At 40.9% G+C, this 56,179-nt stretch overlaps 2 protein-coding genes across 2 annotated transcripts; both read right to left on the reverse strand.

Moving 5' to 3' along the window:
• Nucleotides 1-517: 517 nt before the first annotated feature.
• LOC141476929 (fructose-1,6-bisphosphatase isozyme 2) lies at nucleotides 518-22,432 on the reverse strand. Its single transcript, XM_074165860.1, has 7 exons — nucleotides 21,997-22,432; nucleotides 19,228-19,390; nucleotides 18,205-18,297; nucleotides 12,520-12,660; nucleotides 11,181-11,318; nucleotides 5,699-5,818; nucleotides 518-2,523 (listed from the first exon to the last, which is right to left on the reverse strand). The coding sequence occupies exons 1-7, from the start codon at nucleotides 22,167-22,169 to the stop codon at nucleotides 2,329-2,331; spliced, it is 1,023 nt and encodes a 340-aa protein (XP_074021961.1). The 5' UTR covers nucleotides 22,170-22,432; the 3' UTR covers nucleotides 518-2,328.
• A 5,159-nt stretch (nucleotides 22,433-27,591) lies between these two features.
• Nucleotides 27,592-37,668, reverse strand: LOC141476964 (fructose-1,6-bisphosphatase 1). The gene is made up of 7 exons (XM_074165936.1): nucleotides 37,485-37,668; nucleotides 34,886-35,048; nucleotides 33,116-33,208; nucleotides 31,945-32,088; nucleotides 30,576-30,713; nucleotides 29,241-29,360; nucleotides 27,592-28,253 (listed from the first exon to the last, which is right to left on the reverse strand). Exons 1-7 carry the CDS (start codon nucleotides 37,652-37,654, stop codon nucleotides 28,062-28,064), a joined length of 1,020 nt encoding a protein of 339 aa, XP_074022037.1. The 5' UTR covers nucleotides 37,655-37,668; the 3' UTR covers nucleotides 27,592-28,061.
• Between the last annotated feature and the right edge of the window lie 18,511 nt (nucleotides 37,669-56,179).

The following is a 56,179-nucleotide window of genomic DNA, read 5'->3' on the forward strand; positions in this document are numbered from 1 at the left end:
ATACTTAAATGAAGGCAACTCAGGTGCTGTTACGCTGGCACTAGGGCACTGAATGAATGGCTGACATGTCGCAGTATGCAAATATATAGTTTAACTGCCAGCACAGAAACACAGATCTTAGTCACTGGAGTGTGTATACCCACCACAATGCAAAACTTTCTTTCAGTATGTCCCTAAAAAGCCACGGTTTTAGAAGCCCTGTGGTTGCACCGGGTAGTACCAAGTCCCTCCTCTTACTCTGTCCTTAATCATCTCTCTTGGCCCTTTGGGAACAGGACCAGGATACGCATGGTCTTTCTTCTGATGCAGTACTGGTACTGTTAGCTTACTAGACTAGCCTCGAATTATGCTTGGTTTTAGGCTTCCAATTTAAAAAATGTAATAGAGGTTCTCAATAAATTGATGACATCAACAACTATTTGTGTTCTTTTGTGGGGATTGCGGTGAAGAGAGAGAGAGTGACTATATATGTATAAAATACATGTATAGACATGTATATACACATATGCACACATACACCATCTGCATATTTTATTTGCAGGAAAACTGACTTACTAGCTTTCATGGTCAGTGCGCAGCTGACTATGTTTCATAGGAGTGCACAATTGCATTCTCCAGTACAAAGTTGGCTATTACATAGATCCTCTAATTTTTTTCTGCTTTCTCTTCATTCTCCAGGATTTAAGTGTTGCTTGTGTTTTGCTGTTGATAGCAGACATTCGGGAAGCACATGACAAGGAACAGAATAAACAAGTACATGCTGTACTTGCTGATCCTGGGCAGCTGTCACTGTTACAGCTTTAAAGAGTGCCAGATAAAGACCTGCAGAAAGAGTCCTTTGATACCTGAAGCGGTACTGAAATCACATCCACACCCTCAGATAACAATACCTAAGGGTATACACCTGTCCTGTATAATTTTCTGTCTGCCTTTATTCAGCCTGCCTCTTCTTTATGAATAATAGAACATAGTTGTAAGTTTAAAAATAACCATTGGAGTTTCTTGGCAGGAGTATTTTTAATGCCTACCTGTGTCCTAATGTAATTCACAGTGTTCTTAATAAAGTCTTGTACCAGCATGGCTGGGGGAATGGTGCAGGGGTGAAAATGAGCAGACGGGGCAGGGGTTGCTTATGGCACAATAGTCGCCAAAATAAATGTCCATATAATGGAGTAAGGAGGTTATAAAGGCATCAGGATGTCTAATACTTAAGGTAACCTAAACCCCAGTTTTCACACCCTTATCACTTAACGTAGTCACGTATTTCTTTTAATTAATAATTTTTGCTCTCATTGGTCAATGAATGCCTGCTAGATTCAGAACGGATTCCCAATCTCCTTTGGCAGTGTCATGTCTGAGCCGTGGCACTAGGACACCAACAGGATGGGTGTGCTGGTGGTGGCTAGGAATGGCAGTGTAGCGTGTTATGAAAGGGCAAGCTTCAATCTGAAATGAGAACCTTTAAAAGTAAAAGAAAATGGAGGTGTAACAGTGGCTTTGTGGCAATAGCTCATCTTCTGTTGCAGAGAACAGTGGATAAACAGGGAGTATGCACAATTTGACTGTCACATCCATGGCAATGGTTTATTGTAATTTATGCCGTTGAAAGTTACCTGTCTGTAAATAACACGTAATTTTTCTGTTCTTATGAATTTCACTGAATTTTCACTGAATTTTTTTTTAGAGTTGGAAGGGACCATAGAGATCATCTAGTCCAACTCCCCTGCTGAAGCAGGATTGCCTAGAGCATGTTAGAGCACTATGAGAATCATAATACCCTGGCACATTGCAGCCTTTTCATCTTTATTAATCATCCAAGACATACATAATTTAGAGCTTAAAAACACTGTTTCAGACAGCACAAGAGTTTTGGTCTTCTCAGGGCTGACAAGATAAAAAGCACTTGCAACAAAACCTCTAGCAAAAAATCCAGATAATGGCACTGTGAATGTTGATGTGAAAATCCTGTCTCAAACAATGCCAACCAAGTAATATCAGATGCAAAGCTTCAGATCAAATGGACGAACTGATACAATCCCCTTTTTTTTGTTAATATTATATAAAGTAAGTCACTTTTGTTTAATAATCAGGCCTCTGTCTTTACATTTGTATGGCATAAATCAGAGTTAAAGGATTTTTACATTTGTCTGCATGGAGAAATGAAATTTTTGATTTTCCCACCAACCATTCTCACTTTTTTCTTGTTCTCAGGAAGTGGGATTTTCACTGAGAGATGGATGTTAATTGCTTTAGAAACCACCATCTTGAAAGGTATGGGTTTTCCTGCAGACTGAAGACAGAGGAGGAAGGTCTGATGTGGAAAAGCCCTTAGCTGCTCTTCTGATGTTTCTGTACACAAGTGAGGTATTCCTGCACGTCATCTGGAGAACCGAGGATTAGAGGGACTCTCTGGTGAATATTCTCAGGTTTCACATCCAACACTGCCTCAGTCCCTGTAGTCGCCATCCCACCTGCCTGCTCAATGATGAAAGCCATAGGGTTGCACTCGTAGAGAAGTCGGAGCTAGAAAGAAAGAGGGAACTCGTGATTGCCTTTGGGGGAAAATACACCAAAAGACTTACCAGAACCTAACATTCCGTTCGTGATTTTTGAAAATTATGCACCGAACATCAATTGATCTAAACAGCGATGTCTCTCTATTGGCCCCTCCTTCTTCCCCCTCCTTTCCTCACCTCCTTTCACACCTGCTGTTTCAAGGAAGAGTGTACTGACCCTGCATCCAAGCATCACCACCATTGTTTCCAACCTGATGTATCAATGTGCAGCATCAGTGAAGCTGTATTTTGGCAAAAATGTCAAAAGTAGCATCATCAGCAAAACAGTTAAGCCAGATAAATTAACAGTACCAGGAAGGAAAAGCCAAAACAGCTTCTCATGTACAGGCTTTATGTGTTACCTCAAAGTTTGGGGTAACAGTGTTGTGTTTGGTCAGGATATTTTGGAGTTTGAAACTTGATGCTCCCAGTTTCAAATTTCAGGATTTGATTGTGGTCTTCAGAAGTGTGAATAGATATTAGTAGCCTGAACTCATCCAGATAGTGACTCTTCTCAGAAGTAACTGCAGTAATCACTAAAAGCAAATTTTCCTTTTTGGTGCAGAGGTACTTTTGGTTTGGACCTGGCATTTTTTCACATCTTTAAAAATGTTACTTTTAAAAATGTGCCTGTGTTCTGGTGGAATGCAAACTTTTTTGGGACATGAGCCAAAAGTTTCTGTGTTTAAAAGGACATATGCGATAGCTGGTTAATTTTAAAAAGACCTTATATTTCTGCAGGTTTAATTGAATCTTTGACAGTCTGTGAAGTGCTCATGTACAACAATGTTAGTACATACTATGTTTAAAGTGCTTTTCATATATGCAAGAGAGAGAATTTTTTCTGGGAAAAAGGAAGCATGATAGAATGCAACCATATACAGAGTCAAAGAAATGGGTCGGACACAGGACTTTACTACCCATCATTCCTTTATCATGCTCTTTGTAATAAAACCATGATATATCACAAACTCAAATAATGCATATTACCTTCATTCTTACCTGTGAAGCCTACTGAAGTGCTACTTCTGGTACAAGAACTCCATCTGACAGGCAACATAGGACCAATAGCCCTAGTGCATGGCCAGCTTTTGGAAGATCATGAGCCAGAAAACAGGAGTGGTACCACTGTGGAACCACATGCTGAGTTTCTTGTTGCTTAACTCTGACTATGTGGCTTAAGGAAAGCAGTTTTCCTTCAAGTAGTAGAGCAATTGCACTTAGGGGTCTTCACATGGGCTTTGTCTTCAGGTAGGTTTAACACTTTTCACCTAGTATAGAACTATAAGCTTCAAGTTCATAAAAAAAATGTTATCTAACATATCGTATTTGAAAAGAGGATCTATTTGTTGACTCATTCTGTGCTGATCATTGAGCATTTTGTTCTCATCCTTTCTTTAACTTAAAGAAGGAGCTCTACATGCAAGGGCTTATATGCATGTAATTTACATTTGCTTAAAAGTCTTTGGATCAATTCCAGTGACATTTACTTCCTCTCAGCTCTCTATCCAAGTGCATAGACTGTCTTTCAGGGGAATGATGATCAGGGCACCTGCCACAAAGGCATTATCTCTGCAACAAGAAGATGTTTATGTGAAAAGAACTCTGTATACTTGCAACTCTGAGAGGGAAAGAAGAAATCTTTTATTTGTAATGATAGTACAGTTTTGCTTCTTTCATTGCTCTTTCCGCTATGGCAGTGCAAGCCAGATCAGTCCAATAGTGAGTGTAGGCTAACTTGTGAAGCTATCTTGATTTCTATAAGATTATATAAGTATTTTGTATGTTTGTTACTTTGTCCCATTTCTCATCTTTTTTTCTACAACAGTGGTTTAACAGAGATTTCAAAACAGAAAACTTAATTTGAAGAGTCCAGTCAGCAAACCCATTTCTCCCACACACAGCGAATTCCTTTTTTGTCTCTTGCTCTGATACACGAACAGATCCACACTGTTTAATAGGTGAAGGGGGGTTGGGTTTTTGTTGTGTTGTGAGTTTGGGTTTTTTTGTTTTTCTTTTTCTGGGATGCTGTATCAAATATTTAAATCATATTTGCCTGGACAAAAATGCAGACATTTTCTGTTGTGTATTCTGAAGAGAGTCCTTTTCCTGTTCTCCTCATTTCCCAGACCACTTGGACCTGCTGTTATTATGATAAATGTGTGCTCACCAGGATGGAACCAGTAGTTGTCTGTCCCTAAAAAACTGTAGGCATCAGGGTGTTCTGATACCAGCATGGGAGACAGGGCAGGTAGTTTTATGAGGGCAAATTCCTGCACATACCAGCAAAGGACAGAAAAACATTTGAATAGAAGGTTTTAAGTATGGTATTGACCAGGAAAGAAGAAGGTCCTGGAGTCAGAACACCACGACCAATCTATTAAGCATTGAGCCAATAATTCCCTAAGCATGACCTGCAGGTTACTGGTTGTTCCTGGTTATAACAGATCTATTTTAAAACATATTTGTTTAAAAGTTTGGTAATAGGGGTATCTGATGCTGTAGAAGAAAAGTTGAGGTTGACTATGGTCCACAGCCCAGCAGATTCAGGGAGTCACTGCATTGCATTGCAATGCACCGCATTAAGTCACAGTGGGTTTTGTACAGATGTCCACATAGGAAGTCATATTTTCCCAGAATACTGATCTCAGCACACATGAAACTCACTTTCCACTGGCAGAGTCTTTCAGATCAGTTAGTAGAAGCCTGTGTTTGCAGGCCTGGTGATAGTAAGCTCAGTACCCTTTGGAAACAGTCGGTAGGCATACTTGGTTGTCTAACCATGTCTTGGTTCCTTAGGCCTGTGTTGTATCTGCCAGCTCTGCATAGGTGTCTCAATGGGTTTCTACGGCACTGAAATTTTTCTCTTTAGAAAAATTAATAAATCGCTTGGTTGAGGTGAAAATCATTTTACTAGTTTGTAATATAAAGGCACACAGGAAAATTTCTGGCCTAAATTGGCAATTGCCTTAATTTCTTTTGTAAATTCAACTGCTGACCATCATATCCATCAATAATTTTCTACAAGGGTGGAAAATTATTATCTGTTTATATATCTAAACTAGTCCTTTACATCTCCAGGAAAACCAGACGTATCAGGCTGACTAATTTCACCAGAGAGTAAGTCAAATGATTTGGCTTACCTTTCCTTTAGGACTCTTCTGATTAGCAGGATACATGAAAATCCCACCATACATCAATGTGCGGTGAACATCAGCTACCATGGAGCCCACATATCTGGCACCATAGGGGGAACTGCCATCCTAAAAAACATAAAACATTGTATCTACCAGGCTAGACAGCTGATAGCATGGCAAAATGTTATTTTGTTATGAAACAGGAATAAGAGCTACTTAAATCAATGTCTGCTTATGGACACTGTAAATGCATAAACCAGCCTGAAGCTTAGCCTTTTGTAAGACATAGTGATCATCTATGGGGTTCAAAAATAAGCACTTCAAAGAGCTGCATTCACAATATGGAAACCAGGGTGCCTGTAGTTTGAGTGCACAATTTGGTATCAACCCCCAGTCTGTGAAAAAGCAAAAACTTCAAACAGTGAGTGAAAGCTTCTTCATATTATCAGAACAAGGTACCCATTTGACTGCTGGTTCTTCGCTGAGTCCTAAGCAGGGTATGAGGAGGGATGTTACTTTTCGCTACACATCCAGGTGGTTCCCAGAGGACTCCAGTTTTTTCCTTCTAGCTTATTTGTCAAGTTCTGAAGTTGGTCATAGCATTCATTGAGAGACAGCAATTTATTAATGAATGTAGATCTCCTTTCTCTCAGCTTAGAATTTAATGTTGTTGTAGGAGAGGTCATTTTAGTGAGAGAAATCAGGGAAGTATTTGTATCTGTCTCAGGTTTCCTGGTTGTGAAAAATGGTAAGGTAGGAAATACAGAAGACAAGCAAGGTGTCTTGCACAAATAGAAGTTATATACACCAAGTGAGCTTCACCTGAAAAAAGCTATGCGTCACCATATTTTTATGAAAGGGAGACACACCATGCAAATATAAACTGAAGGAAATCTTTTTGAAAGTTTCTATGCCAAGAAGTCTGTTGGTCTTTTGATATCTCTCACTGTGTCTTCAATGAAGCAGATGATTTTTTGCCTCCCCAGAACATTGCTAGAGACTGGAACTTCATGGACATTTAATACACATATATATTTGCATATTGCAATGCTAAAATTTTGAAAATATCTCTGCATGTTTTTTTCTGTCTGGATCACTTGTCTAATAAAAGATCTTAGTGCTTTCTACAAAGCTCGCCTTGTGCTGATACTAGATCCAGAGAAATACATAGAGAATTTGTTCAGCAATGCCAGCTCCAAGACTGTCAGACATCACAAGGTAGTCACCCTTCCCAGCAAAATCATGAGATTAGCTGGGAGAAAAAAATCTACAAGTGGGAAGAAAAAAACTACAGATAGAAAAAAACATAATTCAATTTCGAAATCACTTTTTCAAACTGTTCTATGCAACTATAAAGTTTGAATATTTACTCTCTTTTAAAATGGGAATAGATTGTCATGAAATTGCATAATATAATGCAACACAGTACTAGCAAGTGGAGTCCAAAGCCACTAAATATAAGGCTTGGATATTTGATATAGCTGGTAGTAAAAATGGAACAGAGAACAGTTCCAGCCTAATAGGCCTTGTTCAGCTGTACTTGTGCTGATTTCCATGATTCTTTCTTCTTGTACATATTAGGAGAACTATTGGAAATTCAGAGGAAAACAACACAAAGTGTGAAAGACATGATGGATAAGACACACCATAGAGCTTTTATACTTAGTTTTGTTTAAATATGGCCCTATTATTTCCAGGCACACCTGAACAATATTTTCAAGTATTTCATCCCTTATTTTTCACAGCTTACCATCAAGTAACTACATATTTAGACTTCAAATTATAGCTTCTCCATCTCACAGGTGTTTACACTTGTGACTTTGCAACTGCAAAAGTCTGAGGTCAGACAAAACACCTTAGAAGGCATTAAAGAGAGACCAACACAAGTTTTCAGTGTAAGAAAAGACATTTTTCAGGCAAAGATGTGATTACAGTCTGAAATCTCCTTTAAAAATACAGTCAAAGGAAGAGCTCTCTTTTATGGTTTCAGAAGGTGGTAAAGCACATCTTAAGAAAAGTTTATTAAACATTAAGAAAAGTCATAGTACATTGTTCATAAGCAGGCCCTGAAACAGACTGCTAAGGACTGCTTCTATGACATTATCAAATGAAGAATCTGCAACCCACAAGTATAAAATTTACCAACCATGAGCTGCACAGCTGAGCTACCTGTGGATCTGAGCCATCAGATACGTTTGGGATGTGCTGGGTTTCCTATTTGTGTGCAGGTCATTTACACAGCTTATACATGGGCAGTGTTTTGTGAAGTTGATGAGATGCCACTCACAATTTTAGTTGCTTCTTACCCGGATAGAAATTCACCTAGCAACACAACACTGAGACTGTGCTGAGAAAAATACAGAAGAGAAATTCCTGCATTCTGGTACAGTCATCACTTGAACGACAGACTGAAATAAAATTTTCACCTCTCTTAACATCTACCTATCTGCTTGTGAGGAATAAATAGTCCTTTTAGTTACTAGAAATGTTACTTCTTATTTCTCTAGTTTGGTCACTTACGCATTTTCTTACAGACAAGAAAGTTAATAGGTGTTGCAATCATGTTGGCATATCGCCCAGGCTTTCTTCTCAAACAAAATAACAGAGCACTAATGCTAGTGAATTCATCCCAAGTTCTGAGTAATGCCAAGCTGTGTGTTTGCCCAGTCAGCACTTTGCACTGGTTCAGCTGATGCTAATGAAAGAGTTGGAGAACCTTGTTGTTCCCTTGGTCAGCATCCATGACATTTGAGTAAACTTGTGATTGCTCTTAGGTTCACCCTTTCCTCTGCTTTTCTTTGCTTAACCCGGAGGAACAAAAAGGGCTCATAACAGATAGGTCCTGTAATTTTTTTCTTAACAATGTGATGGAAGTCACTTTCTCACTTCTTTATTCTACTGATTTCTGACAGCTATGTTCCTACACAGCAGAACAAGACCATGTTTTCTTGCATAACTGTGATGACAAGCAGAGTGGGGGGAAAAGAGTCTTTTCTTCAATCTACAGCAACAACACCCTGCATCCCTCGTTCCATATACAGTTATGGTGACAAAAGCACAGTGTTTTTATTAGGTTTTTTTATGTCACTCGGGCACTGCTGGGCTGGCTAGCAGAAGAATGCTTCATGCTGAAATGTGCTGTTGATGATAAGTTTTTGATGGCATTGCTAAGGCAAATCCTTACTAAGGAAATCTCCATTGCATGGCTCTCAATCACCAAGCTGCAATGAAAATCAACTTCTCTTGTGGCCGTAGGAAGCAAAGATAAAAATAGGTGGCACAGCAAAGTATGATGATGCCCATGGCACGTTTCTGAGTTCTACCATCAGTGAACCAGTGCAAGCTAGAGGCTCGGGTCCTGCAGGCATTACTGGAGGAAGAATCCACTTTGGGAAGGAGTTAGAGTGAAATTTGTGCAGAAACAGTTCCTAGCCCAGAAGTGCCTGTTATATAGTGCAGACTGGAGTAAAAGCATTGCATTACAGGCAGTCTTGCAAATAGCAGCTTGCTCTTCAAGCTGGTTAAGCATCAGGAGATTTTGTGGTGCTTAACAAAGAAAAAGCTTTACTCTGGACTCTTGTTCCAAAAGAGGTGTGTATAGATGAGTATTTCCCACTAAGATCCCTGATGGCAATGGGAGGAGATTTACAGTTGACCTGCAGAACGGCAGCACTTTTCCATTGCTTTTAAGTCAGAATTGATGCCTTAGGTAGTCCACAAGAAACCTTGAGGGCGAACATGGCTTTGTAGTCCAAACTGTCTGATCTGGGATGCTATTGTTAGATACTAAGGGAAAACCCCTCCTCTCCACAGACAGTTGATTTGTAATGTTTGATTGCCAATGACAGTGATACAGAACATGGGATATGTTGTGGACAACATTCTACGTTGTTTGCCTGTTTTATTTTTAACTTTTCAGTTTTCTGTGGCAATGCTAGAGAGTCATCTGAGCAGCGTGTCGACCAAGAACCACAGGAAGGAACAAACAGAGGTAGGATCAAAGGGAAAAAAGGGATAACAAAGTGACAAGTAGCTGAAATTAATACCTAGTCTTTTGACTTCTAGTGGCCAGAAGGCCATAGGGTGATGGTGGGCCACCTGAGTAAGAAGGGGTCCCCCACACCCCACATGTCAGTTACTACTCAAGTCACAGGCAGGGGATCTGCAGCAGATACCTCCCAGTGCCCTTCTGTGTGCTGAAGAGGAGAAGACACAGACCAATGCTCCACCTAGGTGCTGCAGGGAAGGTAGGAGCAGCACCAATGTGGCTGTAGCTAGTAAGGCTTACAGAGTATGCCAGGAAGCAGGTTTCATGCTACAGAAGAGTGGCAACACCTCTCTCTTGTCCTTCCACAATGCATAATACCCTTTTTAAATCAAGGAGCTGAGTTATGCTGTTTCCAAAACACAGGATCATAACAACCTTTCAGATTGGCAGAGCACTTCCTTGTGCTTTGTGAGCATAACATTGGTGCTTCGGCCCTCCTCACGCAGACAACCCTACATCTCAGAGCAGCAAAGCGATGTGCTTGCTCAGCACCCTTGAGAAGGCTTCCCCTCCCCCAAAAAATCCATGTACTACTGTGGTTCTTGCTTTAGTAACAAAACCACCTTTCGCCAACTTCTGCTGCTTTAGTGCAAGAACACTTTCAATAGCTTTTCCTCAAATGAAGCACAGATTTGAGATAACATACTGTTTTCAAATGAGGTTTTTCCTGTATGTCCTAACCTAAGGATTTAGTGAATCACATGACAGAGCTGTCCTTTCAAGTAGCTTCACTTTCTAGAGAGCTTCCAGCTTTCCACATTGAGAGCTTGTGTTGTGTCCTCCTAGCATTGACTAGAGGCCATACAGAGCTGTATGTCTCCACAAGGAAGTTCATCAGACATGAGATAGTCTCAGCTTTTTCTCTCTGAGGGATACCGTATAATCCTCTTAACAGCAGAATATAGTGAAATTGTGCCTTACACCTTTTTTTTTTACCTTCAACCTGGGGCTTGGTTGGTGCTCCATATGATGCAAGTAGACAGTGCAAGAGTGATACTGCATCTCTCAGATGCAATTGATGCCACCCAGATCCCTACAAGCACCTTCTGGGCCATACATAGAATCTAGTCCCAAATGCCCAGCTGCACATATGACTGAGCTGCATATTCAGAAAAGCTAGAAAACAAGGGTAGTCTCCCCATTTTGCCAGCACAGTTTCAGAGCTTTGTTGAAAAAGAAAATGGTTCTTCATGTACAGCACATTTTCCTCCACACAGTGATGAGCAATCTATGAATTTACTTTCTAAGCTCTAAGTTATATGTCAGGGCACCAGAAACCAACACATCGGATACATATCCAAAATGAACCTGATAACACAAAAGAGTTACATGGGCTGAACTCAGCAAGGCCTTCAAATCCTTTCCCATTGTCCAGGACTGCATGGAAGGCAGTGCTTGGCAGTGCACAGCACATTAGGTACAGTGCTGATATTTTCTTACCTCAGGGAATTTCTTCTTCTGTAAATATTCTGTCATTGCAGGTTCAAAATACTTTGCATAACCTTCATTGAGACTGTATACCTTCCCTTTCTTCTTGATTTTAACATCTCTGTCCACCAAAATAAATTCACCAAGACCCTACAGAGGAACAAGATACCAGCTATTAGCAAGCAGCAAAACATTTTGTTGACTTTCCATAACAATTGTCATGCTAGAGATAGCAGAAATGCTAGCACAGCTTGGTCCTTTCAGCACCAGTCTTGTGTATAACTTCACAGTATTTCAAACAGAGCAGAAAGCACAGAATCTGCGTTAAGTTCATGAAAACTTCTCACACATTAGTAGTATGAACAAAAAGCAATTCGACTATAATAGCATATCAAATGAATACCAGTCGTTCCTGAAAGCAGAGGGATCGTGAATCTCTGTCCACAAATCATAACGTTACAAATTAAGAAATTACACTGCCTTCTGATTTTTGAACTCTTCTTGCCTGTCTTGTCTAAATATCTTAAAGTGAATGCGGTCAGCTCCCCCTAGGTGTTGCTGTCTGCAGTTTGAGTGCAACTTCCACCTTCTCTTCCTCTGCCTTTAACCAGAGCAGACCAGCTCCCCGTTCTTCCCACTTGGAATGAGCCTATTAATAAAAGTTAAAAGAGTTTTGATAATAATGCATCCTTTTATGATAAAGAATCCCATGTTATTGCCCATATCTAACACTGATGAGTGTTCTCAAATGAGTGATCTCCTTCCTGCATTCCTCCAGAAACGGTTGTTGGGCTCCTGAGCTGGGGACCAAGCGGTGGCACATGTCTGATTGTATGTGTATGGTTGTGCTTTTGCAAACTGTTGGGTACACAGCTTAAACGACTTAGCCTTAAAAATAAGTTGCACTCAGGAAATCAGACATCACTTTGCACAAACTATATCAACAAATATTCCTTGCCCCAGACTAAACGCTGAACATGCTGAGGTTCTTCTACAGACAGAAAGAGCAGGAACAAGAAAAAAGCAGAAGTCCTTCAAGTGGAGGCAAAGACACCGTTCAGAATAAATTTTCTTAAGCGTTTGTGCAAATCAGCAGTCTGGTTTGAATGAACAGGGTTTCAAATGCTGTTTAACCTAAACTCTCTTTCACTGAGTATTAAAAACAAACAGAGGTATTGTAAGCAACATACTCATGTATTACTAGATACTTGTAAACTGGAGGTGGGATGCTCCAGGATGTGGGTGAAAAAAGAATCGCATAGATTGCTTGGATTACAGAGACAAGGAGTAAGAAAAATGAGTAACTCAAGCACAGAAAGCTGTGGCAATGTGATTAACGCCACGACTGTACCGGATCCAGCATGAAGCAGTCCACTCCTTGCCCTGTGGAGAGGGCGACCAGTGTAGCACTCCCGTACAAGGCATAGCCTGCAGCAACAATATTGCGTCCAGGCTGCAAAGCATCTTTTTCAGAGGGCTCCTCGTCTGTTTCCTGAGGAAAAATGACCATAGGACTGAAGGTTAAATTCTTATAAGAAACAATAAAAGCAACACTTCAATAATAACATGGGGCAGATTTCCTTTTGGTGTCTGTGGAGGCCTTTGAAACAACCAAAATAGAGATTATTCCCCCTAGTTCACGGCAAGTTTGGTACAGGTACATGTGCACGCTGAGACAGGACCTTGAGAGTTTGTTGTTTTATACATGTCATGCAATCAATACGATACCTGCAATAAAGCTGATACCTTCGCATTACAGCCCAGTCTATTAATTCAAGATCATCAGAAATCTGAGACAGAAGAGGGGTACTAATTTTCTGGCAATGTAAACATAAGCTGTCATACTGACACCCCTCAGAGGGAATAACTGAGAGGTGAATGCAGTAAATGACATTACAGACAAACTTCTTCCAGTAATGCAGAATAAAAGGGTAAATGGTGCAACATGATGGAACTAAGATTGTGCATTGTTCTCTGCTGGTGAAGAGATGGGTAACTGAAGCAATATAAATGTTTCTATTATATATAAAATAACAAATCCACTTGCATGTGTAATGTGTGTGTGTGTGCAGCTATGCATATATAACCCTACATAGACCATTCACATGGGACTTGACTTCAGGCTTTTAATCAATTTCCAACACTCATATTTTGATTTGGCACTTTGGTTATCACAGAACCACAATAGCCCAAGCAGACCTGGTGCAAATATTTCCAGCCAGCTCTGGGGGTGCGCCTCAGCCATGGCTTACGAGAGTTTGACTGGTGAGGTGAGAGAGAACAGCCAAGAGTACTTGGGAAGGCTGGCTCCAGCCTTCACCTCCTGGGACTAGAAAGTGGGTAGGGAATGTTTGATCTTTGTGTTTCTTTAAAAGCTTGTCAGTTGTGGCAGATCTTCTGTGGATGTTTTGATGGCAGTTTACAAGGAATCAAAATGAGAGCCCTCTGAGAAATTTTCTTCAGGCACTGGTTTAGCATTTTATTGATCCAAACTCAGACAGTTTCTCAGTGGTTACATAGTCGCAATTAGGCTGAGTACCGGCTAAATGGAAATAGCAGGCCCAGCCCAAAATATGTGTTTAAAAAAATAAAACTGACTGGAGATCACTTTGTGGTGGAAATAAAATATTTGATGAATATTGAGTACATTCTTTAAAAAAACAACAATGAATTTCACAGATATTTTGCAAAGGAAAACACCTCTCCTCCAACAGAAAAATTCTCTGCTTTGTCCGATGGCAAGGAACTCTCAAGTTGCCATGGTCTTAGCAAGGTAGAAGGCTAAGGGTAGCCTGGGGATCCCATTTGTTATTGTATACCAACATTTAGAGAAGAACTAGATTTAGGAACACTAAAATTACATATTTCATGTCATATGAAGACAGTAATTCCACATAAAAATGTTTTAATTTTCAGCTGATTTTGTTACTTTTGTTACGTGTACTTACAGAGTTTTTAGCTGTATTCCTATCAAAAATTATTATTGTTATTGTTATAATTATTATTTTGCCAAGTTCTTCTGTGGAAAAAAATCCAGTTCCTAATGACCTCTTCATGACAGCTGAAATATAGCATGTAAAAATACATCTGGTACGCACTCCCTTGGAATTACTCTATGTCGGGCTCCTTTTTCAGGGAGTTTCTAATGCATATGATGAAGACTAGTTAAAACCCCTGTTTGTATATTCCATTAGTGTGGAATATTCACTATTAGTGGCTAATCTTTTGCTAAACAATCTTTTATATAACCAACTATTATACCCTACATAGCATCTTCTCTTTCAAAAATATATCCCCATTGCACATACATCTCAATATCAAAAGCAACGGTTGTCTATAATAAACTAATTATTTGCAGCATTAAATGCAGAATTATACATTTACACCACTAGTTGCAAACATATTATGATTCTCCTAGCTTCTTGTATGCTTTTGTCATTAAATAAAAATGAATTTTGTATAAACACAGTAGAGAGATTAATTTTATAGAACATGGTATATGTAGCTGCTGGTTACATATGATATTGATTTAAAATGTATTTTTCTGAAATAAGATTTTCACTCCTATCTCTTAAATGCATTTTCTGTGTTTATATGGCTGAGAAACCACATATTTGTTAACTGTTCTGAAAAAACAGAGGAACTCCTCCCTCAGGAGATGAACAGTTGGACAGAATTCACTTGTTTTTTCATCCCTATTCACAACTTTGTTTCGAAGAGCAAGCCTCCAAAAGGAAGGAAAAAAAGCTCAGTCTCAAACAAACATTTTGCAGAGCTTTTCAGAATGTAAAAAAGCTAGAGATCAGCTGATATTTCACTGTTAGGACTGCAAGAGTTTTGTCCTGCCAAGTACCGTGCACTGTGAAACAAACTAGGGAATTAAGCTGAATATTTTCACTTCTTTCCAATGCACAGAGAGATTCCCTATCTATTATATTTTGACTACAAGATGGTGGTAGTGAAATCTCTTTAGAGGTCTTTTTGCAAAGTACTGAAATAGGCAGAGGGACTGCAGAGAAGCTCTGAGGAGTGTTGACACAGTTACGTTGGCTCATTGGTGTTAAGCAGATGAAACAAGGTCACCAGAGTCTGGCTATAGGGGTACCCTCAAGTGATATCTTGTTTGAAAATTTTTGCATGTATGATTTGCCAACATCACATGAGGGAGTCCTCATCAGCACTGGGAGTAGCTCTGGAAGGACTTGGTTTGCAGGTCTCTGTTTGTATCACATGTTTCCTGAGTATCTTTTGTGTTTGTCCTGAATTCTTACACCTTCTGCCTGAGGGATTGCATGGAGAGAGTGACATTGTCCTTATGACAAAGAAGGGTGGGCAAATAAAATACATCTGAGGATCCAGGCAACGTTACAAATTAAAATCAGAATGAAACAGCAGCAGAGTTTCATAGCATATATGTGGACTATGAACAGAGCTGTAGATTCAGCTCAGTCATATGAAAAATTGGGAAGAATCCAAGCAAAAAATGCTTATTTTTTGTCACCACATCCTGACAATCCAGCAGCTGAGAGTCCCTTAGTGGCAGGGACTGTCAAGGTCCTATGGCTTGCTCTGGCTTCTGCTAATTCAGCAAGGCTACTCCTTCAGCCCCACTTTTCTGACGTTTCTGGTCTGTTTAACAATACCTCCCGTGCTTCCAAAAGCAAAAGATGGGTGGAAAAGTAAATAAAACTTAGATGGCATTTATTTCCCAGTGTCTTTCTCTAAGAAACTGATGCAGTGCTCTTCTGGCAGGAGGCAATGGTACCATGGTGTGGTGGTGGCTCAGGATTGGGAGTTGCCAGAGAACCATTTTCAGTTTTGAATAAAAAGAGGCAAATATTTTAGTTCTAGAGGGTATGTCTTTGGAAATAAAGTTAGGGTGCTGACATTGTGAGAAAATCAGTCATGCGATCATCTGAGAACTGGAAAGTACCAAATATCAGACAGGTGTTAAGGATCATCCTTTGGAATTACAATTTTTCCAGCTCTTTCAAAATTATGTTCATGAACTTTAAATGGCTTGAATTTATATTTTCTTTTTTAAGTGATTCCCATCCACTGGGATAAACTTCTCACTTTTATTCCTTTCATACTACCCTTCTGTAACAATGAATAAACCACTTATTATTGTTTCATTATTTCAAAGGATTTGAAGTTAATAGTGTTGCTATGAAATTGCCTTGTCTGAGAGGAAGGCGCATTAATTAACATGTACTTTGGAATTAGCATTTTAACGGAAAGAATTATGCAAGTGAAAAAGTCTGTAAATTTAACATTGTTTCTAACTTTCCAGGGAAAATTGGTAAGTTGACAAACTGTTTCATCCTAGCAGCAGGGGTTTCATTTGAATATGAAGCATTTGTACAAAGCAATGTAATTTTCTTTTTATGAAGCACTGAAGGATATCCACCCACATGAAAACCAGTTACTTGGAAACAGTATTTACAACAAATATGTTAATATATATTAGAGCAACAACTATGGAAGGACGGGAAAATTAATTGAAAACTTGAGCATTTGGGAAAAATGTGAGTTCTCTGGGAAATGTTTCAGTCCTGAAGCAGAATCCTAGGGAAGACTGAGCAGTCCATAGTCTTTACACACATTAGCAGGTAAATTAAATCTAATCTCTATTTCAACCTGCTAAGCTATATTAATAACACTGAGCTCTTGCCTTTATATTTATGCAGAGTAACATAACACAACACTTCTAAAGAGAAAGCTAATGTTTAATATTTGTAAGATGGTGCTTACCACCTTTAAGAATAGTGGACAAGGCAGTTATTGCCTACGGTAAGTGTCAGGAGGCGCTGTAGTCTCTTAGGCTTTCGTTAGAAAGATAAATGAAAAGAGTTGGGACCCCTTTGTTTACCATAAGGGTGTCTGGCAGGGATTGCATCCATACAGAAAGCTAAGCTTTCTTCCCTGCAAAAGCAAGGTGGTAGACAGTACTGGAGGTAGTCCCTGGGCTGCTCTTTCCACAAGCCATACCCAGGCATCATCTCAGTGTTGTCTGGCCTGGGCTGTATTTGTGATGGGGGTTTGCACTACCCATTAGCAGAGTGGAGAGCCATATGCCAGCACTTGGCTTGTGCCGTGACCCTCTTGAGATTGTGCTGTAACTATTTGGTTTACTAGTAGATGTGTATTCTCAACAGTGAAGATTAGTGTACTACCTACCAGAAATGCAAAAAACAAGGACTGCCCAATTGAAAATTGGAAATTAAAAGATGAGAGTAGACTTCAAAAGCATATCTTCATATGTTTGAAGTGTAGTGTCTGAGTCTGCAAAGACCTCCTTGCAGTCACAAGTGCTGTAAATGTTACTTCAGAATAGTGATGGCTGAGGGTCTCCCATAGTCATATGACTGTGAGCTCAGGCTTTAGGAAAAACACCAACTGCTGGGAGATTAGCAATCAAATCACAAGACTTGGCATGACTCTAACTATTAATGTTTGTTAATTGGCTGTGTAGTTGCTGTTCTGTGCAGCTCCATGGCAGCAGACGTGCTGGCAAGACCCTGGTGGCTGTAGGTGATTGCTTCCTTCAGTCTCAGGTGGCCTCCATTGTTGGCATGCTTATAAACCCCTATCCATAGCAGGCATGTTAACTCGCACTGGAAGGCCACCACACTGCTGACCATGGTATGGTCCAGGCAGTGACCGTCAGCCCTCCTCAGTCAGTATCGTGGGCACCACAACACCCCTCAGCTATCCTGCAGCAAGTGAAGCATCTCTGAAGGACTCAACTAGCTGCCTGATGGTGAGAGGGTTTTATTTAAGTGCCTGTGTGTCTGGAGGAGGGAAGTGCTGATACCTAACAATTTCATGGGGCTGAGTGTCCCCTTCCTGGGAATTCAGGCAGCATTTTAGCACACATGAATCTCAAGTGTTACCTCTTCTCCTCTTTCAGAGGCTCTGTTGATCCTAAAGACTCTTAAAGTACCCAGGGAAGAAACTAAGCAAGCTGGTATACCCGAGACATTTTTCTTTCACCAAGTGAATTGTGCCACGTGTGCTTCATTCACACTCTTACCTTTTTGTAGATAGCAAATATTGTTCCTATCGGTGCCAAGCAGTCAATATTGGATGAGCCATCAAGGGGGTCAAAGCACACCACATATTTACCCTAAAACAGAAAGGGCAAGGGAAGCATTAAGTGATCTGTAGTCTTGCACTGTTATTTCTTTTTACTTGACAAAACCTGGGGTTTTGTGACTGCATTTAGCCCTGCAAGCACTCCTGACACCGCTTGCCAGAGAAGGCTGCACTGTTGACCCAGGTGGCCCTGCAGCACAACACCCACTCCCTGCAGGGCCTGCCAGGGAAATAGGAGAGGGCATGTTTCTGCTCAGAGAGCACAAAACCTGATGACAGAAAGGAGCAGTCCTCTACTGCCACACAGTGCAAGAACTCGCTTGAAAGCAAAAGGAGTGACTCATTCTGGAAGCAAGCGTCTTCCTCAAGTAAATATGTGTTGTTTTGTTACATTTTGTTCTGGATGAAAAGGTTCACCCATGATGTGAGGTTTGACAGTAAGAAGGTAGAAAGAAGACACCTCAGGGAAAGGGTTGGTTACATCAGCCTGAGCAGCATCTCGGTGCAATAGGAACCCCTCCTAAGGGAAGCCTGATGAAGTAGTCAGGTGTTTCCTCTGAGCGTGTAACGTAAAACCCAGTTTTGCCAGCTTCTCATCTCATTTTGTCTTGCCTAAATATTAATGTAATCCAAAACTATTACACTGGCGGTCAGGCAATGTAATAGTACACTTACACATGGGATCTGGGGTGTATTAACAAGCTCCAAAATAATTATTTCCCTGCCCTCCCCACCCCCCAACTTTAATAATCATTTCACCCTCCACAGCTCTGTTAGCTGTTGAAACCATGCCATCCGCCACAGTTATTAATCAAAACAATGCAGTAATGCTGCAAATTTTCTGAATTCCCCCCGGGAAGGGTTGATTTTGGGGTTAGGCCCAGGTTTCATATTTGAAACAAGAGTGCCACCTGCTGCTGCCTGAGCCGATAACCCCCCTGCAGGAAGTTGCTGCACAGACCCGCTTGTCTTTTGGGGTGATGATGGCCTCCTTGTTCTCCTCCGTGACCAGGACGCAGGTGCTGTAGGAGGACTGGAGCATATTAATCACCAGGGAGTTGGATAATACATCCAGCTTCTTCACTTCGTCACCAGTCACATTCACAGTGCCAGCTATACCAAACCTACAGAAAAGTAAAAATATCAAGAAACCTGAGGGAGGCCAATGTTACAGGTTTTTAAGAAAAAAACAAGCCAGGAGGGCTCCTTCCTCTCATCTTCCCACACCTCTAACTTTTGTATTAAACTGCTAAGGTGCATTAGGAGATGGTTGCTGCTGCTAGAAAATAAAAGGGTGAATGAGATAGAGAAAGGGTGATGGCACCATTTTGGGGCTTTACCTATGTCCTTTTGCTTGGATATTCTCCAGGCCAGGAGCAGAGCCCACAGCCATGCCAGTGGATGCCAGGCTTCCCTAGCAGCCCCACAGAGCAACTGGAAGTAGCTTTGAGGAAGGAAAAGGGGCAGTCAACATCTGCATTATTTTCTGCTGGTGGCTGCTCAGAGCTCCATAATGGTTCTTTAACACACATCCACTCAGTCCCCAGCCACCACAAAATCAGAAGTTTTAAAGATACCCCCAGATAATTCCCCATGCTGAACTGTATCTCAGGATCAAGGCCGGTTTTATTTGGCGATGCTTGGCTGAGTTAGGATGATGCTTCCGTTTCCTATCCTGATTTTAGCAATATTCTAATGCTGTAGTATATAGTACTGTACATATTTCTGAGATTTCCATTTGAGGAAGCATGTGCGTGGTCTGGGCATTTTGGAACTAAAAGGAATGGTACAGGGAATAGATATAGCATTTTTATGTTATTGAAAAAAATAAAATAGTTGGGGGCAGGGTAGGTCTTTTGTCTCACCCAAAGCTCAAAACTGCCTGATGATTTTCAGAAGTATGGACACTCTATTTCAGCATGCCAAGTTTGAGATACTGGAAAGGAACAGGATTTTCAGGGCATTCTCCAGGTAGTGTGTTTTCAGGCACATTCCTAGCTCAACTCTATGGCTTGGAAAAAGTTCTTCTTTACTTTTTGAATAGCAAATTTGTTAAAAATTCATGCTAAACTCTTCAACATTAAAGAATTCACTTCACAGTCTCTTATTTGGAGGGGGCTAGGAAAATCAGAGCTCTCTAACTTCACAAATGCAGGTGGATGCAAGCCAGTCACTGTGGTTGAAAGTTTGCCGTGTGAATTTCTGAAATTTTGTGGTTAGTTGCAGTAATTTGAATGGTGCAAGTTACTCCTTTTTGTATTTGGATACTTTAGATATTTCTGGTTCAACACCTGAAACTTTATAGAAAGAGACATTTGCTCTTTAACATAATGGATGTTTTCCTTCTGAAGGGGAGATTGATCTAGCATAGTAGCCATGTGTCCTTAGGCTAGATGGCTATTCCACTTCTAGTCTATCAAATGGAGGTTCTCGCCACTTATTAAATGCTTCAAAGATTGTATATTGAAAGATAAAAATGAGATATAAGCAACTGTTCCTCTAGGTCAGGGAGGCGAAACGGCTCAGCTTCACCTAGTAAGTACAGAGACAAAGTGCAGTTTAACAGTTAAGGCACAGGAGCCTGACACTGCTGTAAACTTTGAGTACGTCTCATGTCCTCTTGACATATTATGGTCCATGCCCATAAAGTGAGGGTGGTAATATTGAGACATTGAATTAATGATTTGCAAAGATCATTGAGGACTTTGACCAAATAGTCAACAGAATCGCAAAAAAAAATTCTGTGTCCTACATTTTGGTGTTTCCATGCAAAAAAACGAACAAAAGACATCAAAACCCAAAAAAACAAATTACAAATGTTGTCTTTCTTGTACAAATATATTCCTTTTTTTTCTTTATGCATGTACGCATATGCACATACAAAGGCATGTACAGAAGACTTATATTTCAACACATCACAAAACCTGTATATTTTAAAAGCATAATTTTATTAGGATGTTCCAGCTCTTTGAACTGCTTCAGATAGATCACCTTTAAAAGAATGAAACCCATGTCTATTTCACCTGGCTGTGTGAGAACAGCTTGGTTCATTCCAGGCTTTGCTAAGGAAATTCTTTATTCCATTTGCTAAACCACTTAATGCCAAATTGTTGTGTGTGTTTTTCATATAGGGCCTTTTAAGACTGCCCACCTGTCACCTTGATACTAGGTAAGGAAGGAAGGGGAAATGCAATCATGCATGGCAGCAAATGGCGTTTTTTGTGGGGCTGTTGCTTTAGAGCATTACTTATACTGCAGTCAGGCAGAACATCAGCTTCACAACACAAGCCAAGCCCTGATTCACACAGCTCAGCACCCGACTTGGATGTTAGCAGGAAATATCACAGTGTGATACTCTGCATTAAAAATATCATGGTGTGATATTCAGCAAATTCACAGTAGATTTAAAAGTAGATCAGTATCAACATATACAAGGGATAAGGAAGTGAGCAGTGCATTGAAGTTCTGACAAATTTTTAGAGTAAAATATTACAGAACAGTAGTTAGTCTAAATGTCTATCTTGCACTCAATGTTAAAATGCTCCCGAAAGAGAGATCTCCCACTTTCCACTCTTGATAATGCAGGCTCTGAACTCATGCCTGCAGTCACTCGGCTTAAAAAAAGACACTTCCAACATATTTATGAATCCCTGTCCTCTCCCCAGCCTTGCTGTGCAAGTAGCTGTCTGTCTACATCCTCCTCCTCCCCATATTGCTAGGTAGGACTCACATGTGGGCAAGGCCTGCCTTTCTGACTGCAGAGGAAATGGCCTTTATGGCAGTCAGCATGGAGTTGAGCAGCTGTGTCAGCTCCCCAGTCGCTCCTTTAACGCGGCGTCCCTTCTCCATAACGAATCGTGTGAGAGTCAGCATATCCGTTTCGAAGGGGGTTTTGTCGGACATTTTTGCTGGGTACCAGAGTTCCTATCTTTTCAGCTGGACGAGACGCTTGCTCCGTTGAGATCCTGGGTAGCTGTTTTATTTTGAGGCAGAGCTGTTGGCTGGGTTGCTGGTCAGAGTTTATTAAGATGTTTCTGAGACCATGTGATTGAGTGCTCAGAATAACTGCACCCTAGGCTGGTTCCACAGCTCTTCCAGGATGCGGGAAAGGAGCCTGAGACAGGACTACAGCTGAGCGACCACTGCTCCAGCTGCCCTTCCCTCACACTGAATCTAGTGCTGTGCAGATCCAGTCACACATTCTAACTGCGTGTTAGACTGCTTATAATGCAAAACTCCTGCTGGGTGCTTAGCTGGAAACTGCTTTCCGGTAGCCGCTGCTCAGCCGTAAGCACGGATGAGCAAAGTCACGATGCCAAGGCCAAAAGGCAAGGCAAAGCGCACGATGTGCAAGGCAGCAGAGCACCCGCCGCGCTGTGACTCCGGATGGTGAAGTTCCCTTCCCACATTGCCTCAGTCCCTGCTTGCTTAACCCCTTTTGGCCTTCCCCATAAAGGAAAGTTTTGAACATGTATGGCACATCCCAGGGCAATCAACCGGAGATGCAGGGTGCATCTGGACATGTATTTATTAAAGATGTTTTACATTGCTAGTAGATTGCTGTGATTCCATTTTAATGACTTCATTCCTAGTCTGGGCTACTTGTAATAATATATAGGTCTTGCATGAATCAGAAGTATTGGTGAGCTGTGGCTTGTTTGGTTACAAAGTAATTATTTTTTCAATAATTTACAAATGAAGCCTTTTGTGTCATAACTCACAAAATTAAATTTTACCTTGGCTTTGCTATTTTAGTGCACCATGTAAATACAGGTATGTCCAAGTTTGCAATTATACTGCCAATAACTCTTTACAAACAATATACTTGGATGACATGAAGCTAATGTGAAGGTAGACAGAAATGCCAGTGAACTACTTCCATGCTATCTGGAACACCGGAATTACCCATGTTAATTACAGCACTATCTTCCCACTCAGATAAGGCAGTAAGAACAATTATATGTTGTAGCCTTCATTGTACTTACTACAACTTTTTATTTTTAAGCAGAATACCTGGAAAGCCCACAAGCAAAACAAGCAAATGAGGAGTTAAAGAAGAAAAGTTTCATTGAGTTTCATTGTTATCATTCATTTCACCAAAATTACTGTGCTAAAATCATGTCAGAAAAAAAAAAAAGTAACAAAATTTTTTTTGTTAAGAGGAACTGCAGCTGTAGGCAAAGAGTTTGGATTTCCCTCTGCATTCCATTTTTAATTGTGGGCATTTCTTCGGATTTTTTCCTAAAAGCGTCTCTTCACCTATGAACGGCACATTACTTAGAGAGTTGTAAAGGGATTTGAATGCTAAGGTTTTCTACTTTGAAATCAGCCTCAAGCAAAGGTCTCAGAGACTGACAGTACTCAACACCAGCTCAGTGCTGCTTGCATCCCGTGTGCTTAGCTTTGGGGATGTTTTTCAAGTCTCGTTCTTAAGAGGGGGAAGGACTGGTGAGCAGAGCTCCTCAGGGGGAGCAACAAGCACGTTTTGCATTACGTCCTCTAAGGCAATGGTGGAAGAAGAAAGTGATCTCAAAGATTTCTTTTTCTCTTTTCTACCACCATGATCTATTTAAAAGTATACAATGCCATTCACATCATGGGACAAATATAACAGAGCGGTTTTTGCCAGGTTAGGACACTTTCTTCCTTTGAACGTAATTTGAACAAAAACAACATATAACATATTTAAGGAGCTCTGGGTAGAACATGGTGCTATTAATAAAAGAAGGGGATAAGTTTCACATTATGCATGCAAACGGATCTGCTGTCTTAAAGTACAGCCGTTACATTCTGCACATTATTTTGTCATCATGGCAGATGTCAGCCTAACCAGTACTAAAATGCTTTTAATGTAAAATCTCTCAGCTGTGTATCTAGGATAACACCTGGATACCAAATCAATTTAGCAAATAAGAAATGGGATGGAGGTTGGCCTATGGGTTCTAACATTCGTCAAAACATCACGTGCAGGTCTTCTTTACTGTTGATTCCAAGTGATCTTTTACATTGGTCAAAAAGGCAAAGTTCAGATCATTTTCTAACAGAAAGTTTATTTTGGAGTTAGTGGTTCAAAGGCTGTTCTCAGAGCTAATAAGTCCATTATTTGCCTCTTTCTTTTTTTTTTTCTTTTAACTGAAAAGTCCCCAAATGCTTTTTACAGGTGTATGATACTTTTTAGTATCTATAAAGCACAATTCTTTGAGCTGCTACTCAAATAACAATCCTTCAATAAGAACTTAACTTACATTAATATGTAAAGAACACAGACTCTACACTAAAGCTTTCCAGAAATACTGTAGCCAACTGTGGAGGAAGAAGAGAAATGAAAGAACAAAACTTGAACAAAGGCACAAGACTGGGTTGCATGAAAACTTTACCCTGCTTTAATAAATACTGTGATCCCACCAAATGAAAAAAAACCTGAATGATTAAACTGAATAATATAAATATATAAATAATATATAAATAATTATCATTTAATGAGGGGCAGGGGAGGAAGGGGGAGAAATCAGATTGTTTCAAAAATGTGTGATGATTCTTTGTAAGAACCACTCAGTAAGGTGGGTTGGAACAGCATAGAAAGAATAAAAAAAAGAAAAAAAAGAATAAAATAAATAAATCTCCATTTCACATATTCATGGGAGATTTTCCCTCTAATGTAAAGATTACACATGAGCTCTCAGTGACGATTCACACTTTCACTGGCACATAGGCTAGCCCTGTGCCTTAAAGGTGACACCTCTTCTAACTGACTTGAAACATTAGTTGCTTGGATGGCACCCGCTGAAATTGGAGCCAGCGACCTTTCACCAAATGTCACAGTTCAGCCTGTGAGCAGGGAAGTGGGTAGTTCTGCAAGGGGGGCTGACAGTGGATGCGGCGACAAACTGACCATCCCGCCCCGCATCGACATGCAGGACAAACTCTGGAAACTGGGCTGTGGAGATTACTGAATAGTTCTCCCTGCTGGTGGCTACATGGGGATGCCGTTCAAATGTGGGCTTACATATTACAGATAGAAAGAGAGGCCCAGTTTTCACAATGTGAAAAACGCTAACTATAAAATGTCAGCCTACAGGCAAACCCAAAACACTGGAAACTGACCTAGCAGACATGGGCAGTATTGCATTTCCGTCTGTAACCTTCACCTGCTGCCAGTATGGTGTCTTAAAAATAGATATATGCGGCCCAGGGATTCCTGAAGGGGTTGAGGGCAGAATACAGCCAAAGAATTACTATAACTAGACGAAAATGGCTGCTGTAGATACTGTCTGTGAAGTTGTGCCACAGACTTGTGAGGCACTGTAGTCCAAACTGATATATGGAAAGCCAGAAAAAAGCTGTAAGGGCTTCCAACTATCCTCTGCTTAGTGTATTAAAAGAGGAAAAAATGCATCCGGCTATGGCTCTGGGGACAGGTTGAATTGAAAACTTAAGGATCCAAAAAAGTTGTGCACGACAACAACAGCCATGCACTTTCCTCTAGGAGCAGCATCCAGAACGTCAGAGAGGTTTAGAGTCCTTCTCAGCATGCTGCCTGCTGTATTTGATTTAGTAGGCTTGGAGCCTTTTAAAGTGCTATGGAGTATGTCCTGGTGCCAGCAAGTAAGGGAATGCTCAGGACAGGAATATGCAACTCCTTTTGGGAAGTGTTTCAGTGTGTGAGGTGGACATCTCCAGCCACTCCTAGCACCTTCACTCCTCATCAAAACCGCGAGAGACTTGCTGTTTCTTTTGAAATCACAAAGAAAAGACAAAACAGGTGCAAGGATAGCATTTTTTTTCCTTTTACAAAAGCGAGAGCGTGGCCACATCCCAGTGGTGGCTGCTTATGCGAGGAAGCAGCATTGGTCCTAGCACAAGAAAGAGCAGCCTGTGAAGAAAAGCTGAGGCCACAGGAGTCCCCCAGCACATGGCTGACCCACTCGCTGACATGAAGTCCTCTCCCGGGTCATGGCACAGCGGTCCCAGATCAGGGAAGTAAACCCTCTCCTTCCAAGTTGTCCCCCAGACTGGCAACAACGGCACCTTGCTCAGGTTTGAGCCTTCTTCCGGAGAGGAATTAATGAAAAATTGGACAGCATACCACATGGTCGCTTTTTGTGGGGTGTGTTACTTTGCAGGTGCAGACCAGGCAAAGTATATAAGCCATGGTCTGCCTGTTTTCAAGAGCATACTTTGGCCTACAGAGGAGCCAGATCCTGTGCAGGGCCAGACTCAGGTCTTCACAGCGTGAAAAGCGAGCACCCAAACAGAACGAGAGCTCAGCAGAGATTTCCAGGCTTGTCCCTATCCTTTAAGGGCTCAGGTCCCTGAAAGCCCCTTCTTCACTAACAAAGCCTCATCAGAAACAGTATTTTTCAGCAGCAACTAGGCCATTCAGCCCCTGCCAGAAACGCTTTGTCCCCTGTCACTTTGGACAACAGATGCATATATATGCCCATCGAGGTTTGCCAGTATGTCTCCAAATGCCCCAGACGCAACCTGTGTCAGAACGAGGCCCCCCCAGGTTTTTTTGTGTGGGAGCCCTCACAGAGCATGCCTTTGCACCATGGCCTCTAGGTTCCCCCCTGACTCTTCTTGTTTACAGACAGGGTACCTGCACTGATGTATGCAAAATCCTCAGACAGGCAGGTTTATACTTATTGCACCCATAGACAGGGACTCCCAGGCCATGGCTTGAGAGAATGTTCAGTGGCAGTCTACCCAACACTGACATCCACATGTCCCTTAGTTTGAGTTTGGTGAAGGCAAGTGGGCAGTGAAAAATGTCATAGATTGCAGATTTGGACCTATTCAAAAAGTGTGTGAGCCACGGCAATAAACTGCACCCAGACAGGTGGACAGCCCATCTAGGTCCCAAGCACTAGTGTCGTGTTCCCAGCAGCATGCTCTGAATCAGCATCTGAAATGTCAGTGTACTGTGTGGGGATCTTCGCAAATTACTTCTGCTTGCACAGCAGAGTCCTTTTCCATAGTAATGTACACTCCCAAAATAACACAAAGAACACCTGGGAGCAGTTGCTAGCAACACACAGAATCATTTTGTCATCAAGCAAGCAGGTTAATTTCTGGCAAAGATAGCCAGCTATCTACACATGTTCATTATCCAATTGAAAATCCACCTCCAAAATGTCATTTTCCATCCTTGTGTAACTGGATCTGATAAGAGTGCCAACTGGCAATATTAACAGTATGTGTCAGAATTAACATACGCTAATATACATATTTTCACAAAAGTTAATTCTCAGTTAGAATAAGCCCAGACTGAACTACAGTGGGTAACTTCCAAGGCCTAGAAACAACATGTGAAAGTGTCCACATTAGCATTTATATTTATTGCCAATTACTACAGACTGGCTTAGGAAAGGTCACTCACTGTAGGATGCTGCTGAGTCTTCCGCCCAAGATTTTTTAGAAGACACAGTTAATATTCTGGTGATAATCTGTAGCTTGACTGAGAAAGTTGAGTCTTCCCCTAGTTATTGAATGCAACACAGTATTTCCTTGTAGCACAGTGGCTTTTGTGTAATCACAAATGATAAATGAAAAAGCAAACATATTTTTCCCTTGCTTTTACTTTTAATGCTTTCTTTAATGCACTCTTTTAATGCCTTTCATTCCACAATGCAATTGCACAAGATTTCACTTTAAAAAAAATCTTATGAAAATATGGCTCATTTGCTTTCTGGCTACACAGGTCAGACAGTTCAATCTTGCAGTTTTGCAGTGTGTTCTTTGGCTCAGCTCTAAGGCATTTATTCCCATCTGCACAGTGACTCCAGCAAGCTTTCTTTACTTAGCTGAATGCTTCTTGACTATCTCAAGGTACTCCTTCACATCGTCTGGAGATCCCAAGACAATAGGCACTCTTTGGTGGATATCCTCAGGCACTATATCCAGTATTGCTTGATGCCCAGTTGTTGCTATTCCCCCAGCCTTCTCAATAACAAAAGCCATAGGATTGCATTCGTAGAGCAGTCTCAGCTAGAAGACAAAAATCAAACTGGCAATGGTCAGCCCAGGCAGTGTTGAGAATCATGAAATGTAAATATATTTGGCATTTGATTTAAAACCAATCAACATTCCAAGTACTCTTTATTTCATATAAACTTTTACTTGAATTTGTGTGGATTTTTCTTTTAAACAAAACACAGTGAATACTGGATTTGCCCAATTTGAGTGCTTTCTCCATAGCTCATGTTTGCATTGTGCTCTTTACACAGAGATAAAGCTCATATGTGAGACACAACCTTCAACAAGGCAGCAGACCACGTAGGCCTGTGTGAAAAGAAAGAAAACACTGGACCTGAGTGTGCCATTAGTTTTCTCTAATGAATAACTGCATCTTATCTGCAACCTGTAGCAATGATTTATGGACAATTACAAAACAGATGAAAGGTCTTTGCTGAATAAACAGTTCCCTTGTCAGCCTGTAAGTGTGTAATCTTCCCTGACTGACTGCTGTCCTGGCAGAGGCAGCCAAGCATAGTTCCTCCGTATGAGGCAGTGTTACCAAGTACAAGCTGCAGATGGTTTTCTCTTTAGCAGAGCTTCTCGTAAGGGGGATGCTACATTTAGGCTTCTTATATACTAGCTCCTAATAGGAGTCTCAAGGTTATGTGGATTGTTTACATTGTTCTCTAATGTTTCTCTTGGTTGGGGCCAGCACAGTTGGGCTGAGATGGTACAGAGAATCCTGTTTGAACAGCACATCCCCTGGTACATTCCATAATCCAAACATGTTTGGGGATAAAGAGAAGTCAGTGCAGTTGGAACATGTTAGCAGCAGCTCTAAAATAGGTGTCTGACAACAGGCTGCTGTCACCTGTGACAGTGTACAAGGGCTGACCATACCCACACACCAGAGGTGTAAGCTATAAAACACATGTTCTGCAATCAAAATACTGATCTGTAATAGTGAAATATCTAGATAATGCAACACTTTCTACAATTGGGCTTGTTGAGGCTTACCTTTCCTTTGGGACTTTTGGAGTTAGCAGGATACAGAAAGATTCCTCCATACACCAACGTGCGATGCACATCAGCCACCATAGATCCTATGTATCTCCCACCATATGGTGAACTGCCATCCTACAGAAAGACATTTAAATACATGTAACTTTTCAGCACATGAGGTTAATCTTCCCCCCTACTCCTCCAACCCCTTCTTTAGTGATCCTAATATCTAACTCCTCCAGATGGTGATTCATTGATAATATTAAAAGTAGTTTTGGATAAAATTTCAGTTTATCCTAATTTTCTAATAGGGAAATCCAAGGAAAAGGACTAACAGAAGATTTCAGGTTAGATGAGTGGTAGTGTCAACAACAGAAAATGTATCCCAGCTCTCCATCAGTGATCTAATCCTTGAGAATACTGCATTTCTAGTAGCAAAAAGATCAAGTGCTAGGAATTGGTGTTGGGTTTTTTTCTTTCATAGCAGAAAAAAATAACAAGGAGAAAACAAGTGGTCTTTCCTATTTCTTCTACTCATTTTTGCCAGCTTCTAAAATTTTTTGGTAAAAAACAGTTAATAGTTGACTACTGATATTATTTCCTCATACTCCAGAGAGCATATTTTAATATTGAAATATCTAAACACCACCTTAAGCCCGGCAAGGTGCCACAGGAAAACACCAGTCTTTGTTCAAAGCAAGATCAGGAAGTCAAGAAGGGATACAATCACTTAACAATAGTAGATGTTTACAATTCATTGTCCATGTAATAACTCCAGTGATGATATGCATAAGGCATGAGAACAGACATGATTTTTATGGGCACTCCTTAGAGCTTCAGGCCTCCTGACACCAGGAAGCTGTGCAACCATGAAATGGACCCTGAAACTACACTAGCTTTTGAAGTGAGAGGCTCCCTCAGGACTCAGCTTTTGTTACCACTGAGCAATGACCCACTGCCATCCCCGCTCAGCTTTCCACCTACTCGGACACCGCAATGAGGGATCAGCGATCTAACACTCATGTCAATCAAATTTCTTCATCACCAGATGAGACTTCCTCTCTAGGTGATCACCAAATGCCCCATTTTGCCTCTAGCATCATTACTGAAGCCGCCAGGAAGGAAGATTTTAAAAAAAATAGGAGCAGAAAAAAACATAAAAGAGGATGGTGAAATAACCGGTCACATCAACTGCTGCTCTAATTATTGGTCCTACATGAAGATACATTTTAAATAGACAGGAAAGAAAAACAAGCTCTAAACAGTGCATGAGACAGGGATTGATCACAAAGTTGGAAATTATAAGTGTTGCTTGTTATCAGAAAGTTTCCCTGAAACAAGATCTTTTACCTCAGGGAATTTCTTCTTTTTGAGATACTCTGTGACTGCAGGATCGAAGTATTTAGCATAGCCTTCATTGAGACTGTAGATATTTCCCTTCTTTTTTATTTTCACATCCCTATCCACCAAAATGAATTCTCCAATTGCCTAACAATAAGAAATAAAAGCAATTTGTTAACATTAATTGCTCACTTATTTACAAACCAAGGCAAAAACCAATCACACACACAATTTAGAAACAAATTACTAGCCACTTTCTTTAATAATTCGGTACCTACAAAAAAAGTGGTATTTGCAGTCTAGATGCGAAGTGTTTTGTTTATCCATAAAACACAGACAGACCATGAATCCTGGGGCCACGCAAGCTTCTTCATACTTCCATTCCCAGTTCTCTATTACTTTTCTATGCCAAAAAAATGCTGTTGCCTGTAAATTTATTTAGCTCTCCACTTTTGCTAGATTTACAATAAAAGTACAGCTCTGAGGAGTTTGGAAATTGAGAGTGTTAGTTGAAGCAATGCATAAACATCTTCAAATAGCTGTAGATATGAATATATTCCAGTTCATCTTAGCTTAGACTAACTGGAAACCTGGAGTCAGAAGAGTCAATCTCTGTAACCAAGGACTGCTCTGTTTAGTTTTCACTAAAGTAAATTTCCAAGTTAGGGCTAAAAATAAACAAAATAACATGCATGCATGCTCAAAGTTAAATCTGTTATCTGAATATAAACAAAACTACATGCAATTACTTAAGCTGTTACTTAACAGGGAGCACCAAGTTGTATTTCATGCTGCTTGAACACTGCAGGTTCTAAAAATTTAATGCTGGCATGTAGCAGAGTCTGATTACAAAAAAGCAGGTCACTAAAGCAAACTAATTTCTGCTATGATCAATATGACTTTTATTTTAAAACTCATACAGTCAACGCATGCTAGAACATCAAATGCACCCACACACATCACTTACTCTTTTACACACCATGGTGGGATCTGAAAACACAGAAGGTGGTTAAATATTTCTGCTTCTCTGGTTTACTAAGGTCCTAGCATTAAGGAAAAGACAAACAAGTCTTAAAGGGCATTCTGCATTGCAGAAAACAGCTCATTTTAAATATCACATGATTTGGCACATGCTGCATATTTGCTTCACTGACTTGGCAGCTGTCTTCCTGTTGTTGAATCACACATAGCTGGCAGCTGGCAGGCAGAACGCAAAAATCTCTTGACATGATTGCTGATGGGTTACTAAGTGTGCTTCATTTCTCCATGTTAGCTTGAAAATTCTTCCTTTGTTTGATTGTTTTGGAGACAGACAGTTCTTATAGACAGTACCTTGTTATCCATAATAAAGAAAGAAAGAAATAGAAGATATTCTCACCGGATCCAGCATGAAACAGTTGACACCTCCAGCAGAAGTGGCCAGTACCAGCATTGTGGCACTCCCATAAAGAGCATAACCAGCTGCCACAAGATTACGTCCGGGTTGTAATGCATCTTTCCCAGATGGTTCATCAGGGGACATCTAGAATAAGAAGGAGCATAATCAATTTTACTTCGTTTCTATAGTTGGTACATCACTGGACTCTGGGATATGGATGGTCTTCTACTCCATATCCATGCATGAGTTGATACAAATGTTTCCAGGATCCACAACTGAGATTCCTACTGGATGCACTAATACAAATTATATGGAGGAGACAAACACATTGATCTAGAACTCTCTTGTATAAGCATAGTTGGAATGCAGGAAGCAGGAAAGGATTAAGGTGATAATATAGAGCTGTGTACCGCCTTGTAGGTGATGATTAACATAGCTCAGAGGAAAACTCCAAGGCACAGTTGAAAAGCAAGCAGTGAAACATGACTCACAGAGTTCACAGCTGATCAAAAGTACTTGGGATTTTTTTTTGTTTTATTTTGCTTCATACAAAAATGAAGTTGAAAATAGTTGCTTTGAGATGTATGACAGCATAAAAAAGGTTATTAAAACGGACAGTTGGGTGTGTTTTATCTGACTTACTTTTCCCCCCACCTTGTGACATGTAGTTCCAGTATTTCAAGCTCCTTCAGACAAGGATTCTGCCTTTCAGAGTGAATTAGACACTTCAAACGCACATGCCATGTTTCAGCACTGGTTTGTGTTTGAAGCCTGTCTTCAGGCTAACAGGACTATTAATACAGAGAACAGGAAAACCTGAAAGCACATTCCTCAAGTAGATGACAACCGTGTGGTATTTTGTCTCAACACAAATATTCATGAAAACTAAGACCTGATTTGTTTGTAAGGGGTAACTCCTTAGCTGGCTAATTAAATATCAGCCAGGCCTCCATGTACATATAGGTGCCTCATCTTCTAAGAGATTAATGCAAATCCCTCACAAAGGTTTTATGCAAGTGTCTGTGAAACAGCAGATTTAACTTAAAGCTGGTCCTGAAAGTCTCTTTCACAAACAAGCTTAGTTAGGTTTTATTAAGTTGTCATATGCAATGGTATTTCATCAAAAGGTGCACAATAATACTTTTTCCTGTCCTCCATGAAAGCATTTTACCTTTCTATAGATGGCAAAGATGGTCCCAATGGAAACAAGACAGTCAATGTTCGATGAGCCATCTAGAGGGTCTATGCAGACTATGTATTTACCCTAGAAAATGCAAAAGAGGGAACAACTAAATTAATGACATTATGTATCCACATCCTCCAAATAAAAATGCTTCAGTAGATAAATTTTCTCAGAGACTTTCAAAGCAATGTAAGCTAAAAGGCTTTTATAGATTATAAAGGAACTGAATTCAATGTCAGAAATTTTTTGGCCCAGATTTCATTCTTGATTACAACTGCATGATTCACCACAGTTGTAGCTGGGAAATCTGTAAAGCAAATAATAGATGATGATATGGGAAAAATGAAGTTTTCATAAACAATTTTTAATATTCAAAAAAAGTTCTTTTTAATTATTAGTTTAGTTTCATCTATTTAGTTAACACTCATCCATTTGGATAGACATCCTGTAATACCTACCATGTAGGCTACACTTTCTTGTCTCTAATAAAACATATTTCTGAATTATAAGGAAAAAGACAAATGAAGAAGATCAGCCTTTTTCATGTAGAGCTAAAATTAGAGACAATAAAAAGGCCTTTAACACCTGATTTTCTTAAACTATACATTTCCCTTTGTCTGTGCCCTGAATGGACAGATCCTCAGAAATTACCTTAGCCAATCTGTGGTCTTATCCTGGATTTCAAAGGGTTTCTTCCCCAAAAAAGGATGGTCCCTGCCTATTGCTGTACTAAGGATTCCTGAAGGTATGGGAAAATGCCAGTACAGGGAAAAGAGCTGAATCAACTGTAAGTTTTAAATAGCTTGTTTTCCCCTTATTTTATCCACAGTCATTTTAATAATCATGTGTAACAACAGTAACTGTTTATTCACTTTTTGTTTGATTTCATCCTGTGTGTCAGAAACTTACTTAAGTCCTGCAATGCTCTACTCTGCAGCTAGGAATTCTGGGTAGGAATTCTGATAAAAACACCATAATAGCTCACATTTATTTTAGAAAAGCATTAACAATGTGCCTCCCTCAGTGATCTCTGAGGATCTAAAACCGTATTTGCTCAGATCTAAAGCAATCTTTGTTCATCCAATGCCTATAAAATAAATTTTGAAGATTTCTCAAGAAGGAGAGAAAGAGAGAACTGCTTTGACAAAGCAAACATTATCATACTTTCTAAATTATGTTTTACTTGTTTGTTTTCACTAAATTTTTACTGACATTTTTACCTGATCATACCAAAATATTAGCTGGGAAAAAGAAAAAAGGACCAATGAAAAATAAGTAAGTAAAATTTTTTTCTCTTTCATTGTTGCTAGGTCTTTCACCAGCTTCAAGGAGAACTGGCGTGAATTAAAGAACTTGAGATTTGAACTGCACAGAACAGCTCCTGAGTGACCAGCTGACAAAGCTACTTTACAAAAGGGCTTGACTGACTCAGAGCATAGTTCCAGCGATCAGATAGGACAAACAAGAAATAAGTTTCCTCCATAATTAGGAAAAGATGGGGAAAAAACAAGGTGGGAAGGAACAACAGAGAAAAAAAAATATAAAACCAACAAGCATCAGTCTCGAGAGCAGAAATAACAGAAAGGACAAATGTTGACTGACAGTCTTTCCACCCAGCTCCCACCCCCTTCATTTGCCAGTATAGAAAAGTACAAGTTTTCTGTATTTTTTAGCCCAGTTTCAGTTTCTTAAATCTGAAGCAATACACTGTTAAGGCTGATTTGAAATCAGGCAAGGAGAACCTTTACAGCTACTAACCTGTTTTTCATTTTCCACTATCACAGCATCTTTGTTTTCTTCTGACACGATAACACAGGTACTGAAGGATGACTTGAGCATGTTAATCACCAGGTCATTGGAAAGGATGTCCAACTTCTTTACTTGATCTCCTGTCACATTGGTAGACCCAGCAATTCCATAGCTAGAACAATGGCAAGGGAGAGCATTTCGAGAGAATTGGGCACTACATCTTCCAAAGTTCCTGACAACTTTCTGCTTGTAAAACATCTTGTAAAACAAACAGCACTTTCAGATGATATCGCAGCTCTCTAAGCCTGGTTTTTATCTACTGTCCAGTGGATTCTTGCTGAGACATGCTAACATTAAGCTGTTGTGGCAAATCTAGAAGACACTGAACATGAGGAACACAAAAGTAGGAATCACCTTTCAATAGTCCATAAACTACAGGCAAACATAGCCAGAGCAGGCTGTCAAGGCTGAATTAGAATAATTGTGCTATTTTATGAGCTCTTACCTAAGACCGAAATAGTTTGTAGGCTCCAATAATATAACTGCATACCCTAAAAGCTAAGACTTCATTAGAAAATGTACATTTAAAAAGCAAAAATTAATCTGGTGACACTAGTGATGCTATAACTTCCTATGTAATTTGCTCCTGATGTACAAATTGCAGTAGAAACACTTTGTCCACAGATAAATCAACATTTTTATGGTTCAATGTTTTCGGTTTTGATTTTAAGTAGTAAACATTTCCTTGGGAATAAAACCAAGAAATACAAATATGAAACACAAATAAAACCCTGCCAGCCAATCAGAATCAAGCCATCTGGCATCAGGAAGTACCAGGAGACGTTGTGGTAGGGGATTTCAAAAGCACGCAAAACAGAGAGATGGGAAGTTTAGCTCTAGGAAGAGAAAAACAATAGTCAGCTCTACACACTTTCAGATGACTCTTACATACTTCAGCTACGATTCATTGATTAGGCTGAATGCTGGTATTTTGGGTTTTCATAATAACACTGAACATACTACTTTGCATTTCTTCAGTTTAATGCATGCGATAAAGACCTGACATATTTCTCTGTCTTTCTCTCTGCTACAGTGACTTGAACATTTTTCTGCAAGTGTGAAACTGCTTTTAGAAAACAATATACTTCGAACACCATGCTTGTGAGCGGAGGCACAAGTCCTCATCCCCAGAGCAAAAACTCATTTGCTGGGGGCTCCTGGGAGGGGACAGCGGGATGGTCATGAGCAGAGCCTGCAGCTGGGAAGGGACTGTGGCTTACCCAGCTGTTCTGCACCCCTGCTACTGGGCAGCACTGAGCATACAGCTGAGTCTGGGGATCATCCAGAGAAACATGCCCTGGCGATCCCTACTTGTTCTCATTCCCTGATAGCCAAACAAAATCCCATCAACAGTTCTAAAACGGAGTCCCACAGTGGGAGATGTAGTGCTCAAGGAGGCTCATGAGTCTGAAGCTGGCTACCCAAGCACTGGGGGAGAGTCAAACCCAGCATAGGGGATCACAAGGCAAAGCTGTCAGCACACGTATCGAACCTGTGGGCAGCTGTCAACAGACACACGTGTAGGACACCTACAGAATGGGACCTTAGACTCCTACAAATCAGGTCACAGGTGGGAAAACCTGGTCGTTACTGATAGACACAGGAGGCACATGAAAGCGCTAGCACATAGTGATTAAAAAAGTATCACAGTTACATGAAGTCGGAAGTCAAAACAGGGAAAAATAGTTCCAACATATATAAAGTGGAGGATATTTATTCTGTCTCGCCATTTCTTCTATTTTATCAACTTCAGTGACTAAATTTTTCAGCTCTCTGATACATTTTGTAACAAATGGTACTCTGTACTGCGAGAAGCGTTTAGTTATTATATTTTCCACTACATGGTTTGTAGAGGCAAATTCATTTTCCCTCTACTACATTTGCCATTAAGTAATGGAGCAGCCCATGTCTAAAGCACAAAATTTCAATATGTAAAATACTCAGGGGGATTAGTTACCTACAACTAGTTTCAGTTATTTAACATTTCAAGTGCTCTAATTTCCTTCTGACACTCCTGTTCCTGACCAGAGATCTTTCTAAAAGCCTTAGACATCCAAGGCTTCACGGAGAAACTCAAGTTGCTATGATGTGATATGAAAAAAAAATGCCACTGAATTTGATTAAACACCCCATTGCATAAAATGGTGCTTTAATATTAAGCTACTGACTACAATGATCCAAAATTTAACCATATTTTGTCAGGCTTTGTCTTTCAGTCTGTACTTCTTGGTCTTCTGGTTCAAAGCACCCAAACCTGCTGAGGGTTTGCATGAAGGTCTATCAGCAGCAGACATCTGTCAAAGACCACATGCCTTATATTATTAAAAAGTCAGAAGATCCGCTTCACTTGAGAAAATCAGGAATTCAAGATGCTAAAGGAGTTAGTTACAGTTCTGTGGAAGGGTGTGGGTAGATGCAACATCACCCACACGCCTTTCAGGTGACACCCCCCATCCCCATCACCCTGGAGGCTGCAGGATCCCCTGGACCCGCGGGGATGTGGGAAGGTGCGGGATGCTCCCGGTGCTCCCGGCATCCCGGGACTTACAGGTTGGCGATTCCAGCTTTACGGACGGCGGTGGAGATGGCTTTGATGGCCGTGCAGAGGGAGTTGAGGAGCTGCGTGAACTCCCCGGTGCCTTTCGCCCGCCTGCCTTCCTCCATCACGAAGCGGGTCATGGTGATGACATTGGTGTCGAAAGCGGAGCGGTCCGTCATGGTGGCGGCGCAGGGAGAGTGGGGCCGCCGCCGCCGCCGCCGCCGCCACTAGCCAGGGTGGGGCGTGGCCGGGGCGTGGCCGGGGGTGGAGGCAGGTGGCGAGAGCCCGGGGAGGGGAGTATGCCCCGCCCCGCCACGTCCGCTTCCCCCCGGGAGGGGGATGGAGATGAGGGTGAGGAGAGAGGTCCTACCCTGCCGCGGGACAACCTCGCAAGCATCCTTTTTTTTAACCAAAGTGCCTGCCCCCTACATTCCCGGGGGGAGGATGAGCATGGGGCGGGGGGACACAACACACCAATGCTTGAGTCATTTTGTATATGAATGACACAGAAAGTCAATCGAGACACAGGTCCCGCTAGCTCTTAGCGTTCACAATGCTCACATTTCAATGCTCATGCTCCTGAAAGCATGCCCAAAAATTTCAAAAGTCTGCTTCGTCTCACCACTTTATTGCAAAACCCCGAGTCTGGCACAGGGGTTATGGTGAACTGCACACAGCCTACAGAGCAAGGCTAGTATCTCCTGCCTCACGGGAATGCTCTTATCCTGACACAGCAGTACAGGAAAAACACACATTTAGTAACCAATTCCATCAAATATTAACTTCTGTTTAGAGAGATCATGCTAATCCCACATGCACCATCGCATCTGACATCATAAGGCCAAGTGCCGGGTCCTGCATTTCGGTCACAACAACCCCAGGCAGCGCTACAGGCTTGGGGAAGAGTGGCTGGAAAGCTGCCCAGCAGAAAAGGACCTGGGGGTGTTGGTGGACAGCCGGCTGAACATGAGCCAGCAGTGTGCCCAGGTGGCCAAGAAGGCCAACAGCATCCTGGCCTGTATCAGGAATAGCGTGGCCAGCAGGAGTGATTGTGCGTCTGTACTCAGCACTGGTGAGGCCTCACCTTGACTACTGTGTTCAGTTCTGGGCCCCTCACTACAGGAAGGACATTGAAGTGCTGGAGCGTGTCCAGAGGAGAGCCACCAAGCTGGTGAGGGGTCTAGAGAACAAGTCATATGAGGAGAGGCTGAGGGAACTGGGCATGTTTAGTTTGGAAAAAAAGGAGGCTGAGGGGAGACCTCATTGCCCTCTACCTCCTGAAAGGAGGTTGTAGAGAGGTGGGTGTTGGCCTCTTCTCCCAAGTGAATAATGACAGGACCAGAGGAAATGGTCTAAAGTTGCGGCAGGGGAGGTTTAGATTAGATATTAGAAAGAATTACTTTACTGAGAGGGTGGTCAGGCACTGGAACAGCCTGCCCAGGGAGGTGGTGGAGTCACCATCCCTGGAGGTATTTAAGAAATGTGTAGACATGGCACTTCAGGGCATGCTCTCGTGGCTGAGATTGTAAGGGGTTTTTTTGTGTGTGTATGGTTGGACGCGGTGATCTCATAGGTCCCTTCCAACTGTGACGATTCTGTGATAAAATGGCACAAAAGCTGCAGGGAAACAGCAACAGGCAACTGGACCCAATGACATTTTTAAAACAAACTCTCCAAACCTATTTGATAGAAAGCTGTAACTCAAGTCACACTCCAAAAGTTAGAAATTAATGCACTTCATACAAATACTGCTGCAAAACACACCTAAGAACCTAAACTCTCCTGAACCTCACTGCTTTTGACTCTAGCCTTTCTGATTGTGCAGTAAAACAAAGCAATATGCTAATGTTTGATCAGAAAAACCCAGGCACTAGCAAGTGAAACGAAGTTCACACAACATCTGACCCTATAAACACCCTTTCACACAATTATTTGAAAAATACAAATATTGATGTGGGTAATTCACTCATTACAGTGCAGATTTGTTGTATTACCTATCATTTCATGTGTGTATTATCTGAGAAGATGAATCCATGAGATTTGGATTACTTTTCAGTAGAATACATCCATGAGTTGGATAAACACAGTCTCTGTGTGAGCCGATGCAGCCAGGATGCAGGAACAACCACAAAACCATGGATTAAGGGCAAGGTACAAATTTAATCTCAATACCTCATGGATCGGGGAACCTCTGAAGCAGCACGTGGGCAGAGGCAGGCAAGCAGGGGACGCAGGCACCGCGGAACAAGAGTCCTTATTAGCAAGAGAGTCCTTGTTAGCAAGGGAGTGAGAGAGCGAGAGAGCTCCCACTTGCTGTTTGGGCCTGTATTTCAAGGATTCTGGCAGGCAGAGTTTTCCGCTGTGCTTTGAACTCTTCAACAGCAGGGCAGGAATCTCAGACGTGTTCGATAAGGTGCCCCTGAGTCCATCCAAGGCCTGTGTTATCTAAGTGCAGATGTCCTGCTTGTTGAGCACACAAAACTAAGCAATAATTAGTGTGATGTATGTGTTTTCCAGCACCCCACATGCGAGTCACTTGAGCGTGTTTACAGTCCTCCTCACCAATCTTCCATTACTTTCCCACAGTCTCAAATCCTAAAATTGAAACCACAGACCGAAATCATAACAGGTGGTGTCAGACATAGGGCAAAAATCTTTTAAAATGTGCACTTCTTTGCATACATATGTTCTTTCTTCATGCAAAGCACATTGTATATCTATGCATTACGTACTTCAAAGGTATGCATGAAGGCCTTCTCCTGGAAGTGCACACAACTTCAGCATAATTTAGTCATGCCCAGAATTACAGACAGTCCTGAAGATATTAGATATAAGTAGCTGTAATGCTGTTCCAAATGGGATATTTCAGTCTGGCAAGTGGTTACCAGCCTAGCATCATAAAAGATTTTTTGGAGTGGCAGGTGGATTTTGGAAAATTTACAAACCATTGAAATTAGTTCCTTCTTTAAGGCTAGACAATTCTTTACAACCACCTATAGCACCTACTTCAGTCTGAACAACTGAGAATTAATTAATAGAAAAGATCCCATAAAATTTTCGATCAGTCCACTTAAACTGGGTAGAAGCAAGTAGGCTAGAACAGCCTGGGAGTACATGACTTAAGATAACAAACCCCAGAGCTGCTGATTTGGGAAAATTTACCTTAACTATGAAGACCCTAAGCTGTGAGAATGTAAAGCTTAGTACCATAAATTGGCAACTACCAGTTGCCTGACAACTTTTTGGGCAGAATCTGCAGCCTGCAGTTAGTTTCCTGCTGGGACAACTGGCTATCTAGCCAATCTATCTAGCTAAGTTTGTCTGTACTAGCCAGAGACTGCAGTATAGGTATATCATGAGATTATTCTAACCAATTCTCAAGCATGCATTTGTTAAGAGAAAATCTCACCAGTGTATGCTACGGGCTTAATTTTTTTCTCTTTGTCTGTATTTTCACGTCTTAGGACAATAAAGAAAGATGTCAAAAGCAAAATGGAAAAGGAGGTAACACAAGTGTCAAAAGACATTTGGAATACAGACAAAAATCTTTAACCTCCTAAACCACATATGCAGCCCTATAACATCCTTGCTGTATGGTAACTATAAAATCAGTATAAGATTAAAAACAGCTTCTACATGTTGTGAACCTTTGCCATTAGAAATCAGTAGTTAAACATTTATTGAAAACGAATTTGTGGCATTTGAGAAGAAAGGTCAGTGCTGGTTGATTAAACATTGCTGAAACAGCATGCTTTTATATAGAAGAAAACACAGTCTTGTTTGAGAACAGATGATGTTCAACTAGACACATTTCACAGCTCTTTTAGAATCATAAGCATCCAAACCACGTAACTTCTTTGAAATGAATTTTTCTACCAGCACATAAAATCCCAAATGTGTAATTATTTTGAAAATAAGACACATCCTGATGAGAAATCCCCAGGTATTTCATTATGAGGGATGTCTTTTGTAGGTTCAAATGACAGTCCAAAAGACAATGGGAGTGAAACCGCTTCAGAAAGGCCTTTTTTCCTGAAGTAAGAGTGCCTGTGTTGGAAAGGCAGCTTCAGATACCACTTTCGCTGAGAAAAAATATTTTTTTATGCAAAAGTCTCACAGCTGAGGAAATTTTGTGATGGCTGGGTGGACAGATGGTAAGATCCAGCAAGTCACACTGAGATCACTCACAAGGTGGTGTCCCTCCACCAGCACGGATGCTCTCTGCCTTGCTATGCCATGATGTTTAGGGCTGGAGCAGCATGAAGGGGATGACTGAGACTGCTCCTGGCTGCTGCAGGACATGGATCAGGAGGAACTGCAGTAGCATGTGCAGAGCTTCAGGCAAGGAAGAGTACCACGTGGGGAACTACCAGGCTGATTTCTAGCTAGACAATCAATCTTTTGTCTTCTTTGCTTCATAAAATGCTTCATTTTGCCTATATGAATTTCCTGTGCTGGGACAGTATTCTGGAATATTTATTTATGACTGTGATAGCAAAGCACTTCACATCGCAGGACACAGGTGAAAGATACCAGAAGGCATAAACTTCAAAGGGATATAATTATGAGCACAAATTGGCTAAAAATTAATTTATCAGTATAGTAGCTGTAAAATGGGATTAATCTGATGTTATGCATTAATATACTCTAACAATTTGTATGGATTTCCCTATGATTAATAAGCAGAATTGAACTATGAAGTTGATAATTAAAAGTCCAGTGTGAAGGGATTTTCCTGTACCGTGCTTAACTACTGCCCTCTTGTGGGAGTGTGAACATTGCCGGCATTTCAGTGTGAGACCGGCTCTTGTGAGACTACCGGTGCAGTTTTCTGTAGGGTGACAAAGGACCTGGCGTGCAGGCAGTACGTCCTGGAAAGGAAGTCTACATGCGTCTGAAATACAAATATTGAACTGTAATTTTTAAACCTCTGTGTTTGTTACTTGTCCACGAGATTCCACCAGGCAAGGAGAGTAAAGAATGTGCTATCTGATTATTTCTTTTGCTATCACTTCTCATCTTGTAAAATGTATAAACTGAAATTCTTTTAAGTAATCATTCCAAGACTAAATCAACAAAATTAAAAAAAACCAAAAACAAACACAAAACCACCCCAAAACCCCAACAGATCTCCCATTAATGTCCTTGTGGATTTAGTTGCTGGCTCAAACACCTAGTTATATTGCTGAATTTCAAAGTACAATCTGTTAAAAGTTTTTCAGATCCTGTTGTTTGGGATGAGTTACATGGACAGTGTCACAGAGGGTCAGTTGTGAAGGTCTAACTTGGGCATTTTTTTAGTTCTGGTAATATTCACTTTACATGATTCAATTCAGATTTTCTAGATAATCTCAAATGTTTATCAGCACAGTTAAAAGTCTTTTCTTCCATAAAGGTACAGAAGAAAGAGTTGTTGGCTTTTCCAGCTTTATTGGTAGTGTGAAGAAGGTCTGATGTGAAACTCTTCTGTTAGTGAGATACACACTATAAAGCATGATGCAGAAATGCACCATAACATCCATAAAATACTCTTTTTGTGTAAGCCTCTGAAAAAATATGGCCAAAAAATGAGTCCAATTGACAGTTTATATGATTATTCCCTGTTCTTCACCATATGTATTCTGTTCCATGCCAAAAGTATGGGCAATAAAAACATTAAAAATCACTGACAACTATTACATTTTTTTAAATTAATTTTAGCCATAGTTTGCATAGTTTGCCACAGCTTCTAACTTCTGAATAATCATTAGCTAATCAATACAATTGCCTTGTGATGTAGTTAGGCAAGTAAAGCAAATCAAAATAAAAACTATATCCTGGGCCACAGAGGAAATTTGTGCCAGAATGAAAAGCTGGCTGAATAATTTCATAATTCACACAGCCTGAGAGAAAGTGAAAGAAAATGGGAAAATGAAGCATTTAACTCAACAATACAAGAACTGAATTTCTATTTACTTCCATTTGCTCTACTAACTTGATGTTTCTTCGGTGATACAGTTGCAGACAGTACAGAAGAAAGCAGAGAAGGGACATGCCAAGCATATACTGGGTCATCTGTGGAGAACTAGCGATAAGGTTCAACCCATACAGCTAGGACACCACTGCAAGATGGTATGACTTTAAAAACAGGAGTGAGAGGTGGATAGAAAGAAACCTATGCTTTAGATTGCTATAGAGTCCATTTGATTGTGGTAGGATTAATAAGCAGTAGCTCAAAATCCTTTTCCATTAACTAGTTATTAGATAGCTATAAAATCCTGTTCTAAAGTCAGATTTTCTTACAGCTACCCATCATTGCTGCAAACAGGCTCACTTTACTGATGGCAGTAGTAGCAAAAACTCTTCCTTTGATAGTGACAGTATCACACATGTATGACTGTTTTCTTTATACGGCCTCTAACATGCAAGGGATCTAGTCTGCAACTGGATCTTTCAGGCAGTAGCGTCATTCAGAAACGGCACTGTCATCAGTCTTGCTTGACATGCATGCTGATCAACTTTGTCTTGACCTTATATGCTTTTGTTCTGATCAAATAATCTATTGTGAAAGTAAATTCACCTGTGCATGAGTACACATGTAGGGTTAAAATGAAAAGGATAACTGTTGAGACTGCTTGAGAATTTAGTTTCATGACTCACATAGGTATGAATGGGATGTGTAGGCTAAACCCCAGCCCTCACTTTGCAAATGTGCTAGTACAGTTCCCAGTGCCCGTCCATCGCACAACACAAGGCTGACATCCAAAACACAGTATGTGTCAAGACAGGGAGAAACTGGTTTAGATGGCAATGTCAGAATCAGGCTTTTGATCACTGGGAAATGCATTTCAGTTTGCGCAACCTCCAGTATCCAGGTGTACTGGTTCACAGTTGATCTCAGAACATAGGTAAGAGAGCCAAGGGGCATACCTAGGCCAGGGTCCACTTCCAGCAGTACCAGCCAGAGGTGCTGTTTAGGAGAGCATGTGAACCTGGGCATTCCTGCACTCCTTTGCTCTCCCACTCTCTGCATATGTAACTGGAATAGGGATGCTAGAAGGTGCGTCCCTGTCTGTTGCTTTAGTCTTCATTATCCAGGTATTTTTATGACAGATAACCTAATAGGAAGCCATAACCCAGACCCTAGCACATTGCAAGGTATGGTCATGCCACCCTAGAAGGCTAATAACAAAGGCAGAATTTGCTGGTTGAACAAGTTTATTTGAGTATGAGGAAAGTAGCATGAACACATGGAGTAGCTAACAAGGATACCAAAGATACAGCTGGAGAAGCACTTTTGTGACCGAGAAAATAGTAAGAGAGATTTTTATACGCATGCTGGCTGAGAGAGATCTGAACAACAAGAAAGGAAACTGTCACACAGTTTCTTTCCTGTTCTTGAAAGAGAGAAAAATGCTACTGTATGCTTTTTAGAAGGAAACAGGGTAGTCATCAGTGCTTGAAGAAGGGGAAAAAATGCATGGATGCAGTTCAAGCTTAGCAAGACCTGTAGGACTCCACTTCTCTGAGTGTATCAGAGGTATCTTGACTGGCTCCCAGATCCTGCGGCGCCCAGTGAGAGCCCAAGAGAGAGCCAAAATCTAGCCTCCACATGAGATGATGTCTCCAGCTGAGGTGGGTTGATGAAAACCAGACCTGTTGAGGCAGCAACGTGTGATGTCTGCCTGGCCACAGAGTATCCGGAAGCTCAAGAAAAGTGTATTATATCACAAGAAAGGAAGCCTGATCTCTGATTTCAGATGAGAGACAGAAGGTGATGGAGCACAAAGAGGCTCAGAAGGCCGAAGTCTGAGAAGGTGTTGCCAGGCGATGGGTCAGTGGGAAAAGGAGTGTAGGTGAAAACAGTTAGCATGATGAACTACTCTCATGAACACTGAAAGAGAGAAAAGAAGTCCCTTCAGGGTAAGGACACCTTGACAAAGTAATGTACAGATAACAACATCAGTGTTCAGTATTGGGGCAGATGATTGCCCCTGCCAGGAAGAATATCCTTTTAATATGTGGGAAGAATTGAGACTCCAACACAGAACACTGTTTTGTGTGTTCGTGCCCAAGATGATCAGGATAGGGATATAGTACAGCACCATGCCTGCAGATATAAACCAGCATAGAGATGTGGAACTGCTTTCACCATGGCAAGCTGAGTTTAGGAAGAATGTTTTATGTTAATCCCATCTGCTCTTCTTTATCATGCATAACACACGGCTGCTTACGGAGTCCTTGTAGAACAGAAGTTAACTGTTTCCCTGCAGAAAGTGGTATTTCAGGTCTTTATTTCATCCTGCTCAGTAACTAATCATCTCACACATATGAAGTGCCTGCAGCTAGGACTGGCCTAAAGTCTAGGGCACATCAGGATGCACCAATTCATAAACCATTGTTTATTGCTTTTTAGAATAGCACTAGCTGAGAAATTCACTGCAAACTGCAGTTTGTTGACCATTACCTGGGCATATTAGAGATGACACTGTTCTGTATTTTCACACAGGCTAAGTTAAACAATCAGTGTGAGGGGAGAAAATTTCACACTCACAGCTTCCAACAAATGGGATAATGATGCTAGTATGGATAATGATACCGATGCAAGTGGGTAACATACTGTTCTGTGTTATTTGAGACTATGCTTCACTTAAAGACATTTTACTAGTGACAGAAAAAGTAATGGCAATGAAATTCATTCAGTATGGTGGAAAAGATATATTCTCTTTTTTTTTTTTTCTTTTTCTCTTTCTTTGTAATACTGCTTGAGGTTTATCAACTATAAGGTGTAGTGTCCTTGCCTGAAACTTCTGTTGGAAGGGTACAAAATAATAAATGAGAATTAACTATATTCTCAACAGGGAATCTTTTCTGCAGCTTTGTTAGGAGGGCATAATAACAGATTGTTAGGGCTAAAAATTTGAAGCTAAAGTTAGTGCTTATGGAGACAAAGAAGCACGTGGAAGTTCAAATCAATAAATGGCTCTTAAATTCATTAATTTTAATGGCAGAGTTCCTTGGTATTAATTAGGTCTAAGAATTTATTAGTGAAATTGCTCATAAATTCAGCTGATTCTCTGTTTTGTACACATCTTCACATGGCATGGTTTGCATGACCTGTGGTAAGAGAAAGGTTCAATCTGCAGCATGCTGTAACAGGTATGCTACAGAGTAATGGTGGAGGAAAACTTTGGTGTTTTGAGTACAGGCCATAATGAAGATGGGTTTTTTTTGTACCCAAGTCTGGAGTGGATTTATTGAAACAAACTATTCAAAGCTCTGTCTTTCTAGTAGGCACTCAGTCTGTTTTCCCTGTCTTGCATTATTTCAGTTGCACTGATCGCTGCCTATGACGATGATTGCAGTCTGGTCCCAGTGAACTAGAAGCACCTCAGAAAAACTGGGGGAGAAGTCATGCATTTCACTAATGAAATGAGGTGGGGAACAACTTAGAAAACCCAGCAAGAGAACAACCGTGACCTAGCAGAGCTGTTGGGCTTTAGAGAAAATATTCAGACACAATGCTTAGGAGCAGGATGGAATAGGCTGAGGCAAAAGGTTTGTTGAACAGATTTTGAATCATATCTCCATTTAAGTCGCATGTTTGTGCATATGAATGATAACAGAAGTCCTACACCTCTGTTTTCACTCTCTGGAAAGCCCTTAGTACAGAATACAGTACAGCATGCCAAGACATGAGCAGATAACCAGCACTTACAGATAGCACTGTTCCCTTCTAAATGTAGTATCTTTTTACAAAGGTGAGATGGTACTTTTCCTGGTGACAAATTGAAACAGTGAGAGCTCTTATAACAGGAAGTCCATGCATGACAAAGGATAATAAACCCAAGGGTCATGTTTTAAAAGTGTCAAGTGACCAAGGTATGTTTCAGTTTTCAAAGGACTGTGGGTTTTACATATGTGTGTCTGCACCACCATACAGAAATATATATGCAGTGGGTTTAGACTTGCAAGGTTATATCTTGCAAGCAGCATGGAGCTCTGCATGAGCTAATTAACAGTGTTTTCCAGGCTACAGAGAAATAATATCAGTACCTCGTTTCTTCCCAGGAGGAAATCGGTAAGGTACAAAGTTATGAGCACCATCTTCCAAATCAACAAACTGAAAAAACGTGTTTTACTAAAGTTGAATTATTTGCCTGGTCTTTGCTATTGCTTTCAGAGAAATGCAATACATCAGAGTTGCCTCACACATAGGATACGCTGTGAAGATAATCAATTAGTAAAGCACTTTGATATCCTAGCACAGAATATGGTGTAGAATTGCAAGCTATTGATTTTTCTCTTCCTAAAATAAAATAGTAGTAATCAATCTTTTCCTTTTCCAGGTCCCAAACTGTTGTGGTTTAGGCCAAATAGGCCAATGACGAGACGACAGATGCTCTCCCCCCCACCTCTCACTCCAAGGAGAGGAGGATGAAGGATAAAGAGATTTACAAGGTTACAAGGAACTAGACTACTTTAATGAAATACTGACAATAAAATGGAAATAATGAAAATAGATACAATATATGCAAAACCATATCAAGTTCCCAGGATGACATCACTGCCAGGCACAGGGGAAGTCCCAGACCGGACTTAGTGACGGATGGGAACTGGATTCCAGCTCTGGAGTCAGGAATGCACACAGATCAGGATCAAAGGCAGATGGACAGGCAGGGTCCTCCTAGGATGTCAGCCATTGAAGTAAGAGAACCTTTGATCCCTCAACCTTTACGCTGAGCATGGGGCAGATGGGATGGAATACCCCTGTTTTGGGGTCAGTTTTGGGTCACCTGTCCTGTTCATTCCTCCCTACTGGTGGGACCCCTTTACACTTTTCCATTTCTGACCCTCCAACAGGGCAAATAACAAAGTGAGCTGACCTTGGTTGTTATAGCAGTAGGTATAAGCAAGAGCCTCTCTGCATACTATCCCTTGGCATCAACTATAAACACAGGTCTTACCACTCTGAGAAGGACAGCTTTCTGCACAATATGCTGTTAATTTCAGAATAAGAATAGGCCTATCTAAGAAGTAAAATTACTGAACAGAAAGTTGGTTCTTTTTTACCTCAAACCAGGACACAAATCCAATGTATTTCAATCTGGCTTTGTTCAGCAGTAGCACCAAGATCATCAGTACGTCTCATTTGATGATAACTGACCTGTAAGTGGGAGCAGAGTTATGAATGGAAGGGCAGGCTTCTCATGCCAAAAGGTAAGCCTGGCAGTGTTGAAAAATAAACTTTACAGTGGTGAGGCTGAGACACACTTACACAAACTACTGTCAGAGGTACATAGCGGAGAATGAAACCACAACTATTGACAGCTGAAATACACTACTAAGGTCTTTATAAAGAGTGTCTGTTCAAGCAGAAGACATGCTGCCACCTGAAACAATAGCATGGCACTCAGTAAACGCCAACCATGCAAAATCACAGTACATGTACTCAGAGAGGTTTCACTGTCTGCCACCCTGTGCTTGTCTGAATGGCTGTGAGCAATACCACAAAAGGCCCAGAGAAGGAAAAAAGCAAAAGCAGAGCAAAAGTATTCAACATCCTGTCTCTAAGGAAAAGCTAGAAACACGGTGATCAGGGATGAAAAGGGATTTTAATGTTGAAAACATTAAAGCGATCTCTTTCCTGCTGCTTAAACCCGGCTTAGTTCAGGAAAACAGGATTTTTTATCATGAGAAAATCGTCATAAACTGGTGTCAGAAAAAATGAAATCTGGTGTTTAGTCATAGACACTTCCTTTGAGAAAAAGCCACTTGCTTCAGTGTCAACTTTCCACTGGCAGGGAGCCGCTGTGCAGTACCAAGGCTCCGCCATCAGATGGCAATGCTTGTTTATGCCAAACTACAGCAAAACTAGAGCCTGGCCGCTCTCCGGGGACCGGTCTGGGCAGTCTCGTGTGCCTCCCCCTTCAGAAGAGATTGTGAAGCTTTTGGCGCTCATGGTGACTAAGTAAACGAAGGTGAACAGAAGGGCTGTCTCTCTTCTATGCCTACAGAGAAGAGACTGACACCGTATTTTGAACCTACTGTTAATACAAAATAATAATTTAAATCCTACTGGAAATTGCATATTCACTACCCTGAGCTCCCTGCTTCCACTTAGCAAATACTTCTCACAGTCCCACAGGGGTGTCAAGTCCTCCCAGTCTGGTTCCTTCCAGGCAGTTTACAATGGCGAGTGAAGCTGTTTTAGCAATACAGGATTAGATGTTCTGCATTTGACATCCCTAAGTACTGCTGTTGTGATGACTGTGATTACTATTTTTAGTACAGTTGTTATTTATTATGAAGGACATAATTTTGTAGCAATAGAAGTAATTATTGGCACTGTACAGACAGAGAACAAAACAGAGTCCTTGCCCTACACAGTACACAATCTGAGAATAAGAGAAAACAGATAAAAACAGGCATATGAGAATGTGCCTGGTTTTACAGATGTCTTGCTGCAATGCTGGTATGGACAAAACTTCCCCTGTCATTCAAAACTGTCAGTTATTCACTTTTTAATCTTTGCATTCTGCAGTCTACATGTCATTCTGTAGATGGCATTTTGCTACTGTGTGCTGAATGTATCACCTTCAGAAGAAAACACATCCTTAACTCTTCCAGCTTACATAAAGAAAAGATAGCAAACTGTCCTTTCACATTCAGTGCTTCCTTCCACTTGTAAGGCCAAATCACAGGTTCAGCCATTTATAGGCTGAATACCAAAAACAATTGAATAGGCCCCATGTGTATTGTGTGACATGAAATCCCTATGAGACAGCAGGAGTCAAAACATCCTGCCCTCACTTTTCTCTGTGTCTTAATTGCAAGGGATGAGCAAGCACTGCACAACAAGGCACAGCTGGAAGTTGATTTAGTCTATTTTTATAGGGGAAAGAAGATACTTGCTTTTATATGGCTGATAGGATTTCTTTTTGCCACAGATACAGGCCTATGTAATTATATGAGTATTTTATTCATTACTGATATAATAGAATTATAGAATGGTTAGAGTTGGAAAGGACCTTAAAGATCATCTGGTTCCAAGCCCCCTGCCATGGGCCAGGACACCTCCCACTAGAGCAGGTTGCTCAAAGCTCCATCCAGCCTGGCCTTAAACACTTCCAGGGATGGGGCATCCACAACTTCCCTGGGCAACCTCACCCAGTGCCTCACCGCCCTCACAGGAAAGAATTTCTTTCTGGTATCTAATCTAAATCTCCCCTCTTTCAGTTTAAAACCATTACCCGTTGTCCTGTCACTACACTTCCTACATAGTGCTCGATGTGAACTAGATGCTTGAGAGCAGCAGTCCCCAAACTTCTTTTCATCGCGCACCCCTATGAGTAAAAAATGTTTGAGTATGTGCTCCCAATATATGTATATTTATTTATAAATTATATACATGAACTACTGTACTAATGCTATGTACATAATAAAAATATACATGAAATAGAAATTTTGAAAGGATGGCATAAAGATAAAATAGACACTATTTTTAAATTGTTTTGATTTTTGTTTGGGTTGGTTTTGTTTTAGTGGTAAAATATACCATTGTCTTGTGTATCCTCTGGGGTGCAGGAACCCCAGTTTGGAGACCACAGCTCCACAGGCAAAAGCTGTGAGGTCTGATATCCAATGCCCTGTATATGGCCAAAAGGATGCTTCTGTTCTGATTTACACAGGATATGAGGTGTCTCCCCATTTCAAAGGACAGGAACCTGCAGCATCCTTTTAACCAGTTTTACATATGTGGATGGCTGCAAGCAAAATATGTTCATAACTGAACAGGATTTAAAGAGCTATTTCAAGACTAGCACCTAGAGATTAATAAGCTCCTGGGATCTCACACAGCAAACAGTATAGGTTTTGAGGGACAAAAAAAGATGTAGAGTGTGTGGCCACTTGTTTATGAGGTATTTATGCATTACAACAGTTTCATGCAAGTGTTCTTTAATGGCATTTTGGGGAATGCCTCAAATTGAAATTCAACCGGGAAGTGCTTTTAGAAACAAAAGAATGAGATGAGATGGAATAAAAATAGATATTGAGATTGGAAAAAGAGAAAAGGGAAGGGATGAGGACAGGCAAACAGGACAGGAAAGAAAGAAAAGAGAAAAGGAAGAAAAATGTTATGCCAGCACTTTAGAATGGGAATCAGTGCTGCCTTATGAAAGCAGATGTTCACAGCAACTGTGAGAATCTCATGGCAGAAATTAGTTTCTCCAATGCTAATGCTGTCTTTTAAAACATGTTTTGCAACCCTGCATAAGTATCGTACTTTTCCTAATCTTTAAATAGCATTTTTATATAATACAGTCTTCAGCTCCAAAACTCAAAAACATTCATATTTAACCATAATTTATCTAATTATACTGTATTATAACCTTAGTAATACCAGGGTAATACCAAGGTATTACCAAGGTAGTAATATAGTATAATTGGAACCAAAGATACGGTTTCTGATAAAATGCTGAGATATTCTTACTGTTTGACTTACGGAAAATCAGAAATTATTAAGTTCATTTAGGAAGTCCCTGCCGCTCTTCCAATCTTTTGTCATGCAGAAAGAACTTTCCATACAAAATGTCTCCCTGGGGTCAAATTCTAATTGACCCACAAAAATCATAGATAGATTTTTTAGTCAGGGGTTTGAGCATCCAAGGCGAAAGACTACAAGTTCCCAGCCCTACTTCAGCTCAGCCTAATTCTCATGTTAACATTTACACACTGACTCCTGCAAGCTGCACATCTAAAACCAGCTGTGAGACACCTGCTAGCATCTGCCATGGCATTGCATAGGGAACTGGTTTGGTCCAGCCACATAAGCCCAGCTGAACAGTTAGAACTGGTATGACACCTAACACTACTCCCATTTCAGGTTTTAACAGTCCTAGGGCTTTTCAACCACAAACCTAAGGCTACTAAAGCAGCTCTTCACTTTCCAGGAGTAACTCCAGTTTATCAGCATTTTTCTGAAGCTTTTTGGATCCCAGATCTGAAAGTAGCTTGAAGGCTGCAGAGAGCACCACATCTGAACCCAAATCTTAGCCCAGCCAATAGCCTCTGCATTGCCTAGATCATATCATAGTTGTTTGGCTCGTAACCCAAATCTGACATTTGCACAGTGTTAAGTGATCCCTTTATATAGAAGCATAAAGGATTGCCATCTGGGCTCTATTATCACCAGTCTTACATTAGCCTCGGGACCTCCTTCCAGACCCAGCACTATTCATAGTTAATCGTTCCCCTTGGGCTCCAAATTTAGATTAAAAATTAAATGTAGCCTGCTTTGCCCCAGCAGCCACTTCTGTCCCTACCTAGTTTGTCAGCCTTCTTTATGACAAGCCTTATTCTCAAACCTTATCTCAAGTTTAGTTATAGCCCTGTAATGACTTGAAGGCCTACAAGCACTAACCAGGTAGAAGGTCTTACCACAGAGTAATGACCCCATCTCCATTCAGCCTTCAATCCAGCCTCTTGCAAGGCCAAATCTGAAACCAAATATTAATCATACTCTCGGGCATCCAATGGCTGCTGCCAGGCAGAAATCCAAATGTAGTTACCTCTGTATCAGGATCAAGTGGTCCTTTGTTTACTAAGCTGTAATTGATGTTTTTAGGCCACCTATTAGCCAAATTACAAATCCCAGTCTTTCCCTAGTGATCCTGGCCATCCCCTAAACTAACCTAAGCACTGCATCCCCTGCAAAGCTCAGAGCTAATTTTAGCTAAGCAAACCCAATAATTCCTGTCCAATCTCTTGAAACTGGGACCAGTGCTGCTGCCACACCAGACTGCAATCCAGCCCAGCGGTCTCCGCTGCTATCAGAAGTAACTACAGCCGTTTGGCCAAAGATAGACCATGCATACCCTAACTCCAACTGCAGTTCTAATGTCAGGGGTTGAGCATACCTGTTTCACAGCCTCTCCTTCACAGAGGGAGGCAGCTTCAATGTTCATACACTAAGGTGTGGGTGTGGGCTGTTGTTATACTGTTTGTGGCACAAACCCTTAGGTCTGTTGACCAAACATGATGCTCCTCCCAAGCGCTGCCCACACACTGCATGGGCATGCAGTACATTCTCAGCAGCTTGTCTCACTCCTTGAGTGGAATCAGAAGGGCTCTTACCCCTTTTCATGGCCCACATATGTTTTTAAAACATGTGGCCATCTAATCCCAGATACTTTCTGAATTTGCAGTAGCTGAGCGTTGCTGCAGAAATTCAGACTATCAAAGGAACAAAAAAACAGGTTATAAGAGTTGAGAAAAGGTTGAAAACATGATCTGAACATAAGGAGTCACTTCCCTGACGTCTGCACAAAGCTTAAAACAATGATAGTTTGAGGCTCAGAACAGGCTTAAAAAGTACTTTAAAAGTACTTTTATAAATACCGAACTAACCAAGTAGCTGAAGGAATGTAAACATCATTAGGGGATGTGTGTAAACTTGCTGTGGTAGTTTACAGGGTCACTGGCCCTTGCTGTTTCCTTTCCCCTTCTGCCTGAGGTCAGAGCCCCCCCCAAGCAGTCTGAGTAGAAGATGTCATGTGGCTGCACCTCTGTGTGGCTCTAGCTCACTTCCTCATCTTTCAAAGGCCTGAATTTAACACCCTCGGAGGCCACCAGGTCCCATTAAACCCCAGGTTTTACAGAGGAAAGCAAGGCATAAACATGAACAGAGAACTGTCCGCTCCAGAAACTTCATAGGCAGGTCTTACATGCATTCATATAGAAGGCTAGTGGGAGTTTAGCCAAATTAAATTAAAGATCATGCTGACTAACACAGAGCGATTTTTTTTGTATTATTATTGGGTGAATCCCACTTGAAGCTAAAAAGGAAAACAGCATTAAGTGACATAAATTTCTTGACCTCCTACATTCTTCTTAAGAGCAAAAGCTACAAATGAGCTATAGACTGCAGCGGCAATGGAAAATTCCACTGAGTGGGTTTTTGGCAACTTGCCATTCTACAAATGCTTAATGATATATTTAAAGTTAAAAAAAAACCTCTTCTCACATTTAGCTCAATTTTTCTTTCACTAATTTAGCCTTTTCTTGTCTACAATCCAAAGCAAGTAGTTTTGGAACTGGGAAAGGCCTGTGCTGTTCCACATTGCTTTTACCCAATAACTTCTTCATTTTCAACTAATAACATGCATTTAATTCACTTTTAAATATTAGCATTAGTGCCAGAGAATGCTTATCTACAAAGGCCTGTCTGAATAAGTACAAAAGTTCTCAGTGGGTATAAGCTATGGTTATTTTGCTTCATATAAATGAATTTTGCTGCAGGTAAACCCTGTTGGTAGAGATTATATCCTCCACTGGAAGTTAAATCAGCTTGTCAGCAAATTTGGGTGTCCTGATTTTACATTAATTATACAAATATTTAGCAAGTGTGTTCTTGCTTCCCACTGAACTCCTTTTGTTTGAATGTTTCTTATAAAAGCTTTGCTATCTACAATGGCTTGGAGAATGTATGGCATTAAGGACCTCTTTTTAATGAAAAAATAGACCATGGAATCTGAAGGGAGAACTTAAGCTCGGTGTTTAAAATTCTAATGCCACGCCCGACGCTGGTCTCATGGAGACAAAACAAAAACATTCTTACAAAGTTGACTGGTGCTCAGGGACAAAGCTGGGGCAGAAGAATGCAGGGTTTCTGCACAACACCATGTACAGCCTGCGTACAGCTGTGTTCTCTAAGCTGCTCATCTTCAGACCCCAGTCACATCTGCCCTTTCCTTCTTGAAACCAAGATGGGAATGGTTAATACAGGCAGACAGAATTTGAGTAATAAAGTATTGATATGCTGGCACAGCATCACCACAGGGAAAGGGAAAAGGAAAAGGGTTTGGTTGCCTGACGATCTGAAGAAAAAAGAACTCTGAAGAGATGTGAAGTACAAAAGAAGGATCCATGAATAGAAGAAAAATAACGTGTTTCTCTAAAATAAGGACAGTGTTTGAATCCAGAACATAATTCAGTGGAACATCAGGAATCTCACTCTCACTGAAAGCCAGGCCACCTCTGTCCCAGAATGAACTTAAAAATCTGATTTTGGACAGTTTTGTTTCGGAAATGTAAATCTGTTTTCTATATCTGAGTTTTGTTGGCAGGAAAACATGCGCTGCAACTGTTGGGATGATTCCCACTAATTTTTTGAACAAGCTTCAGTGTATTGCCAGCGGAATTACACTTGTGTGATATATACTCTCCCCTCTGCCAAGACAATCTGGTAGGCTACTGTCTTTGGCTTTGACATGCTGTAATTTTGTATGGTCAGTGAAGAACTTGCTGCTAAATTTGCCTCAGATGATGACAATTGTCTTAGAAACTATCACCGTCATTCAGTTTTTACTTCGGGTTCTGTTTCAGATGGTTTTTGGTTTGTTGCTTACACTGCCAACCCTGTAAGCTCAGCCTGCTGCCCAAGCTGGGTTCTTAGTGGCTCTGCATCACTACTAGTAAGCAAGACTCCATAGCTCAGATATCTCTGTAAACTGGGGAAACAAGATAGGATACTTGATCTTCCCCTTAGGTCTCAACCTGCTCTAAGAGTAAAAAGCTGGAAAGGTCCTTTTATCTGCAAAAGTAAGCAGGTGGCCTCTTATAGAAGAAAGGAAAGTAAAACCTTGGACAAATGAGTGGTTACTGCTTTCACATTTTGCTTTTTTTGGAACCTATAATTATGTTTTCAGTCCGTTAATTTCAGT

Source organism: Numenius arquata, chromosome Z (assembly GCF_964106895.1).
Source record: "Numenius arquata chromosome Z, bNumArq3.hap1.1, whole genome shotgun sequence".
NCBI classification, from domain to species: domain Eukaryota; kingdom Metazoa; phylum Chordata; class Aves; order Charadriiformes; family Scolopacidae; genus Numenius; species Numenius arquata.

Excerpts from the sequence above, each read along its gene's own strand:
- LOC141476964 (XM_074165936.1), bottom strand. The coding sequence starts at position 37,654 with ATGACGGACCGCTCCGCTTTCGACACCAATGTCATCACCATGACCCGC. Across the intron at positions 33,209-34,885 it reads TAGTGGAAAATGAAAAACAG|GGTAAATACATAGTCTGCAT; the intron begins GTTAGTAGCTGT and ends TGCATTTTCTAG. Across the intron at positions 32,089-33,115 it reads TCTTTGCCATCTATAGAAAG|ATGTCCCCTGATGAACCATC; the intron begins GTAAAATGCTTT and ends TTCTTATTCTAG.
- LOC141476929 (XM_074165860.1), bottom strand. The coding sequence starts at position 22,169 with ATGTCCGACAAAACCCCCTTCGAAACGGATATGCTGACTCTCACACGA. Across the intron at positions 18,298-19,227 it reads TCACCCCAAAAGACAAGCGG|GGTAAATATGTGGTGTGCTT; the intron begins GTCTGTGCAGCA and ends TTTCTGTTTTAG. Across the intron at positions 12,661-18,204 it reads TATTTGCTATCTACAAAAAG|GAAACAGACGAGGAGCCCTC; the intron begins GTAAGAGTGTGA and ends ATTTTTCCTCAG.